Here is a 63,267-nt window from a genome sequence, read left to right as displayed (position 1 = left end):
CTGAGGGTTTTGCGGGCATGGGGAGGGTGTGGGAGTTTTTCCCTCCCCTCCCCTCACTAACAAGGGCTGATGAAACGCTGTAGTGTAGACCTGGCCAAAGACTCTGAAAACACCATGTGTTCAATCTTAGCTCCTGATTCACTGGTGCTCTGCACCATGTGGTGTCACTTGCATCAGTGCAAAGACAGTGTGAAATGCCACTATTCTGATGTGGGCGCATTCTCACACCCACTTTGTACTGTTAGTGACAGCATAAGGGGAGGGCAACAAGCATTCAGACCCTCAGGTTTGTCTGCACTTAAACTGCTGCAGTCGTGTAGCTGTAGTGCTTCAGAGTAGCCACTCACTACAGTGATAGCTAGATCCACAGGGGTTTAGGTGGGCTTAACTACATCACTCAGGGGTGTGAATTTTTTACACCCCTGAGCAACAGCTGGGTCAACTTCACTTTTTAGTGTAGACCTGTCCTTAATAATTCAGGCTGCTTTAGCAAACTCTTTGGCCTTGTCTTCACTGCAGGAAAGGGGTTCGTGTGCTCTTCACTCATGTTAACTCACTCAGGGTAGAAATCCAAGTGAGGACAAGGCAGTGAGTTGTTTTCACACATGTTAGCAGGCCAAGTTAATGAGCAAACTCCCCCATCAGTTTTTAATTGAGCTGCTAACTCATGTGAAAACTACACCCTGCCTAGCCATCACTAAGATTTCACCTTACGTCAGGCCAGGTCTACACTACAAAGTTTTGTTGGCATAGCTGTTGGTCAGGAATGGGCAAGGCTGGGGGACCACCCGCTAGCCAGTGGCAGATTAATGATTTTGCCGCCCCTAGGCCCAGAAATAATTGCTGCCCCCCGCCCCCCAGCTCACCTCCGCTCCGGCTCTGGCTCCGCCTCCTCCCCTGAGCGCACCGCCAGATCCTGCTTCTCCCTGCCAGTGCTTGTGCGCAAAACAGCTTCGCGAAGGAGGGGGAATGGGGGGGAACGCGGCGCGCTCAGGAGAGGAGGCAGGGCCGGGGCGGGGATTTGGGGAAGGGGACCAATAGGGACAGGGAGGGGGCAGGGAATGAGGGCAGGGAAGGGGTGGAGTTGGGGCAGGGCCAGGGGTGGAGGGTGCAAACTGGCACCGGGGGGAAGCAGCCGCTGGCTGCTATTATAAATTTGCCGCCCCTGCAAATTTGCTGCCCTGGGCCTAGGCCTTGCTGGCCTAGGCGTTAATACACCGCTGCCGCGAGCACCGTAGCTGTGCCCGCAGAGCCCGGGCTGTAGCTGCAGCTATGTCAACAGAAGAGGGCCTTTGTCAGGGAGGTGGTGTCACCATGCTGGCAGAAAAACTCCTGTCAGCATAACCTGCATCTATGCTGGGGAGGCCCTGCCAGTACAGCTGTACCAGCACAGCCTTTGTAGCATAGACATGGGTAGGGTTGCCAATTTGGGCTGGACATATTCCTGGAGATTTAATCACATGACATAATCTTTAATTAAAGATTAATCTTTAATTCCTGGAGACTCCAGGCCAATCCTGTAGGGCTGGCAACCCCAGATACGGCCTTTGCTAACTTGAGTGAGGAGCACACATGTTTCCACAGCGAAGTCGAGGCCTTCAACACCTTTCAGCGCAGTTTCTGACTAAGCTAGCAGGTATCCGCTAGTGTCAAAGAAGCTGGCTTAAACCCAGTCAGTCTCACAGCGACTCATCACCTTTGCAGACCTTCTTCGGCCCTCTTCAGCCAGCTGTTTCGTAAACAAGGGAAACCACCCGATTCTCTGTCATTGTTGAATAAGAGCTCAGCCAGCGATTGCATAAATTGTTGATATTCCAACGAGATTAACGTTACTTCTTTCCAATAAAAATCCCATTCAGGCCTTGTCTTAAAAAAAATTCATGAACTTACTTTGCAAGACAGCTGCTGCCAGTCTGGAAGGCAGGGTTTGTGGCGAAGACATTTGGATTTGGATTTGAATTCTGGTGAGAGCTGGGGAATGAAAGAGCTACTGGTGTTTACTCCTAGCACTGAACTGCTTGGATCTTCAACCAGCAGAGGAACTGCCTCTTCTGCTTGTTGGGATCTGATTTGGCGCTGCTCAAACCTTGAGTGAGAGGGGCCAGGGCTCACATTTTCAAAAGCGGCCTCAAATATTAGACCATACGGTTCCTCCAACTGGCACCCATAAAACAGCTGCACTCTGAGTTAGGCACTTTGGGAAATCTGTGCCCAGGGTCACTCAGCAAGTCCTACGGAACAGAACCCCAGAGTGCTGGCTAAAGGAGGAGGCAGTGTGGCCTAGGGCATAGGACACTAGACAGCAAGTCAGCAAATCCGCCCATTCTGGGCTTTGCCACTGACCGGCCATATGGCCTTGGGTGACTCACTCCACCTCTTGGTGCTTCTGTTTCTCCTCCCACCCTTTCTCTCTTGTCTATTCAGATCGCAAGCTCTGTGGGGCAGGGACAGGGACAGGCTCACTCTGTATTTCTGCAGCACCATCCTAGCACAATAGAGCCCCAGTTACAGCTGACTGAAGATTTGTGATTAACAATGGCCTTTATTCCCCTAAATGCAAATGCTTTTGTTTGCTTTTGAAATGCTTTTGGCTTTGGTCCACAGACAAACTGAAACTGAGTCAGCTTTTGAAAAATGACATGGATTTTACTGAAAGCCATGCACTTTTCAGACACACCTTCATATCCCCCCCTCCCCCCACATTGCCATTGAAAAAATGTTTGGGGGTGGGTAGCTGGTTGTTCTTTCAGAATGTTGCCTGGAAATTACTTACTGTTTGCTGACAGTCCTAGCCCTGATCTCACAAGTCCTGGCATGGGGTGATTGGCCCCTGAAGAGAGAGCAGAGTCCAGTGCATCTGCCTGGTCAGCTACCTCCCAATTGTGCTTAAGAGAGGGCAGCTGGGTTATATAAATGGGGATACCCAGAGAGTGTGAGGAGGCAAGTGAGAGTTGTCTTTTCAGATTTCACTGATGGGAAGGGCAACTTTCAGTGGGGATCCAAGGGTAGAGTCTCCTATACTTGGGTGGGTACCTGGGGGATGGTGAAGCCCCCAGGTAGGCAAGGCAAGGCATGGCACGATATGATATGATATGATATGATGGGGCAACTCTCAAATTTGGGGCAGTCAGGCAGGTAACCTGGGCCTGCTCCAGAACAAAATTCTGGTCATGTCCCTGGCTCAAATATGGTGGGGCTGGACCTGCTTTCCAGAATATTGGTGTCTATATAATCTGGGACTGATGAGCATATGGAGGTGGATATCTGCCCTGCCCTCCCCTGCCCTTTTTTTTGGTGTCTCGGGAGTTGCCTGAGGGAAAGAGCTGCACGAGACCCGGTGGAGGGCGGTAACTATGAGCTGCTGGCGATGAGTTCTGAGCTGTGGGGAGGAACGGCTGGAGCTGGGGGACCCTGCTGAGCTGCATGAAGGCTTATGCAGAGGGGCCCAGGAATGAGGGGAAGAACCAGCTGGATCAGTGTAAGCAGGGCCCACAAACAAGGGGTTGGTCCTGGAAGAAGATTCCCCTGAGCAGGGGTAGGGCTCACAGGTAAGGAGACCTTGGGGAGTGAAATACTGTGGGGAGGCCCCTCATGGGAGACCTGACCTGGAGCTACAGAACCAGACTTGTGGGAACCTGTGGGACTTGGTACTTTCAGGTGGACAGCCTGAAGAATGTGGTCCTAAAACAGGGCTAAGGAGCTTGGACTAGGTGGGTAGGTGGCCTTTGAATGGGACTGAAAAGATGCTCCACTATCACCTGGTCGTGGAGTGGAGTGGGGGGAAATGACTGTTTTTATCATGGGGGATCTGTGGGCTGTAGCACTTGTATATAAAATCAAAAGGTTTGCATTTGTGGCTGGGACACAATATTCCTTTGCATGGGTGGATAAAGGGGAAACCAAGGTGGGTCATGCCAGTGCTTCTGAGGTCTGGGAGGGTGTGTGTTGGGGTTTCCCTGTAACAAGCCCCCTAGAGCAGCGGTTCTCAATAGGGGATCCATGGCCCCCTAGGGGTCCACATAGCCTCAAAGGGTGGTCACGGGGCCCCGTGGCTAAAATCCAGAGCCTGAATCCCCAGCATCCCCTGCAGGGCTGAAATCCAGATCCCCGGCACCCCAGGAGTAGCAGGGCTGAATTCTGTAGCCCCGAGCCCCGGTGCTCCCCGCGGGGAAGAAGCCCTGAGCCCATGGGAAGAGTTGGGGGGACACGGGGGTGTTGCCCACCCTGAAACTACAGTGCAAGAGCATGGCAGTCCTGGGGACAGCCACCCCCTCTCCCATCTCTCTGTCCTTAGTATCTATGAATCTATCTCCTCTTCCTGCCCCCTGGCCAGGTCAGAAGTGGGAAGCTGGAGCTGGGCAGTACAGGACAGTGCTGCTGTTCTGGCTGGTGCCATGGAGAAGGCAGCCACAGCGTTCCCTCGTCTCCTGCTGGTGCAAGGGGCTGAAGCTGCTCCTCAGCTCCCAGCCCCCTTTGCTCATGCAACTGGTAAGCCCAGTGGCTGGCACAGCCCTCAGGGAGCAGCCATCGCAAGGGAGCCCTCTTGGCACACAACCCCTAGCCACCCCTCTCCCTGCACCCTGAGCTATCCCCTCCCTGCACACAGCCGCTAGCTATCTGTTGGTGGGGTAACTCACATAACTGGAGCACTGTCATGGATGGGAATAAACTGTTTGGGAAGGACAGACCGGGGAGAAAAGATAGAGGAGTTGCACAGGATGTAAGAGAGCGGAATGATTGCTCAGAGCTCCAGTATGAAACTGGAGAAAAGCCTGTTAAGAATCTTTGGGTTAAGTTTAGAGGCGAGAGCAACAAGGATGATGTTGTGGTGGGCATCTGCTATAGACCACAAGACCAGGAGGATGAGGTAGACAAGGCTTTCTTTGTGTAAGGGGACTGTTGCCTCCTTACTAACATTCAGTGGGAGTGTTTTGGTTGGCTGGCTCCCAGTACTAAAAGGGGAATAGTATCTGGGAAACCAGGACCCTGAGAATGATACTCCCCATGAACAATGGGGAGAGGCCAATGCGCCAGGTCAGCCTGAATGACAGGTTGGACAGGCTAATCAGGGAGGCAGGAGGCCAGGGAGGTCCCATCCTCCGTGTGAGCTGGATTTGCCTGGGTCAGGCAGAGTGAGGCCGAGATAAGGAGAAAGCAGGAGCCCAAGCTGAGCTGGGGGGCAGAGCTGCGCCAGATCCAGAGGGACCAGAAAAGCAGCCCAGAGAGAGCAGACCCTGTCCTGGGAGCAGAGCTGCAGCCCCAAAGCTAGAGGCACAGCCCAGAGAGAGCAGACTTGACCTGGGAGAGGAGCTGCAGCAACCAGAGACAGAGGGGCCAGAAAAACAGCCCAGAGAGAGCAAACCGTGTCCTGGGACAGAGTCACAGAAGCAGCCTGCCAAGCAGACCTGTGCTGGGAGCAGAGCTGTAGCAACCAGAGGCAGAGGGGTCAAAGAAGCAGCCCAGGGAGCTGGAGGCAGAGCAGCAGCAGCAGTGCTGAGACACAGTGGTGGAGCTGGGGCTGGAGCAATCCGGAGCTGGGTGCGGTGAGCAGCTGGGTAGAGCGAGGGGGGCCCTGGGCAGCGGGCCCAGCACAGGGAGATGCCTCAGCCAAGAGGCTCTGCAGGCCAGGCTTGGATCATAACCCGACAGGGCGGGGGCGACACTGGGAAGAAGGGTCCTACCACTTAGAGCCTGAGAGCGTGTTGCCACCGTCAGAGCAAGTGTCCAACCCACAGCATCCCTGCAGCACAGCCAGGGCCTGAGAAGAAGGCCTGGGACTTACAAGGAACAGACTGTGAACTGCTCTGACATTCCAGAGACACTGTTTGTGAAGTTTGTGGTGTTTCCTTTAACCTTTCCCATTTTTCCTTATTCTTTTTAAAATTAATTGTTGATTAAATAACTTGCATTTGCTTTAAATTGTATGTAGTGGTCCGTGGGTCAGAGAAGTGCCCAGTGCAGAGTGGGTACCCTGGAGTGGGGACACCCTAGCTCCTGTCCTAGGTGACCACAGCAGGGTTGGGGTCAAGCCCCCCAATGATCCAGGGCCCAGCCTTGTTGGGGTTACGAGGACTCTGCCAGACAGGAGAGTGGAAGGGGAGTCCTCAAGGGCAGGGAGGCCACTGGGTAAAGGAAGTGGGAGCAAGGACTCGGATCCTTTCGCTAGCCCACTTTACCGGGGTAGTGCAGAAGCCAGGAAAGTTCTCCACAGTAGTGGGAATATTCCGCTGCTTACATTTGGACAACTAGCAGAAGTTTCCAGATCACAGACCCTGGTTCTCATGGGGGACTTCAATCATCCTGACATCTCCTTGGAGAGCAATACAGCAGTACACAGACAATCCAGGAAGTTTTTGGAGACAATTGTGGACAACTTCCTGGTGTAAGTGCTGGAGGAACCAACTAGGGGCCATGCTCCTCTTGACCTGCCTATTACAAATAGGGAAGAATTGGTAGGGGAAGTAGAAATGGGTGGTAACCTGGGTAGCAGTGACCATGAGCTGGTAGAGTTCAGGATCCTGACAAAAGGAAGAAAGGAGAGCAGCAGAATGCGGACTCTGGACTTCAGAAAAGCAGACTTTGACTCCCTCAGGGAACTGATGGGCAGGATCCCCTGGGAGGCTAATATGAGGGGGAAAGGAGTCCAGGAGAGCTGGATGTATTTTAAAGAAGCCTTATTTAGGGTGCAGGAACAAATGATCCTGATGTGCAGAAAGAATATCAAATATGGCAGGCTACCCGTGTTTCCTTTAATTAACAAAATTCATGTGGTGGGGTGGGGCCGAGGGATTCGGAGAGTGGGAGGGGGCTCAGGGCTAGGGCAGAGGGTTGGGGTGCAGGGGTGTGAGGGCTCCAGCTAGGGGTGCGGGCTCTGGGGTGGGGCCGGGGATGAGGGATTTGGGATGCAGGAGTGTGCTCTGGGGCTACAGCAGGGAGAGAGGACTCCCCACAGCTCTCTCTCCCCACAGCAGTACCTGGGCTGGGTGGGAGGGCCACCTCTCCCCACCGTGGTAGCTCCGGGACTGAGGCCATAGGATAGGCACCCCTCCCCTGGCCCCTGCAGGTCTGACTGGAGCTGGGTTCAGGGAGGGGCACTCCAGCTGTGACAGGTCCAAGCTGGGCCACCCCGGCCACAGCTGGGGCTGGGCCACAGCATAGTTAGGGATGAGGGGCCACCCCGGCCACAGCTAGGTCTGGGCCACAGCATAGTTAGGGATGAGGGGCCACCCTGGCCGCAGCTGGGTCTGGGCTGCGGCATTGTTGGGGCTGGGGGGCCGCCCTTGCCTTGGCAGGTTGGGGGCTGGGCTAGGTTGGGGCTGGGGGAGGGGCACCCCTCCCCCAGCTGCAGCAGGTTCCCAGGAGGGTTCCCTGAGCACCTGTGTGGTGCTAAATAGGCTGCTGCACAGCTGCGCGGCCAGGCAGCTTGCAGGGTATCACGGACTCACAGGTCATGCCCATTTTTGGCCCCGTGCGGTCCGTGGGGGGTGCCCCTGCCAGCAATGCCCCTCTGCCATGTACATTGGTCAAACTGGACAGTCTCTATGTAAAAGAATAAATGGACACAAATGAGATGTCAAGAATTATAACATTCAAAAACCAGTCGGAGAACACTTCATCCTCTCTGGTCACTCGATTACAGACCTAAGAGTGGCTATCCTTCAACAAAAAAGCTTCAAAAACAGACTCCAGCGAGAGACTGCTAAATTGGAATTAATTTGCAAACTGGATACAATTAACTTAGGCTTGAATAGAGACTGGGAGTGGATGGGTCATTACACAAAGTAAAACTATTTCCCCATGTTATTTCCCTCCCCCACCACCCACTGTTCCTCAGACGTTCTTGTCAACTGCTGGAAATGCCCACCTTGATTATCACTACAAAAGGTTTTCTTCCTCCCCCCCCCCCCCCGACCTCCCGCTGGTAAGAGCTCATCTTAAGTGATCACTCTCCTTACAGTGTGTATGATAACACCCATTGTTTCATGTTCTCTGTGTGTGTATATAAATATCCCCACTGTATTTACCACTGAATGCATCCGATGAAGTGAGCTGTAGCTCACGAAAGCTTACGCTCAAATAAATTTGTTAGTGTCTAAGGTGCCACAAGTACTCCTTTTCTTTTTGTGAATATAGACTAACACGGCTGCTACTCTGAAACCTTTCAGTGAGACAGCCCTTCCTGGGGGTCCACTCTCCCTCTCAGGGTAAGCCCCTCCACCTCCTGGATCCACACCTCTTGGAGCTTTAGCACCCCTGTCTCTGCGGTGGGCCCCCTTGGGGAGTCCCCTCGCTCTGGACCCCCCCGGGGCTTCCACCCCCTGAAGGGGATGATGCAACCCTGTTCTCTAGGCCAAGCGACTCTCAGCCTGCGTAAAACAGGAGGTTTATTGAGCATTGAACACAGACCAGGAACTCTCAGGACCCTCTGGCCTGGCCTCCCTCAGCACAGCATATCCAAATCTCCCTGCATCCAGGTGGGCTCTTCCTGCCCCCTCTCTCCAGCCCAGAGACTCCCTTCCCCAGCTGGGCCACTAGTATCACTGTCCCCAAGCCCCGTCTCTGTCCATTGTCTTCTCTCCAGGTAAAAAGGAAACAGGGTCGCCTGGGCCTCCTCTCCTGTCATCTGCCCTCTCGCCCCTCTGGCTGGAGCCAGCTGGTCAGGTCCCCAGGGGGTCCTCTCATCATAGCCCATTGTTCTCCGGCTGTCCAGAACCGGCTGCGACTGAGCTGGGCCTCTGGGTCACCAGTCGCTGGGGTATCCATGCTCCAGGCCATCGGCTGGGGTCCCCAGTTCCCTGGCTGGTCCTCTGTAACAACAAACTCCCTCTCCCATCCCCTCGTTAAACCAGTAACACCCAGGGACACTGCGTCCCACCCCCTCTGCATGCAAACCCAGAAAGCCCCCCATAGGAAACAAGGAACAACCAAGAAAACCCCCCATGTCGTTACACAGGGAACTTAGCAGGTGACCATCTTAAACACAAAAAGGAAGCTTACAAGATGTGGAAACTTGGACAGATGACTAGGGAGGAGTATAAAAATATTGCTCGAGCATGCAGGGGTGTAATCAGGAAGGCCAAAGCACAATTGGAGTGGCAGCTAGCAAGGGATGTGAAAGGTAACAAGAAGGTTTTCTACAGGTATGTTAACATCAAGAAGAAGGTTGGGGAAAGTGTAGGACCCTTACTGAATGGGGAAGGCAACCTAGTGACAGATGATGTGGAAAAAGCTGAAGTATTCAATGCTTTTTTTTGCCTTGGTCTTCACAGAGAAGGTCAGTTCCCAGACTGCTGTATTGGGCAGCACAGTATGGGGAGGACATTAGCAGCACTCAGTGGTGAAAGAACAGGTTAAGGACTATTTTAAAAAGCTGGACGTGCACAAGTCCATGGGTCCAGATGTAACGCATCCGAAAGTGCTGAGGGACTTAGCTGATGTGATTGCACAGCCGTTGGCCATTATCTTTGAAAACTCGTTGCTATTGGGGGAGGTCCCGGACGATTGGAAAAAGGCAAATATAGTGTCTGTCTTTTAAAAAGGAAGAACGAGAATCCGGGAAAATACAGACTGGTCAGCCTCACCTCTATCCCTGGAAAAAACATGGAGCAGGTCCTCAAGGAATCCATTTTGAAGCACTTGGAGGAGAGGAAGGTGATCAGGAACAGTCAACATGGATTCACCAAGGGCAAGTCATGCCTGACCAACCTGATTGCCTTCTATGATGAGATAACTGGTTCTGTCGATATTTGGAAAGCGTTGGATGTGATATACCTTGACTTCAGCAAAGCTTCTGATACAGTCTCCCACAATATTCTTGCCAGCAAGTTAAGAAAGTATGGATTGGATTAATGGACTAAAACGTAGATAGAAAGCTGGCTAGATTGTCAGGATCAACGGGTAGTGATCAGTGTCTAGTTGGCAGCTAGTATCAAGTGGAGTGCCCCAGGGATAGATCCTAGGGTCAGTTTTGTTCAACATCTTCATTAATTATCTGGATGATGGGATGGATTGCACCCTCATCAAGTTCACAAATGACACTAAGTTGGGGGGAGAGGTAGATACGCTGGAGGGTAGGGATAGTTTCAGAGTGACCTAGATAAATTGGAGGATTGGGCCAAAAGAAATCTGATGAAATTCAACACGGACAAGTGCAGAGTCCTGCACTTAGGACGGAAGAATCCCATGCACCGCTACAGGCTGGGGACTGACTGGCTAAGCTGCAGATCTGCAGAAAAGGCACTGAGGATTACAGTGGACGAGAAGCTGGATATGAGTCAGCAATGTGCTCCTCTTGCCAAGAAGGCTAACAGCATACTGGGCTGCATCAGTAGGAGCATTGCCAGCAGATCGAGGGAGGTGATTATTCCCCTCTATTCAGCACTGGTCAGGCCACATCTGGAGTATTGTAACCAGTTTTGAGGGCCCCCCCCACTACAGAAAGGATGTGGACAAATTGGAGAGAGTTCAGCAGAGGGCAACTAAAATGATTAGGAGGCTTATGACTTATGAGGAGAGGCTGAGGGAACTGGGCTTATTTAGTCTTCAGAAGAGAAGAGTGAGCAGGAATTTGAAAGCAGCCTTCAACTACCTGAAGGGGGGTTCCAAAGAGGATAGAGCTTGGCTGTTCTCAGTGGTGGCAGATGATAGAACAAGGAGCAATAGTCTCAGGTTGCAGTGAGGGAGGTCTAGGTTGAATATTAGAAAAAGCTATTTCACTAGGAGGGTGGTGAAGCACTGAAATGGGTTACTTGGGGGGTGGGGAGGAATCTCCATCCTTAAAGGTTTTTAAGGCCCAGCTTGACAAAGCCGTGGCTGGGATGATTTGGTGGGGTTGGTCCTGCTTTGAGCAGGGGGTTACGCTAGATGACCTCCTGAGGTCTCTTCCAATCCTAATCTTCTATGATTCTACCCCCTCCCTGCACCCTGAGCTACCTGCGCACAGCCCCTAATTACCCCCTTCCCTACACCGAGCTACTCCCTCCCTGCATCCTGAGCTACCCCTCTGCCCGCACACAGCCCTTAGCTACTGTGACACTCTGTACCTCGGGGGAACACCCTATACCCCCATGTTCATCTTTATAAAATGATTGTGTGGTATCCAATGCAAAGTTTGTCATGTTGGGTGTCTTTGGAAGGCTCAGGATACATTGAGCATGGTTGTTATAGTGATGTTATAGTAATTGTAACAGTAATGTTATAGGTTATAATTTCATGTATATAGTTATGAGACTGAAAATGTATCCTCATGGTCCACGGAAAAACTCTCCAAGAGTTGAGAGGCAGTTTACACCTCATCAGGGCAGGTATGGGACAAATCCAGCCCAGCTTCACAGGAACAAAGGACACTAGTCCAGGCAGCAACAAAAGAATCTGTTAGATTCTCGAGGGGGTCACCTCCCTTCCTTTGGTCAGTTTGGAACTGCAATGAAGTAATGCTCATCTGACTCTGAAGTGGGGCGGGGGGGCAAAGCCAAGAGGGAAGAAAGGACATGATAAAAGGGAGAGACATTTGCCATACCCTTTCTCTCGCTTCCACCTACATCTACGGACACCACACCCAAGTGACTGAAGCGCTGATCAAAGGGGAGAGCCTGACTGAAGAACAACCAGCTAGCCTGTGGTGAGAAGCATCTAAGTTTGTAAGGACATTGAAAGTGTTAAGATCAACTTAAAATGCGTTTTGCTGTTATTTCATTTGACCAAATCTGACTTATGTTTTGACTTATAATCACTTAAAATCTATCTTTCATAGTTAATACATTTATTTGTTTATTCTCCCTGAAGCAGTGTGTTTGGTTTGAAGCATGTCAGAGACTCCCCTTGGGATAACAAGCCTGGTACATATCAATTTCTTTGTTAAATTGACAAACTCATATAAGCTTGCAGTGTCCAGTGGGCATAACTAGGGTTGTGTCTGGGACCGGAGATATTGGCTAGTGTCATTCGGTTGCACAATCCAAGGAGCAGCTTATGTGCCAGAGGCTGTGCGTGAACAGCCCAGAAGTGGGGGTTCTCACAGCAGAGCAGGGTAAGGCTGGCTCCCAGAATCAAAGATTGGAGTGACCTAGCAGATTACCGGTCCAGATAACACCCGAGGGGAACGTCACAACTACCCCATCCCTGCACCCTGAGCTATTCCCTGTCTGCACACAGCCCCTAGCAACCCCCTTCACCCTGCTACCCCCTGCCCGCACACAGCCCCTAGCAACTCCCTGCATCCTGAGCTACCCCCTGCCCAGACACAGCCCCTAGCTATCCCCCTCCATGCACCTGAGCTGTTTTCAAACTTTTTGAGCTGAGCCCCTCATCTTTGATTTATAATTTTTGGTTGTGCTCCCTTCCCACAACCCAGACAGGTGGGTGGCCTCCTGAGGAGAGTCAGGGGGTGGAGGTGGCGCTACCTCCCCGGACTCTGCTGTGTGGAGCTGGCTCAACCCCCACTGGCTCCTGCCCAACCAAAATAGAAGTCAAACTACATCTATTCCTGAGTCCCCCTCCCCCCACTGGCCCAGAGCCCAGAGTCCCGCCCCCCCTTTCCACTGAGCACTGGAGTTTTTATAGCATGTTCGGGAGGGACTCAGAAAGAAAATGGTTGAGAACCCCTGACCTAGAGTCTACTCAAATACAATTAATAATCTTTGTTTTGATCTTTGTGGAAACAGGTGGTGTCCTATAAAATTGAGTGGAAGCTGCCTACAGCTCTCATTTTAGGGGCCGCATGGTGAGTAATAACATGACAAAACTCCATGCTTGTAGAACCAAACTGGCTCTTTAGTAACCAAACTATTGACAGTGATGCAGTGGTAGCTGGCATTCTAGCCATGTGCACACAGAGTGTCTTCCTGGTGCCTCCTCCCTCCTGCAACCTGGGCCCCCACTCCACATTGCATTTCATACTCCTTTATCTGTTCTTCTGCATAGGTCTCTATCAGACCTAAAATAAGAGCTGCTCCTTGTAGGGCTTTGCACTTGAGTTAAAATTTTAGTGAAGATAAAGTGTTTTTTCACATTAGCAGGTCATGTTAACAACTATGGGGCAACATAGGGTGTATTTTGGCCTGGGAACTTTTATGAACATGACAGACTGCCTTGTCTTCCCTAGGATCTCAACTCATATTAGTTATCTTCAGTTAAGAACACGTCCTCTTTCCCTAGCGAAGGTACGATCTAAACTCCACTCTGTAATAAAAAACTGTCATCTATACAGGCCAAGAACAGGTTGGCTGGTCAGTATTTTGTTGTGTAGTGAGCCAGTCAATGCCTGGCTCATATCTGTTGTTATTGCCATGCCTTGTGAGTTGAACACCCCGAATTCCAATTTGAGAAGTACCTCAGCCTTCCCATCTGAAGCCCCATTTGACACCGTCAATGCAGTTGGATAGACCTATCCAGAGGCTTGTCAGCCACCACAGACTGAATGACATTTAAGTGTAACTGGTAGAACTATTTCAGAGTAGTAACAGTGTTAGTCTGTATTCGCAAAAAGAAAAGGAGTACTTGTGGCACCTTAGAGACTAACAAATTTATTAGAGCATAAGCTTTCGTGAGCTACAGCTCACTTCATCGGATGCATTTGGTGGAAAAAACAGAGGGGAGATTTCCACCAAATGCATCCGATGAAGTGAGCTGTAGCTCACAAAAGCTTATGCTCTAATAAATTTGTTAGTCTCTAAGGTGCCACAAGTACTCCTTTTCTTTTTGGTAGAACTATGCTGCTTTGGCATGTGACCTTTTATTTTAAACCAAAATAGCTACCCTAGTACCACCCCACATTGTGGGTGCAGCTACGCTGGTACAAAGGGGCCTGATAGTGGTGTAGCCTGTTCCCCTTCCTTCCCCTTCCTGTATAAGAATAGCTCTACTGGGATAAGCACCTTTTGATACTGGTCTCAAGGCATCAGCACTACAGTGTTTTGCCACTGCACCCGTGCCAGGAGAGTTAAAGCAGTACAACTTGGGGGTGTGGACCATCCCTTTGCTTGCTTCCCCCCCCCCCCGCCCACCGTCCCCATCTTTTCTGTACTGCAGAGCCTTCACATACTTCTATCCCCTTCCTCCATCTGCCTCTAAGGCAGCTGGGCATGCCTTCCTTATGTACAAGATATCACCCCTTCTCCTTTCCCCCGGCTCCTGGTCAGATCACACTATTCTCTACAGCCATCTAGGGGACCAGGTGTCCAAAGTCAGTACTGCTGACCAAACACCAAAAGTCTAGTTACCGCAGTAACCGCAATCAGCCTCTGCCACTGGGAGGGTGGAAGAGCTGCAGAGCAGCTGCTGCTGGATGAAGTGGCTCCCAGCTCTGGCGGAGAGGTAGGGACCGGCACCACCTGGGGGAGGGATCCTGACAGTGCGCAGCATTTGAGGAGCAGGGCCGGCGGCCAGACTCGCTCCCTGTGATATCCCAACCTGCCTTCTCAGCCTCTGGGGCCCCAGCTCTCTCCATCCCCTCGCCTCAGGTACTGACCCCTCTTTTCACCCTGCCATGCTTCAATTGCCCGCAGTCCCTTGCTCAGGGCACCAACCCCCACTCCATCCTGCCGTGCCCCAATTGTCCCTGGCTCCTCACTCAGGGGATTGACACCCCCTTCTACCCTGCCATGTCCCGATTGGGTAGGCAGGCAGGCTCCACGCCAGCTCCTCCCAGCCCAGTTCTGAAGGCGGCCAATGAGTCCTAGGGGAGGTGGGGGAGCGAATGACAGGAGGCCTGTAGTGTCCAGTTTGGGAAAGTTGGTAACCCTGCAGCCAGCCCAGGCATGTGTGCTATCCATCCCGGTTAGTGCTCTGCTCAGACAATGAGACTTCTAGTTCTTCTTGTTTGTGGCTGGAGTGCTCAGACTCTCAGCTTCTGTTTTGCTTTTTCTCTCATCACCCAGACCCAGTTCAGCTCAATTACTTTATATCCTTATACAAAACAATCTTATGTGATGACCTCCAAGCCCTTGATAAAGTAGCATTACCCCCACTTTACTGGTGGGGGAAACAAGGCACAAGCAGGTAAAGTGACTTGCAGTACAGCAGGGAATAGCTGAGATCTCTTGACTCACAGCCTTAATTACAGCACTGTCTTCACAGCCCACTCTGGGCTTCTTTACCGTTGTCATATAACAGCTGTGGGCTGCTATAAAAGTACAACTGGGTTCAAAAAAGAATGACGTAAGTTCATGGAGGAAGGTACAGCAATGGCGGTTAGCCAGAATGGTCAGGGATGCAACCCCATGCTCTGGGTGTCCCTGAACCTCTGGCTGCCAGAAGCTGGGTCTGGACGACAGGGGATGGAACACTCGATCGTTGCCTGTTCTGTTCATTCCCTCTGAAGCACCTGGCACCGGTGGCTGTCAGTAGCAAGCCATTCAGCTAGATGGACCATTGGTCTGACCCAGTAGGGCTGTTCTTATGTTCTTCTGGCTGGCTAGGCACTGCAAAACACAAGGAGTTGGGAGATTCCTTTCCCCTGTCCCTGCTGTGCTGCAGAGCAGAGTCCCTCCATTCCAGCTTTGCTCCAGCACCTGAAAGCCAAATAGCTGTTATGAGAGGCAGAGATGGGTCTATCCCTCCGTGAGCCGAGACAGAGGCAAGCTGCACTTTGCTCCTGGAAATGAGAGTTATACAGGCGATAACCTTGCGTGATGTGTCAACATGCACACCTAGGGAATGAGCCAAACGCAAGAACTTTCCTATAGCGGGAAGAAAAATGTAGTCATGTGAACGCTGCATTAACCAACATCTCTAAAACGGAAACCTTTCTTGAGTCATGAGGGTTTTGCACTGGCATGAAGTGTGCAAACCAGCCCGGTGCAAACAACAGGACAGAAAATGGCAACTAAAGCCCCATGGAGGAAGTGAGCTTCCAGCGTATACAGCATAGCTGTCTAGAGCAAAATTGCACTCGTGACTTGTCTCTCTAGAATGTCTGTCGTGGCGTCTGCCTTCCTCAGCAAAATGAATGCTTTCACCGGGGAAGACTCTAACAAGGGATAGAGGCAATGCGGTCTACTGGGTAGGGCACTGCTTGGGGAGGCAGGAGACCTGGGTTCTGTTCCCAATTTCTACATGTGACCTTGGGCAAGTGACTGCCCTGTTCTGTCCTTCTGTTCCCCCACCCATTCTGTCTCTGCCTCATCTATTTAGACTAGGGCTGTCAATTAATTGCAGTTCACTCATGTGATTAACTCAAAAAAATTAACTGCAATTAAAAAAATTAATTGCAATTAATTGCACTGTTAAACAATAGAATACCAATTGAAATGTATTAAATATTTTTGGATTTTTTCTACATTTTAAAACATATTAATTTCTATTACAACACAGAATACAAAGTGTACAGTGCTGACTTTAAATTATTCTTTTTTATTACAAATATTTGCACTGTAAAAATGATAAAAGAAATAGCATTTTTCAATTCACCTCATACAAGCACTGTAGTGCAATGTCTTTATCGTGAAAGTGTAACTTACAAATGTAGATTTTTTTATGGTTACATAACTGCACTCAAAACACAACAATGTAAAATTTAGAGCCTACAAGTCCACTCAGTCCTTCTTCTTGTTCAACCAATCACTAAGGCAAATAAGTTTGTTTACATTTATGGGAGATAATCCTGACTGCTTCTTATTTACAATGTCACCTAAAAGTGAGAACAGGTGTTTTCATGGCACTTTTGTAGCCAGTGTTGCAAGATATTTATGTGCCAGATATGCTAAACATTCATATGCCCCTTCATGCTTCGGCCACCATCCCAGAGGACATGCTTCCATTCTGATAATTCTTGTTTAAAAAAAAATGTGTTAATTAAATTTGTGACTGAACTCCTTGGGGGAGAATTGTATGTCTCCTGTTCTGTTTTACCTGCATTCTACCATATATTTCATGTTATAGCAGTCTTGGATGATGACCCAGCACATGTTCATTTTATGAACACTTTCACGGCAGATTTGACAAAATGCAAAGAAGGTACCAATATGAGATTTCTAAGGATAGATATGGCACTCAACCCAAGGTTTAAGAATCTGAAGTGCCTTCCAAAATCTGAGCGGGATGAGGTATGGAGCATGCTTTCAAATGTCTTAAAACAGTAATGCTCAAATGCGGAAACTACAGAACCCGAACCACCAAAAAAGAAAATCAACCTTCTGCTGGTGGCATCTGATTCAGATGAAGAAAATGCATCGGCTCTGCTTTGGATCGTTATCGAGCAGAACCCGTCATCGGCATAGGTCCATGTCCTCTGGAATGGATCTTTAGCGCATCTTGCATGTTAATATGTTGTGACGCTGACTATAACAGTGCCATGTGAACACCGGTTCTCATTTTCAGGTGACATTGTACACAAGAAGTGGGCAGCATTATCTCCTGTAATTTGTAACCAGATTTGTTTGTCTGAGCGATTGGCTGAAGTAGGACTGAGTGGATTTGTAGGCTCTACTGTTTTACATTGTTTTATTTTTGAATGCAGTTATTTTTTGTACATAAATCTACATTTGTAAGTTCAACTTTCATGATAAAGAGATTGCGCTACAGCACTTGTATTAGGTGAATTGAAATATACTATTTATTTTGTTTTTTACAGTGCAAATATTTTTAATCAATTAAAGCACCGTGCACTTTGTATTCTGTGTTGTAACTGAAGTCAATATATTTGAATATATAGAAAACATTCATAAATATTTAAATAAATGATATTCTATTATTGTTTAACAGTGCAATTAATCACAATTAATTTTTTTAAATAGTTTGAATAGCCCAAATTTAGACAGTAAGACCCAGATCTGCAAAGGCAGGTAGGCATCTTTCAATGGGAGTTAGGTGCCTAAATACCTTTGAGGATCTGGCCATAAGCTCTTTGGGGCAGGGTCTGTCTCTCACTATGTGCTTGTACAGTCCCCAGCACCATGGGGCAAGGACCGTGTCTTTGTTCCAGGTTTGCACAGCACCTATCACGATGGAATTCTAGGCCATGACTGGGGCTCCTAGGTGCTACTGCAATGCTAAGCATCTGGTGAGATACCTAATGTACATCAATCACAGTGGATACAAGCTGCAGAGAGGCTTTATGAGTGATGCTCAACCTCTTGGATCCTCCTTCACCCCCTTGATCCCTGCACAGAGGGTTTGTGCTGGAGTCAGGGCTGGGGGAGTGTGGGCTGGGAAGTGAAGAATGCAGGGGAAGCCAGAATGCAGCCAAATGCCATTGGATTGGCAGGTCGGGCTCCTTCCCATCTCTCTGGCCTCCAGTAAAAGGGAATTGGAACCTAGCCTGTCAGTCCTGGGGTGATCAGTCTTATTGGGATCCGGGAAGTGGGCAGGCGAAGCCCATCCACCGCTAAAGGATCCCCCCCAGCCTAAAAGGGGAATCCACAGGACCTAGATACCCCAAAAATTCCGGGGGACAACTAATGAAATAAGAGGGACAGCAGTGTGGTCAAAGGGTCAAACGAAGGGAACCGGATGGGGACACCGAGCAGAGAACCCCGGACAGCGCCCACTGCTCCTCAAAGGCATCAAGGGAGTCTGAGGACGCCGCCCAGAGGAACTCTGCCCGGATGCGTGAACGGACCGAGGATCAGAAATAGGCCCCACAGTCACAGGAGACTCCATTGGCCAACCTCCTTACTCTGGTTTTATAGATGGCCATTTTAGCTAGGGCCAGGAGGAGGTTGACCAGGAGATCCCGTGACTTTGTGGGGCCATGGATAGGGAGTGCATAAATAAGAAGGTGAGGGGAGAAGTGCAACCAAAAACGTAATAAAATATTGGTGAGGAGCCGGAATAGTCCTGGGGTGATGAGGCACCTGGCCAGCGATCTCATAATAACAGAGCTAAGAGGGGGCCTGTCCCAGGTATTTCTCATTCCCATTCTCCACTGCAGCTTGTGGGACTCCACGTAGGAGTAGCAATACACTTTGCATTAACCGGGACTCCAAATCTGGGTTAAAAGGTGCAGATAAGGAACAACGACTGGGCAATTAACAGGGCCTAATCCTGGCGCATGCATGTGTGCACACACACACACACACATCTACCTTAGTCTCTTGCAAGTTACATAAGGGGGCACAGGATTTAACTATGGGGTAAGGACCAAATAATGCTTAGGTTTGCAATGCCCTCAAAGAGACATGCATATAAAGGAAGCACTGGGACAATAAACTTCAGATTTTAGGAGAAAGAGGAAGTCAAGTCACAAAGAGAACAAAGAGTAAAGTTTAAATGCGGTTCTGCTCTGAAACGTGACTGTGAAAATGCCACCCTTACACTCCGGCAGCAGAATTGCTGAGTATCAGTGTCAGAGCTGCTGATCTCAGGAAGATGGAAAATAGGTCTTTACTGCTTTGCATTTGCAGAGTCAACACTGCTAAGCAGGGGGAACTGGAGTCTGTTTCTTCTTATGCAACAACAGAATGGTTTATGTAATTGGATACACTTGTGGAAGCCCAGTGACAGCCAAGGCATGGCAGATATAATCTGGGCCACAGAAGCTTTATCATCAGTGATGATGGGAAAGGTAGAAAGACTCCCTAGCTTGTCTCTCAGAGCCCAGGCTGAGTTTGCAGGGCTGGGGCTTAGAAAAAGCATCTTTGTACTTGTAAACTGAGTGCATTTGCTTTGGAGTTGCTGAGGGACAATAAAATCAAAGCTAGGGGTAGTTGGTAGATAAACCTAGATAATTTAGGGGGAAATGTACATTTACCAATCACAATAGAAATCCTTACCTGAAATCAGGAGAGCAAACAGCCTATGGAAACCATTTATTTATAAAGGCATAGTTTTTCTCTGCAGTGTTTGAAACTCAGACAATCCAGCAGCCTAATAATGAAGGATGTGAGACAGAAACTGACCATAAACCCAGGTGAAACTGACTAGTCTGCTTTCCTGACTTCTCCAAGCTGGTTGAAGTGTAACAAGTAAAAACACTTGCATAAACAGCCAAACATAAATTGGAGCTTTAAAAGACTTTGGCCTACATTCAGTCTGTCAGCTTCTAGCAGCATAAACTCCTACACAGAAAGCCAATTAGAGGCAGCTGTAGTGATGTAAAGTGGATGCAAGTACTCCCACCAGTGCCAGGACATAGGCAGCTGCAGGGAGCCAGCACTTCCCAAAAAGTGAGTGGTGCTGAGCTGAGCAGAGGGAGGGCGTGTCAGGGACAGAAAGCAGGGAATGCCCTGCTGCAGGGTCTTGTCCATAGACAAACAGCCCAGGCACTCAAGAGGAAACGGTGAAGGAGGTAACCGGTGAGTTTCCTTTGGGACATAAAGTGAGCATGCAAGAGAGAGAGCAAGTGTACACTACAGACTTCTGCTGGCCTAGCTCTGTCAATCAGACGTGTGATTCCCTGACTGACACAGCTGTGCTGGCAAAAGTCCCTAGCGTAGACACAGTTATGCAGGCAGAGCTGTGCTTTTATGGTGTAGCTTGTGTTTTTCTGGATGGTGGAATAAACTACACCAGTAGAAGCTGTGCTGACGCTAGCAGTGCTTTGCTGGTGTATTGTACTGGCACAGCTATGCTGGCAAAAGCTCCTAGTGTAGATGTGGCCTCGGTGTTTTGAACTAACTGAGCAATGTGCAGGAGACAGTGGAAATTACTGAACTCCTAGCAGAGACAGAGAAGTTCTTCCTGGGGAGTACATGGGCACCACTCTCACACCCCTGCGAAAGGTCAGTGCCTTCTGAATACAAAACAGAGCTGCTTTTCTGAAGCCGCTTCTGAGAGGGAGACAAAAGTCATGCCTGGAAGCAAAGGTTAGCACCTGCTTTGAGCAGGAGGTTGAACTAGCTGACCTCCTGAGGTCTCTTCCAACCCTAATCTTCTATGATCTAGCGAAGTCCAGAGACAGGAGCTACATGCCACAGACACAGAAATCCCCCCCGCCCATCTCCTGGTCCCTCTCGTAATAGTGATTGTTTCTATAGCATCATTCATCCCAAAATACATTACAGTCTTGAACTGCTCTCCAGTCTACATACAGGGCTCACTTCATCCACCTCAGAAATGCAGCCACCTCTGGGGTAGAGCATGGCAACTGTTTAATAGGATAAGGAGTCAAGAATACCATATTTACTCTGAAGTGGAATTCAGGGACGAAAGTAATTTGGGGTTGAAATGTAGCCAGGACATGAGCTAACACCTTTAGTCTTGCAAAGGGTGATGCGAAATGCTGAGGAGCCCCAGCCAGCCAGAACCTCAGTTTCATATCTCAGGTGAAAAGAACTCTGCAGTCTAACGCCATGCAGGGCACTGACTGACCCAGAGCAAAGACCCTCTTTTCCTCTACTGAGCTATCCTGCAGCATGGTGCCCTGTAGCACAGTGCCAGCGCGGGGCGGGGAGCACCACCTATTGAATCACCACCAACAATTCTGCAGCGTAGCCTGGTGAGCCGATGTGTTCCTTGTACACCTCCCAGCTAAGTCCCAAACAATCCAACCCTGCTCAGCGAACAAGATGTGACACGACCACACCCAGAGGTATCATGGCTTCAGGTGTACCACGAGCAGCACCCGGAGTGAGGTCCATCAAGGGGTAGACAGCCCCTCCTGTTCCCCCCTCAGTGCAGAGGCTGGTGTGTCCCCTTCAAGACCCTGTCATCTCCTTGATGGGGGATGTGTGGCTGCCCTCCAACCTGCATTTGGAAGTGAATAGGGGCTCCCTGTGGCTTAGAGCTGTGCCTGCTTTGAACCAGATGTGGACCAGATGTGAACCCTGAGGGCAATCGCTCTAGGAGGTTTGAGTATAGATGCAATGGCAGTTGCTGCTCTGTGTTGCTGGCGAACACGTGTTAAACTGGCAGTGTGCTGGTAAATGTCAGGTTGGTGCCGAGGTCTCCCAAAGGCTAGGCCAAGGGAGTTTGGCCAAATCTGCAGGGATAGTTTGTTAAAGCATGGGTGGTGGAGTCCCAGCTCCACCTGCTCCCAGAGGTACTGGTGTCACTCCAGAGAGACTTCAGGGTCCTGATCTGATGTCCCCAAAGCAGAAGGCACGTGCCACTGGGCTTGGCTGGCTACAGGCAACTTTTTCTCCAGTGACCTGTGGTGGATTGCATGAGAGCAGTAATTCGACACTCCCAGCAGCTGGCATGCAAGCAGAACAGTTTATGTGACTAACTTGAACTGAACTGCAAGCCACAGAGTCGAGAATCACACTCCGCACGCTCACTGTTGGAAGACCTCCGGATACAGCAGCTGAGAGGAAGCAAAGCTGAGATCTAGGGAACACAGAGGTAATGATTCCTTCGGGGTTTTGCTCATGGGTCTGGGGCATGGGGAGAGTGTATGGATTGCAAAGATTTGCCATTCTCTGCAGCTCAGCTTTGAGGAGAATATGGCTATTTTATAGAGCGATTCATTTCAGTGTTTAAAAATGTTAACTGAAGGAAAACCAAGAGAGCGTTGATGAGCACCCAGTAAATAGGTACAATAAGTGAAAATACAGATTGATTTATCTGTTCATCTGAAATTATTCTTTTTCAGACATTTCTTTGGTAGCAGCGGGTGCTCCTGAATGGTATTTAACAAGGACAGACTAGCATTTTGTCCAGTGTAGTTTGTTTGTACATTTAAAACAGCTGATGGAAACACAGTTCCTTAGCTTGTGGTTAATGTGGAAATCCAGGTCCCACTGAGACCTTTGGGAGCAGCACAGACAGAGTCACTTTTGCATCTTGTTTCACTGTACTTTGAGGGAAAAGGGTGGCTCTTTGTTATTTCCTTTGTCTTAATGCGTGGGACATTCAGATATTGCTTGAAACGAACAAGGAGCTCGACCCCTGATCATTTAAATTATGAGATCTGGGGTTGTAGCTGGGCTCCTGACTCTTTTCTTTCTGGTTGATTCTAGGGCTTTGTGTGAAAGAACATTAATGGTCCTATCTGAGTTTTCCCCAAAGGGAACCCCTCCCCACTGCCTCTGGCTTATCTCAGACGTCTCCCCTCCCCTATTCCCAGCTCTTCATCATTCACTAGTCCATGCCAGAATGCCAAACCTGAAAAATGTACCCTGGAATAAAGACTTTTGGTTGTGTACACACACATGTACACGTCCTGGTTGAATTTACAAATTGAGTTAAACCAAGGCAAACCCCTGTGTGGACACTTTATATTGGTTTAAAACTGGTTAGCTTGCTCTTGTAACTGATCTAAGCCTGGTTTAAATCAATTGAAGTGTCCGTACATGGAGTTGCACCTATTTAACTAAATCGATTTTAAAATTCATGGTTTTGGTGCAACCATGCTGGTCTATGCTAGAAAATTAGATCAACCCAGCTACTTTGCTTGAGGGTGTGAAAAATCCACATCCCTGCCAGATGTAACTAAGCTGCCCTTAAACCCCAAGTAGACAGCATTAGATCTTCCGTCAGCCCCACCACCACCCCTCGGGAAAGTGGTTTGGTGCAGAGACAGGCGAATCCCTGCAGTCGCTGTAGTAAGTGTCTCCACTGAAGCGCTGTATAGCAGCACTGTAGCTTTGTCCCTGTAGTGTTTTAGCTTGTGTGTGTTAAGGTGAAGCTAGCTCAAGAGAACTTATTGGTAACATAAGGGTCATAATCCTTTGTTATCAAACAATCATTCATGCTCCAGGAAATTCAGAGGAAAGGTGAAACTTGCAAAGAGCTCAACCACCTGAATGGCTGTGAACTCAGGACTCTGGTGACGTCACGCTGGTTCTCCAATTCTTATATGGTCTTCAGGACAGATAAGCTCTGTATTGCGAATGTGGCAAGCAACTCTTCCCCTTTCACCGGATCAGTTCAATGGAAGAGACCAGGCTCCACATTAGTGATGTTTCTAAGAGAAAAAAACAAAACAAAGCAGAATTTTTACATTACTTAAACAAAACCCTCACACCAGCCTTTCAGGCCTTCTTTATCCATCACAAAGAAACACAAGCAGGGCACAAGTCCAACCATCTCTTAATTCCTTTGCAGGTTGCCTTTGAAGCCAGTTTCTCCTTCCCTCAGTCACCTCTCCCCTTCGGCTTACAGGGACTGCGGGGTGAGCCCTGGGGATGAGAAATACGGGCAGAGCGTTGAGGGATTTCTACGCATTCTTGGAAAGCCAAGCTCCCTTGCAGCTCACCCATCAACTGCCCTAAACCAAGCCTCAGCCCAGGGGCTAGTGCGGGACACTTGGTGGGTAAATTGGCTGGCTGGTCAGTCCCTTGTGATCAGCTTCCTGCAAGGGTATGTAACATTTGCCCCAAACCTCAATAGAGCCCCCACTGCATCATGGTATATTACTCTCAAAGGAAATTGTCCAAGACACCTATCTGCCACTTGAAAAAATCTTCCTGCTCCTCACTTAGCTGATAAAGCTGATCTGAAGGGTTTATTTATTATATAGCTTATTCCCCTTCCTTGATGGGAAGAGCTGTATTGCTATAAAGTACCTGTTTAGTGATATACTGGCATATGCATGGGGGGGTGTTGTTACTTTAACTGTACCAGTATAGTTATATTGATACCTCTTGTGTGTGTAGACAAGCCCTGAGTGACTGATCTGCCCTATTCGAAGTTTCACAAGTATAAGGTGGCTTAATTTGTAACCTACTGGTGAGTGTGTGCTTTGCTACTTGTCACCTCCATGCCAATCCACAAGGGTCTGAATTGTCACAGGCCCAGCGACAGTGCTTTCTAGCTGTAGCAGTGCGGGTTTTTAGCTGTTTCAGTCCCCTGTTGTAGACCAGGATGGCAGCCGTCACACTCATCCCAAATCCCTACCTGTGGCTTTCCACCTCACTCAGACACTCCTCTTGCTAATCTAAGCTTCCCAAACACATACAGGTCTGGTTCTTCAAACTTGCCATGTGTGGTGTTCTGGATGATAGTGAAGTCTGGATCTGAGCTTCAGAGCTGGGGTGGTTTTTTGGTTGTTTTTTTTAAAGATTCAAAATTGTTTTTCTTCTTACAAAAAACTTTTATTTTCTTCCCTTTTTCTAGTGTTTTCCACCCAGTCAATTCCAACAGATGGGAGCTGTGGAGCACCCTGGTGACCTTCCTCTAGTGGAGGTCAGCCTCTGTAACAAAGACATGAGGTCAGGCACAGCCAACCACAGCATCCTATCCATCGGGGAGGAAGAAGGAGCAGGCAATTTCCTGCGTTCTATCCCAACACGAGAATCCCTTCAGTGCCCTAGGGGTTCTGTCATGAGCTTCCACGACATCCAGTACACCATCAAACAGTCCCATGGGCTCCTCTGCAAACGGACAACAGTGGAGAAGAAGATTCTGCACAATGTGTGGTAAGTTCATGCATCCCAAAATCTCTTTTGGAGAAAGGAGAAGAGTGAAATTTGTTAGAGGGGAGAGGCATCATCTCCAGCAGAAGCCTCCTTTATGCCACTGGGGACTAGGATCAAGGAAGGGAACATGGTTACTGCTTTCAAATTGGCGTGAGGGAGGATGTTTCACTTTTTTATTCACAATTTTTCTAAAACTTCCCACCCCATGGAATGTGTTTGGACCCAAAGTCAGGCCCCGGTTCTGCCAGGGGCTCCATGGAGGCAGATCCCCATTTGGAAGTAACTGTTTCCCTTCTTTTCCAGTGGCATTATGAAGCCGGGTTTGAATGCTATCCTGGGACCAACAGGGAGCGGCAAATCCTCGTGAGTCTTTCTTTGGTTTCCTCCAATGGAGAATGAACAGTTCTAGGTGGAAACTCAACTCACTGCAGGCTGGATGAGAATAGCTGGAAAAATCTAAGGCCCTGGAAAGGCACCATCGTGGTTTAGGAACATAGGTCTGGAAGGGACCTGCTGCCAAGTCTCCTGCTGTCATAGGCAGCCATGTCATATCATCCCAGCCATGAATTTATCAAGCTCTGTTTTAAAACTAATTAGGTTGTTTGCCCCGCTACTCCAGTTCAAAGGGTGTTCCAGAATCTCGCCCCTCCGATAGTTAGAAATCATCTGCTAATTTCCAGCCCAAATTTATTCATGGCCGGTGTATGCACATTGCATGGGCTTCAACTGAGAGCGTAATTTCACGCAGGGGTTCTCAACCATTTCCATACTGCAGCCACTCTGGACCTCCTACCATCTAGTCTCCTGTTTACCACGGCGATTGTGACTCCCTGTTTTCTGTCAGGATACAACCCCCAGGTTGAGAACCCATGGTCTAGTCCAGTGTTTCCCAAACTTGGGACGCCGCTTGTGTAGGGAAAGCCCCAGGCGGGCCTGGCCGGTTTGTTTACCTGCCGTGTCCGCAGGTTCGGCCGATCGCAGCTCCCACTGGCCACAATTCGCTGTGCCCGGCCAATGGGGGCTGCGGGAAGTGGCGCGGGCCGAGGGATGTACTGGCCGCCGCTTCCCGCAGCCCCCATTGGCCAGGCACAGCGAACCGCGGCCAGTGCGAGCAGCAATCGGCCGAACCTGCGGACACAGCAGGTAAACAAACCGGCCCAGCCCGCCAGGGGCTTTCCCTGAACAAGCAGCTTCCCTAGTTTGGGAAACACTGGTCTAGTCCTTAGAGAAGAGGCAGGACTCTGGGATTCCATTCCCAGCTCTGGGAAGGAGCAGAGTCTGACCCCAGGGTTCTGTTCATGGTTCTGTCACTGATTTGCTCCATAACCTAGAGCAAATGATATCCCTTGTTCTCCCCATCTGTACAATGGGGGATGATAATACTTTCCAGTCTCACAGGGGTGTAGAGGGGCTGCAGCAATGTTTGTAAAGTGATTGGAGATCCCTGGGTGAAAGATGCTAGAAAAGTATAAAGTAGGCTACTTACATTTAAAAGTTGGATCTGTTGACTTGCTCTTGTGTGGGAGGAAAAGAGTCTTGCATCGCCACGCTCTCACCACCCCGGTGGCCAATGTAAGAGTGACAGTGATGGGCAAATTAGCTCATGGAAGATCATTGCAATGCAAGGCCTAGAGCAGGGTCATCACCCAGGAAGATCAGAGTGGGGGTGAGATGGTCTCTTACAGCCTTCGTTGAACCCCTCCCAGCAGGGTGGAGTGATTTAAATCAAGGCCAGTTAAATCCATGATTGAAATAATGATTTAAATCACCACATGGCAAGCTTCGATTTAAATCAGCAATTTTCAACCTTTGTTGAACATTTGTACTTCAGTTATTTTCTAAAGAAAGGTGCCTTTTTATTTGTTGAAATAGCTATTAAAATGTGTTGATTTACAAATAAAGAGAGCTTTTATGCTAGATTTGGTGCATCTTTTTGGGTACACTACAACTATATACATTTATTTAAGCAATTATATAGCAGAATATTTTCAGATTCTTATTAATTGTACATTTTAATACGTTAGAAAAAGGTGAATTATATCTTGCTTATTTATTAGATAATGTTTTGCTAATGGTTTGTGTCAAGCTGCAACTGGAATTTAATTAAACACACACAACAGAATATTTATGTAGTATTTAAATGCTTTATGAGATTATAAGCCATTAACATATTATTAACATATTATAAGAGATTAACATATTTCGCATTAAATTCAGATTTCATTGAAACAGATGTATATTTAAAAAATACTTATTACAATTTAAATAAAACCAAAACAATCTGATTTAAATAATATTTGATATCTAATTTTTTTCAAAAAAAAGCATCCATTTGTATTCATCCAGGATAGGACAAAATCCTATCTGCACAAGGCTATGTCTGCATTACAGAGCCTACGTCAGCATAGGCATGTCAACGTAGATACAGCAGACACCAACAGAACAAGTTTTCCTCCGAAGTAGGAACATTGTTAGCTACATTGATAGAAGTACTTTTCTGTATACATCTGCATCTATACTAGCAGTTTTGTTGCTATTCACCAACATACCTATACCAATTTAAATTCTAAGTGTAGACCAAACCTAAGAGTTCTTTTTTGGTAATAGTGTTTTATTCACCTCTGTGTGTGTGTGTGTGTGTGTGTGTATGTGTATATATATATATATATATATATATTAGTTACTACTCATTTACAATGGATAGCACCCTTGGCACATTTCTGAGTTATAAAAAATTAGCTTGAGTTTGGCTGTTAGCAGAAAGACTCATTCCTTGTCTCCACTGGGATTAGAGCCACTGGTTAGAGTGGGGTGAATAACAGAATTCTCAGTTGACTTGTCATTCCAAAAAATATTGGTTTTGGCTGAACAGAAAATGTTTGACATTTTTGGTGAATCAGAAAGTCAAAAAATATTGGTTTCAGGTCCAACAGAATATCATGTTTGACCCACATCTAAAATTTGTTTTTCAGTTTCGAGCATTTTTTTTATTGTTTTCAATTTTTAAAAAAATAAGAGGAAAAGTTCAAAAGGACAAGTTATTTGGAATTTAAAAAATGGAACCGTTTCACTCTGAAAATGTTGAAATGAAATGGTTAGACTTTCAAAATATTTTTGTGGTTTGGGGTTTTTTTTACACACAGTGCAGTGAAATCAACAGGAATTCCTGAAAAATTTTGCTGTCATCAAATCTTTGCATTTTTCACCAGAAAAACGTTTTGGCTGCAAACTACCACCCAGCTCTACCAGTATTGTGGTTGCTCCAAGACAACCTCCTAGCTGTAGGCACTATTTACACGAGTGCAACATGATGTGCACCTGTGAATTGCACCTACAGTAAGAGTTTGTACCAATGGCTAAAATCCCAGTGCAGTTGAGGCCTGAACCTAGTGCCTCTTGCACTGCCTGTAGCTGAGATCAGTCAGTTCACAGCATACTCTGAGAAAATTACAGTGCAGGCCCAACAGAAATGCAAAGCCTTAGTAATTATCCCTGATCATGGCAGTTACCCAATGAAAATAAGAGTAGTTATGGAGGAACCTAAGGACTGTTGCTTGTCTTTAGTCTCCTAGATGTGCTGGCTGCTAGAAAGGACCCTGCTGGCCTGTCTGGGCAAGTGCTCGTAGATGGCTTCCCACAACCTCCAAATTTCAAGTGTATCTCAGGATATGTCGTGCAGGTCAGTGTCTGTTTCTGTTCTCTCTGCCTCCTGGCTGGGAGAAGCTGAGGAGCAGAGATATTGGTCATCAAGAACTGTCAAGGTGTGAAGTCTTTGTAAAGGGGGTTGCATGAGAATGGAAAAGTGGCATCCAGACTCCTATGTGGTCACATGGTTCTTTAACCAAGGTGGTGGCCCACAGGCAGAGACATCTCAAGCAGGGTCCTTCAGATGCAGGTAGGTGGTTGTCATCAGATGTTTTACTGTATCTAGTCCTTGCTAAGGCTGGGAAGCAACAAGAGCTCTAAGGATTTTGTTCAGGCTCTGGTCAGCCTCACTCCTACCACGTTACAGGCAGGAAGTACCAGTTGAATCATGGAACAAGATTGAAATGGTGGACTCAGCTCATTCCAGAGTAGCAATGACAGCCTAGAATTCAGGTAGCTGGGAGACGCAAAGAGAACATACCTGAACTTGGCAACTAAAGCAGCAGCTGAGTCGGGGAACTGTCAGGACCTCTGACTGAAAACAGAGGTTCAATTCATGTTGGATTTCAATCCTCCAGCTGATGTCAAGTCCCAGGATCCAAACATTCCCCCGTAGCTCTTAGAAAGTGTGAAGGATTTTGATTTTTCCCATAAGAATTCCCAGTTTAACAATCCTTGTTTTCCAGTTTCCAACCACCAGCTATCTATAAAGCAACCAAAGCAAAATGCAAAATGACCTGCATATGGGGAAAATTACCATATTAATTATCCACAGAGTCAGCACTTTGGCTAATGTACCCAAGTATTGTCTATGGATCTCTGCTGATTTCATCAGCTGAAGGTCTGGCTTGCAAGCCTTAAATAGTAATTTCAATGCTATGAAGCTGCACAGATATTTGCACATTTGACAGGTTTAATCTGATCGAAGTGCCCAGGACTGTGTTGAATAGTTGCGTTTGAGAGCACTGGAGGTGGTACTTCCTGACCAGGTGCTACAGAAGAATGTCGGATGGAAGCACAGGGTGAAATCCTGGTCTCACTGAAGTCAGTGGCAAACCCCCCATTTATGTCATCGGTGCCAGGATTCCACCCACAGTTTTGGTGCTTTGTGGGGTTGAGTATGACTTGCAGGTGGAGCAAATAGGTGTTAAAAGTGTATAGCCGGCTCAGTCTCGTATTGGGGGCCTTAGCTCCTCCGAGTGGCTGCTTTTCAACCTATGGAGACTGAGTACTTGCAACTTCAGCTGGAGTTCTCAGTGCTCAGCACCTCTGGGAGTCAGGCCCACAGTGACTTACATGACAAATGACCTCCCAGTGCAAAGCTGCATAGCCTGCGTTTCCAGCACTACAGCAGCCTTTGTGGGAAGCAGTGTTGCCTAGTGGATAGCACATCGGGCTAGGGGACAAGAGATCTGGGTTCTGTTTACTGACCTGCTGTGTGAGTCACTTCCCCATCTCTGTAGCCCTTTGTGGGCCTTGTCTATTTAGATTGCAAGCTGTCTGGGGCAATGGCTGACCCTCACTGTGTGTACGTACAGCTCCTGGCACAATGGGCCCTGATCCCAGCTGGGGTCGCTCGCTGCGACGGAAAGGCAAATAACAAGGTGCCTGGGACTGAGCTGAGATGTCCTTGGATTTTCAGCAGTGAATTTGCATTGTTTTCAGGATGATGTGGTTATGGGCACACTGACGGTGAGGGAGAATCTACTCTTCTCTGCGGCCCTGCGCCTCCCCAGCTCCATCAGCTTTAAAGAAAAGGAAGAGCGGGTCATCCAGATAATTACTGAGCTGGGGCTCAGCAAAGTAGCTGATGCTAAGGTGAGTACCTGCGGGGAGGAGGGGGCAGGGGGAGAACCTGCTTCAGAATCCTAACTTCTCGCCCATATAGTGGGGATGGGCACTGTACCATGGTAGGAATGCAGGGCTATTCTGCTGAGCTGCCCTGAGCTCAGGGGCTACACCCAGTACAGAGATGTAGAGTTACTTTTGCTGACTCACTCTGATGTTGGTTCAGCTGCATCCCATTAGCTCCAAGCCAGGGATATAAAAGAGTTTGTCTCTCTCTCTAAGGCTGAGAAAACTAGGGTAGGAGGGATCCTGCAGGGAAGACAGTAGGAACAGCTGAGCCCTGAAGGCAGTTTTAGGTTTTGTTGAGCTCCAGGAGGTGGGGCAGCTTGGACCATGTCCAGTGTGCATGTGCTATGTAGGAACAGGGGAAGAACTCTGCCTAGAGTTCACAGGGCTCTCTCCTTTGCCAGCCACTTCCTGGCTTTGCGGTACGATGTGAGAAAGTCGGGGCCATGATGCTAAAACTCATGAGGGATCAGAAGGGCCCAAGATGGCAATCTCAGCTGAGATGTCGTCATTGTCCCTCAGAGTCTACTCAGGCCCTTATGCCATGCCCATCGCTGTGGTAGCTGAGCACTCAACCGCACAGTGGAAAAGGCTATGGGGCCCATCCCACAATGGGGTGAATCCATCCTTGCCCCACCTCTGGTTCCCTGGGAGCTGCCGGTGCTCAGAATCTCTGAAAATCAGGCTGCCTTTAGCCAGCAGCACAACTTGTGTTTGAAATATTTGCTCTTGTGTACGATCTCCACACTGCCCCTATGGTGTCCCCTGAGGACAGGATCCAGCAAGCACGACTTGGCCTAGCGCTTGCAGACATGGCTAGTCCCCTGGTTGTTAATGGGACTGCTTGCCAGGGGTGAGAGTAACTTAAAGGACTTACCGGTATGCCAGAGTCCTGAGCAGGAGGGTGGAGCCTTAACCAGAAGAGGCGGGGCCTTTAAATCCCCAGGCCCTTTAAATTGCCACCTGAGCCCCGCTGCCAGAGCACTGGTGTAGCAGCGGCAGCCCGTGGCTCCAGCGGTGATTTAAAGGACCTGGGGCTCCCAGCTGCTGCTACCGCAGCAGAGCCCTGGGCCCTTTAAATTGCCAACGGAGCCCCAGGGGCTCCCAGCTGCTGCCACTACTCCAGGGCTCCAGTAGCAGGGCTTCGGTGGCAATTTAAAGGGCCCGGGGCTCCAGCCACTGCTGGGAGCCCCAGGCCCTTTAAATCATCAGCCTGGGGAAGCCGGTACGGTTGGCGGTATACCGGCTCTTGCTATACCGTACCAGACCATACTGGCTTACTTTCACCTCTGCTGCTTGCCATGGCAACTCTGGTGCCCCACAGCGAAGCCAGGTACCAAACACAAAACTCTTTGCTGTAGGTAGGAACAGAACTGATCCGAGGGGTGTCAGGCGGGGAGCGGAAGAGAACCAACATCGGCATGGAGCTCATCACGGAGCCCCCGGTCCTGTTCCTGGACGAACCCACCACTGGCCTGGATGCTAGCACAGCCAACGCTGTGCTCATCCTCCTAAAAAGGTAGGAGCTTCAGGGGTTTATTATCTAACACCAATGCTTCTGTGCTCATCTAAACCAATGGCTTCCTGGTCTTAGTGCTGGTGAAAGAGGCTGGTTTGGTAGTCTCTTTCTCGGGGCCTGATCCAAAGCCCATTGACTTCGCTGGGCTTCAGCTCAGAGCCCTGAAGAACAGCCCCAGTATGGACAGTCCCACTGCCAGCTTCCCACTGCAACCAGTGCACCCCAGCTCTGTCCCGGAGAGGTCACTCTGGAGCGGGGAGGATTTGAGAGCTCAGTCCTCATGGTCTAGTCACTTTTTCAGAGTGAAATGGACATAAAATGTATATAAGAACGGTCATATTGGGTCAGACCAAAGGTCCATCTAGCCTAGTATCCTGTCGTCCAACAGTAGCCAATGCCAGATTGCTTCAGAGGGAATGAACAGAGCAGGTAATCATCAAGTGATCCATCCCCTGTTGCCCATTCCCAGCTTCTGGCAAACAATGGGCACAGTTGAGATTTGTACTCTTTGCTCCTATCCTAGGCTTTCGAGAAGAGGTCGGACCATCATTTTCTCCATCCACCAGCCCCGCTATTCCATTTTCAAGCTCTTTGACAGCCTGACGTTGTTGGCTTTGGGAAAGGTGCTGTATCATGGTCCAGCTAAGCAAGCCCTGAAATATTTTAGTTCTATCGGTAAGTCTGCAGTGCAAATGCAATAATGCTAATCCCTATTATATTCAAGTGCTTACTTCTCAAAACACGGCAAGAGATAAGGTTACAAATTATTTTAAGTGCTTAGTGCCTGATCGTTAATAGCAATGGATCAGCTCCAGCTACGTTTAGCCCATTGCTGCATTTTCTAGACACAAAAAGCAGCTCCATGTTTCCAGTCTGAATGAGTTTTATGTAGATTAAGAAAAGCAAAAAAGAACAAAAGGTCTCCATGAGAGCTCAGTGTATATCCCCCCCTTCTGGGCTCATTGTATCCAATCTGCCTCGCAAAATGATGGCCAACAGCAGGCTCCCAGACACTTAGAAGTTCAGTAAACAAATGACAGGTCACGACAGTTAGGTGGCTATGTGCATCCCGGGCAGGGTTATCTCAGTGGGTCTCATGCTGAGGTCTGTGGACCACTGGGGATCTGGGTGCAGGGTCTGCAGGTTTGAAGGCTGCTGAGAAGGTGGGGCGACTGACAGGGAAGATCATGCTCAAGAGGGTATTTCTTACAAAGGGTGAAAAGCACTGTGGTTGGTGCCTATGTAACCCACACACCTCCTGGGTGTGGTGTTCTGTCCCATCTACTGGCACCAAGATCACGTGGAGAGAGAGAGAGATTAATGAGTCTGCGCTACAACCTTATCTAAGGGCCATGTGGCTTTTAGCTCACGCGGTAGAGGCTCATGCATTTAGCTCCAGAGGTCCCAGGTTCAATACCCACCCGCCGATGACCGGGGTCTGTCGGTGTTACACCTACACCTGTGTTAGCAGGGTAGTGCTTACACAGTGGGAACCCTCCTTTTGTGGATAATGGAGAGTGTTGTGTGGACTCCTGGGTTCAATTCCTCTCTCTCTCACTGTGCTGTAACCTTACATTCTGCCCTGTCACTCTTCCTCCCCCCGTGCTCAGGAAGGCACTTCATTGTGTGGGTGCACAACTTACTCCCCTCTGGCCAGTGAGTGGCGGGGGATGGGTGACCAGTGTTGTTGTGTCTCCTCAGCCCCTCAGTTCCCTTCTCACCCACCCACTCACTTGCCACAGGCATCTCTGGCCAAGCAGCCCTGCTCTCCCGACCTGTGGCCAGAGTCCCCAGCAGAGCAGAGGCGACATGGAAGGGCCTTATTACTCCATGGGCCAAGTAGGCACCGTGACAGTCTAGCCCTGCAGAGCATTGGATGCCCAATAGAAGATACCTTGAGCTTGGTTTTCAGAAAGACCGAGTACCCACAGCTCAGTTCAAGGCAGAGGGAGCTGCACGTATAGTTAGTCCCAAGGTGGCTCTAGTTAAGCACCCAAAATCAATGCAGACTTGTCAAAATTGTGGACTTAACCTACGGATATGCCTCAGTTTCCCCACCTGTAAAACAAGGGGTAATCCTCCCTCCCAGCAGCGGTGTTATGGTTAGTCAGTGCTTCCAAAGCACCCCAATAGGCTTGTGTGAAAGAGGCCGGGGGAGGGTGGAGTGTTCTTATAATTGGTCATTACCAAGCAGTGTTCTGTCTAAAACATGAATGTGTTCTGCTTGCTATCATTACAGGGTTTCAATGCGAGCCCTTCAACAACCCTGCTGACTTCTTCCTCGACGTGATAAACGGTGACTCCACCGCTGTGACTGCAAGCAGAGGTGATCAGAGTAGCCTGGACAACAGAGGGACTGGAGGAGGTGAGCCAGTGAATGAGACAGCAGGCCTTGGCCAGATTGCAGGGGAAGTTACAGGCAGTAAGGGTAGATTTTTGTTTTGTTGTTTTCTCCTAGTGAATAGGCATTTTGTTGTATTTTCCTACTCGTACTTTGCCCTCACATATAGCACCTTTCAGCAGGAGCCTTCAGGCTCTCAAAGTGCTTTGAGAAGGTGCCTTTGTGCTGTCAACCCTCTTTTACAATGGGAAAAAATTGAGGCATGGAATTGTGGGAAGTGACTTGCCTATGGTCACCCAGATAACTGGTAGCAGAGACAAACTAAAACTCAAGCCCAAGCAGAGTTCTGACCCTGAAAAGGGAGCAGTGCCACAGACTCCCTGAAATTCATTAGGGATGTTGGTAATTGTTGTTGGTTTTATGTGGCAGGTGCTCAGATAGTATGGTGGTGGGCAGCAATGTAAAACTCTGAGACAGCCAGATAGCTGGGAGCAGGACCCAGACATCCTGATTCCTAATCCTATGCTCTAACCACTAGAGAACAGAGCTTGTCCTCCAAGGAAGCAACATACACAAACCAGCCAGTGTTGATTTATGATCAAACACTGTCTTTTTCTGTAGCTGTGTATGCATATGCAGTGTGCAGCACTGTGTAGTACAACAGGTCTGTAGTATGGCCAGACAGCGAAGACCCTGTTGTACAGAATTTCTCTGTAGAGGGCGCACATTTGCGCTCCTCCACCCATTGAAGAAGGTGCCAGCCACCTTTAAAGCAGTTGGGTAGCTAGAGTGCTGTCACTTGGGCCCACATCCTCAAAAGGATTTAGGCTCCTAACACCTACTGATTCATTACATTGAGAGTTAGGAACCTAAATCCCTTTGAAGACCTGGGCCCTGGTCTGCAATGCTAACCAGCAGTCTCTTTAGTGGGCTCCATGAATAAGAAACCTGGAGCAAACCCAATGGGAAGCTCCCACATTGATTCCAAATCCTGGTCAGCTAAAGATTTCACAGGTTCCTCATGATCAGGGGCTGCATTAGTGAGATCCCACTGAGCCAATGGTGCTGGGTTTAAGATGGGAGACTGGACCAGTCATGCTGAGTTGTGTCTTGGGCCCTTTACTCTAGGGGTAATCGGTGATGAAGAGCAGAATGAAGACAGGAGCGTAGTGGAAACTCTGCACCAGCAATACCTGAACTCCGGCCAATATCGGGACATGAGGGAAGAGCTGAAGAAAGTGGAGCTCAGCCAGCAGAATGAGCAAGGGAAGTCAAGGCGCATGAATGAGGTCACATATGCAAATGGCTTCTTCACCCAGCTCTACTGGGTGTCCAAGCGTGCCATCAAAAACCTCATCAGAAACCCCCAGGCGTCCGTGGCACAGGTGAGACACTGCTGCTGAGCAGGACCACTCCAGTCTCACTCTGCAGTGGTCATATCAGGCTCCTTGCTGTGGTATCGCTGTCCCCGCTAGATCACTTGTTTGAATCCAGCCCTCGTCAGCAGGGGCAAGAAATCGTGACTGCCTGATGGCTGGCTGGTGACCTATGTGAAACTCCAGGTCTTTAGTAAACATCGCAGCAGACCCCCTGGCTGGCTGGCTGAGCTGAATGGCTGGTAAATGCCAGCAGTCAATGACAGTGCCTCTGGAGCAAGGCAGAAATAGGGGAGGAACTGGGACTCCTTGGGGTGTCTCCCAAGCACAATGTCTTTGCTCCATACAGATTACACAGCCCTGAACGACAGGCTGTAATTAAAAGCACTATTTAACCCTAAACAAATGAGCAGCAAGCAGGATTCAGCACAGGGAGACAGTGGGCTGAGTTCTTCTCAGTACACTCCTGTGACCCCGTAGACATCTCTAGGCCACATGTCCATTTAGAAATGGAATTTCATATGGGCCACTGAATGACTTTTGTTCCCTGATGACCAGGACTGGAGTCCAATCGGTGATCTTGAAGCAGAGGACTTCAAATCCCATTATGTCTATCGATATTCATAAAGCACCTGTCAAAATAGGGCTGGAATTTTCCAGGAACCTAAGGGAACTAGGCACCCTTCATAGACCATGGGCACTCAACCTACTTAGGCATCATTAAAGATCCAAGCCTTAGTTTTGTACAAGTACAGTGACAGCGGCAGGGAAATGGTCAGTTCTCCATCCCACTGCAGATATAGTCACTGCCTTGAATTTTGAGTGTGCTGTTAATTGTTTGCCCTATTTAGGGTTAATGTTACTTTGGAGCACGTGATTCTGTTTCTTTGGGGAGGGGTGTAGCCAAGACTTTTATGTTTGTCCTGCGGGTAACTGATGGGAATTTGGCCCAGTATCTTTGTACCCAAACACTGGTCAAAAACGTCATAGAAAAATGTGAATTTTGGGCCTTGTACGTGGCTCTAATGACTTGTGTTCTATCCGGTGACTCCTCCCTATTCTTCCCTTTGCACAATTCCTTTTTCTTTGCACCTCCAGATCGCAGTGACCATCATCCTAGCCCTGATTGTGGGGGCCATCTTTTTCAGAGTAAAACTAGAGCAAAGTGGCATTCAGAATCGGTAAGGCTTGAAGTAGGGTCAATCTCTGCTACATTTCAGCAGCAGGGAGGCATCAGGTCCCTGGGCTACATTCAGATCCAAGAGGGGTGAACAGGGTTTGACATCCTAGCTTTTGGTGCCTGAGGTCAGGCATTACTGTAGTTCCTGAAACAGCAGCTGTGCCATCAGCCCCAGGAGTATTCCCACATGGAATATGAAGGAAACAAGAAGAGACAGGCACAGCCACAGATGGTATCAGTTAAGTATCTGATACCTCCTATATGCAATGTTGGTCCAATAACATATATTGCCATACTCACCTTGTCTCTCTGATACCTCCTGTGTCAGGGAACTGTACTGTATTGGCAGGGGAATGCCTTGATGATATAATAGGCTTCTGGCGTCTCTAGCTGCTATGATCCTGGATAACGTTTCTGGTATTGGAGATTTTGGCCCGTGCCTTTGTCTTCAACTGTTTTTTGATTTGTATTCCAGGGTTGGATCCTTGTTTTTTATAACCACAAACCAGTGCTTTTCCAGTGTATCAGCGATTGAGCTGTTTATAAAGGACAAGAAATTGTTTGTGTAAGTAGCAGCCTTCCCACAAGAATTTCTTTATCAGAATTTAGGACGGAAGGTGGGAATTTTGACAGACTACCTGAAATGAGTTTCACCTGCCAGGACCCGACTTTGAGGCTTTGCTTCTCCTCTGCAACGTCTGTTGCTATCAAAGATCGTGCCACTGAAATGGGGACCCTGCTCTGTTTTAGGAACCTGGGATGGTACAGAGGGAACACAGAGGCCCAGCTAAGTTGGGGGGACAGAATTTGGGGAAGCTGCACAGGAGTGCTCAAGAGGTAGAGATAAGACAACCCATAATCGGGGCACCAGGATGGGGGGCCCAAAGCCCTCCCACTTTTTGACCAGGTCTGGCCCACTGCCCCTGCTCTTCCCCCTGAGGCCCTGCTTCCTGGGCAGGCCAGGAGCTGGAGCGTGGCCCAGGTAAGAGCAGTCATGGGGAGTCACAGACCCTCCACCTGCAGAGGGGGAGGGGGGCAAGAGCAGCTCCTGGCCTGTGTCCCCACTTCTGGGCCCCCTTCCCAGGGCAAATGGATGGTCCACAGCCCCCCACAACTGCCCAAGCAGCTCTTACAATAGCCAGGCTGCAGCTCTTCAGCCCCTGAGGCTCCGCCCCCCAAGCCAGGCTGGAAGCCGGAGCTGGATCAGAGTAAGAGCCACACACGCAGCTGTGGGAAGCCACGGACCCTCCACCTCCCTGGACATGGGCCAGAAGCTGCTCTCGGGCCCCTCCACTCTGGGCAGGCGGAGGAGCACAGGCTCCCCAGCCAGGCTCTGGCTTCCAGCTTGGCCAGGGGACAGGGCCCCGGGGGAAAGAGAGAGCTGGGCCTTGCGCCCTTTCCCCCCCCACACACACACTTTTAGGCAGAATCCATCATTCCTGCCCATAATGGCTTAGCATTGTGGCCCAACCCTGTAAGGACCCCAGATCTGTGAGTCTAGTGATCCCACATACATAGATAGGAAATAGGACTCAAAGAATAGCTTCCACATCAGTGGGCGTCAGATCCTTGGCCCCTGTGAAGTCCCCTTTGCACCACAGCAGTAATGCAAATGTGGTTTAAAGCTGCCCCTAAAGGAATCTCTCTCTGAAATGCAACTGTAACCCACTGGAAAGTGTACGTTACAGGTTCCCCTCTGTGCCTATCCACACAGGATATGAGTTGTTACAGCCCTCAGCTGCAGCGCCTTGGCTCAAGCTGTAGTAACTCCTACTTTTAGCTCTGAAGGTCGCTCAATCAATCCCCGCTGTGTTGACAAGATGACAGCTGTCACATAACTAACTCTTAAAAGTATATGCAGTGCCTCCATAGGGCGATGGCATGATAGCCCCTGGAGACTGGATGCATCTGCCTCTCCCCACTACAGCCTCAGCAGCAGCACTGCCAGCTTCCCTCAGGCTGATTTCTGCCAGCGCTGTGCCCTAGAAAGCACTCTAGGGATGAGGGCCTGTCAGAGTTCAGCCTCCACAGCTTAATCATCGCTTGGCCTGTCTACAAAGACTGTCAGCACAGGCTCCAGTTAGTGCTAGTGGTGACCGGGGCACCTTGGCCCTGGTAACTGACCTGAGACCAGCTCATTTCACCTGGCCCAGCAAACAGCAAATGACTTGTGGTTACAACCTGGGCTAGATTTGAGTCAGTGGCCTAGAATTGAGTCCCAATTTTTGAGCCTTCCACTTCCGCTTGGAAACAGATTTTCAGAGTTAGCCAGGGAAACTTTCAAATCAGTCCTCTTCCAGTGAGAACCAGCCTTTGGCCTTCCACCTGTGCAATGTTCAGGACCATTCCCTTTGGGGGTGGGAGGCTTTTTCAGCATAGTAATGCTTCAGACTGCTATAGTGCCTTCCACTCGGGGATCTCAAAACCCTTTACAGAGCATAAGGAAGCTCTTATGACAGCCCTGTAGGGGCAGATCAGTATCGTCCCCCCCCCCCACTTTATGGATTGGGAAACTGAGGCACAGAGCAGGTAAGCAACTTGCCCAAGGTTGGATAGTGAGTCAGTGGCAGAGCTAAGAATAGAACCCAGTTATCCTGACATTACAGATGTCTTTTTAATAAATAACAGATAGATATTGCTCAATATAGTTCTCATCCATATTGATAACCTCTAAACATGTACAATAATCTGTGTTCCTGTCTTCACAGCCACCAGTATACCAGTGGGTACTACAGAGTGTCTGCATACTTCTTTGCCTTGTTAATTGGAGACCTTTTGCCCATGAGAACTGTTCCAGTCATTCTCTTTTCATGCATAAGTTACTGGATGATTGGTAAAGAATTGATACGTTCACTTAACCGCCCCTCCTCCCATGCTTTGTTCTTGCAGAAACACCTTTGATATCTTGAATCTGAGTCATCCATGCTTAATTTCTATAGCTAAGTCACACAAATGGTTTTTTAAAAAAGGGAAGGTAGTGCCTCCAGTGTCCCTGCACAGACTGAACTGTAAAAAGAAAACGAGTACTCGTGGCACCTTAGAGACTAACAAATTTATTTGAGCATAAGCTTTCGTGAGCTGTAGCTCACGAAAGCTTATGCTCAAATAAATTTGTTAGTCTCTAAGGTGCCACGAGTACTCGTTTTCTTTTTGCGAATACAGACTAACACGGCTGCTACTCTGAAGACTTAACTGTGTGAGTGTTTGGAGGCTGTTAAATGCAGTCTGATATACAGAAACAATTTATGGGGTGAAATCTAGCTGGAAAAAGGCCAGTCAGCAGCAGGAATGCAGGGTGAAGCTGGCTACCGACTTAAACTTTTCATCACCTGTTTTCAAGTTTTTTCAACTACATCTCTCAAGTTTTCATCTCCTGAATTCTTGGCCATCTGGCTTCTGCTTCATTGCAGCCAGCTCTAAACCCTGTTGCTCCTCGCCCGAGCAAGTTTCTTGCTACCATGGACATGGATCCAAGAGCAGCTGCCCAGGTTTTGTAACCCAGCCATTCACTGGACCTGTCTGTCTCTTGCTGTTTTGACAGGCTATCAGGTAGTAGCAGGACGGTTCTTTTTCTTCATACTGACACTGGCGCTAGTGTCCTACACAGCCACGGCCATGTCTCTGGCTATCAGCGCTGGGATGAATGTAGTAGCCATTGCCAATCTGCTTATCACTGTTTGCTTTGTCTTCATGCTTGTGAGTATTGTGTGCGTGGCTGGGGGGCGAGGGGGTTGCATGGAAGGCAGATGTGGATGGATTGAGCACTAATGGAAGTGAGGGATTAATAGGGGTGGGGAAGCTCTGACAGTCTTAGCCCTTGCCCGTACACAGTGCACCTCAGTCCTGACCTCCAGCACCCCCTGTCATTGCAGTCCGAGATCACACATACAACTCTACCAATGCATGTTACTTCTGCCTTGCAGCTCCCACAGCTATTCCAGTCCTAGGCTTCCACCTCATGCTGCCAAATGCCCATGGGCCTCAGCACTGACCTGCAGTACCCCTTGCCCACATTGTCAGGCCCAACATAGCTCTGCTTGTGAACCACTCTCCTACTGCACCCTCAGCTATTCCCATCCTGTCCTGCAGCCAGTGTACCGCATCCTAACCTGCTGCTGCACCCTTAGTTATTCCAGTCCTGGTCTACAATGCACCTTAACCCTGACCTGCAATGCTCCCTGCTTGTCTAGTCCCAAGCACACCATACCAGTGCAATTCTGCTGACCCACAACTTCACCTGCTATTCCAGTCCTGGCCCATCAAATAGCCCTACCAGTGCACACAGTCAATAGCCTTCCTTCTGGCAAAGAAAGCTGCCGAGGCTCATGGCTCCGTGACGAGGATTGGGCTGAGAGAAATAGGCTCCTATTACTGCTTGCCGGGGCCATATTCACCAGTGGCATTAATGGGTGCAACTCCTCCAAAGCCTGCAAAGGCAAGCCTGCTTACACCAAAATTCTGTGTCTCAAATAGAAGTAAATGATTTCTTTAACAACCTCAGTCAAGGAAGTTTAAAAACAAACCCCTTTTCCCTGCACTGCAGGCAGCCTGGACAAACAGCATCATGCCAGGTCATGGGGAAAAGACCTTGAAATTAGCTGTAAAGGGATGTATTTTGTTGTGCTGAATGCTGCACGTAGTCTGAGGAATGGGGACGTTCACCCTCTCATTTATGCTTTTGCTCTGGTTTCTTTTGGCTTTTGCCATTAACTTGTTTCTTCCTTGAATACATTTCTTCAAGGCTTGGGTGAGTTCTACCAAGTGAGTGAGAGTTTAAGGTGGGGGTGATGGGTTTTTAACTCCTATAGTTCTACAGGTACAGCCTGAAGAGTGGGTGCAGTTTGATTGGCATGCAGGTGCCGTTTTCCCAGATGGGAAGGGGAATAACCAGTATAAGGCACACTTATACCAGTACAACTGCATCCACCCGAGAGGAAGCAGTGTTGCTTTACCTGTACTGGAATAGTTAGAGACACAACTCTTGTGTTGCCAAGGCCTAAAAATGTATGAATCTGTGTCAGTGCTTGAACGCATGACAGCCTCTTTCTTTCTGTCATTTCAGCTCTTTTCTGGCCTGTTGGTGAACCTTCCTTCTGTCATGGGATGGCTGAACTGGCTCAAATACTTCAGCATCCCCAGATATGGCCTCACAGTGAGTAGAAAACCTTATTCTGCAATTAATAAGGTGCTCAGGGTGTCACCTCCTGGAGAGGTTTTTAAGGTGAATAAAGTTATTTTTAAAGTAATTGCTTAGGACTCTTTTTTTAAATTAATTTTATGAGTTGATATATTCTCATGAAAGGTGTTGGGTTGGAAGCTCTAGGGAATGAACTCCTCTACTGAGCCACAAAATAGGTACCAGCTGGGCAGCAGCAGGACAAATCACCCTATCCTGCCACCCACCCATGGGCTTAGCCCCTAGCCTGGAGAGACCGTCTCTATGGGTGAAGGGGCAGTTCAGTAGTCCTGGCAATCTCTGCTATCAAGCCATGAACAGTGACCAATGTGTGGTGGCACTTTATGTGATGTGGACATCTATCTATGTTGATTGTATGGCACCCATTACCACAGTGTCTGAGCACCTCACCATCTTTAATGTATTTTCCATGGGAGGCAGGGCAGTGGTACCATCCCGTGCTAGTGCCCTAGTCACCACACCATCTTTTCTTCCATTAGGAACCAAGCTGGGACACCCAGCCCTGTTCACGTAGAACCTCAGACACCTTCTCAGAAGGCAACAGCCAAGGTTTTCAAAAGTGATGAGTGATCTTTGGCCCCTCAGTTTGGGTACTTAACGTGAGACACCTGAAGGGGGCCTGACTTTCAGAGGGCAGGTGCCCAGCGCTTTGAGGTATCTCACATCAGGTACCCAGAATCACTAGCCACTCTTGAAAATCTTGGTGGTTCCAGTTGGCCATTACCTACTTAAATTGGATTTGAACTAGCAAGCCGAGTTGAGAAGCAAACTCTGCATGTTTGCGAGGCGTAACTAGTCACAGGGAAGAGAGACACCCAATAGCTTTTCACCCCAAACTGAATATCCTTCCTGCATCATCAGGTGTCGCTTAGGGCAATAATAACGCTCTGCTGTCCCAGTCTATCATGCTGTTTGTTAGAACGGCTCCCTAGCTTTTTTCAGTAACTTAACATTTTTTCCCCTCTGAGGAAAGGTTTTTGACCTATTGATCAACCCCCAGCCAGAAGGATCAGACATTGTTATTCTACTGGTCCCTGTCCAACTTAGGTGGCTCTACCAGGAGTTAAAATCTCCCACTGGCATAATTCTCAAGGTCATTGGGACACACAGCACTTCTCACCTCATCAGGGTGCAGCCCTTAGGGAATGTTTTCACCCAAAGCTGAATGTTTACTCAGCATAGCAGGATGATGTTGCAATATTTTACTACATCATGTCTGCTTTCCTCCACAGGCCCTGCAAGTCAATGAATTTAGAGACCTTTACTTCTGTGGTGAGAAGCCCCAGAATATTACTGCATCCCCTGGGGATGCAGCTGATTGCTCCCCAAATGATACACAATTTGGAGAAATGTAAGTCTCTGGCTCACAACGGTTCTTGGGCCTCAGTGGGAATGAGTTTTCTGAGGGTGGAGTTTCTAAGCCATTAGCTTGGGGTCAATATACTGCTTGTGAAAGTAGATGCTCATCAGCCGCTTTCTCAAGGAAGCATTGCAGGACATCCACCTCAGCAGATTTTAGGGGGCTTGAGTCTGAGCAATTTTAGCAAATATACCATAGTTCAGGGGGGAACTGTAGGCTGTGGGCTTGGAACCCCAGCCTGGGAAGGACGAACAACAACACGTCCAAACGGACTTTGCCTATCTGAGATTTAGTTTTGTAGCCTGCCATGGGTTATCTTTATAAAGAATATTTTTTTAAAAAATCCTAACATTTTCCCAGAATGGGGTATATCAACAACAAAAGGGAAGCTGTGGAGTTGTCATGAGAGGTTAAAAAGTCCCCATCTCAGATGGTTTAGGAAGAATGAAATCATCCCTGGCATGATGCAGAAGAACAGGCTGTATGACCTCATGCTAGGACACTTCAACCCAAATGAGTCAGAGCATAAAAAGATATGGTAGCAGCTTAAACTGTTTTAACCCTGGATACAGTGAGATGTGACGGTTAAAGGGTCACTGTGCTGACACATTAGGTATTGCTGGTATTCTGAAGCCAATAAAGGAGGGAAAGTGGTCTAGAGGATAGAAAAAGTGGGAGTCAGAAGACCTGGGGTTGTATCCCAGCTCTGCTACTGACCCACTGTGTGACTTTGGATAAACCTCAGTGTCTCTGTTTGGGGAGAAATAACAGTAGCCACCTTCGTAAAACACTTGGAGATCTCTAGCAGAATGTGCTAAGTGTCACTATTAATGTCTGTCTCATGTCCCCCTGCAGGTGTTATGGTGAAACATATCTGTGCAGCCAAGGGATTGCATCTACCAACTGGGCCATGTGGGAAAACATAGTGGCTCTAGGCTGCATGGCTACCATCTTCCTCCTGATAGCCTATGGGAAACTTCGATTCATGAAGAAGTTCACCTAGCCTCACCCATCACTTTACTCTGTGATTTACCTCCGGACTTGAAATTGCAAAGTTTGTCAGGCCCATGCTCACTGAAGACCAATGAAAGATTCAGTAGGCATTGGCTCAAGCCCAGTGTTTCTTGCACTTGACAAGTGGCCACATTTTGCACATCTATTATGTGATCATATGAGTAACATTTTTTACTTTGTCTATTGTTGAATTGCTGGCTATTTTATTTGTAAGGAATTGTTAGAATATCATGTTCTCTTACACACTTCTGTAAAGGTGTACTCTAATTTATATAACTTCATTATTCTGTGGCCACTGTCTGTAGTATCTCAGGAAAACATATTTAAACATATAAATTAATTATGAACCAGATTTCATTTTGGCAATCACCTTTATTCTGCCTATCATGGGTATATAATGACTGTTTTTCTGCTCTGGTATCGGGTTTTTACTAGTGCCTATTGGATCACAAAAGAGGCCTGTTCTATGAGGCGCTTCAAGGTTTAAAAACATTTTAAATTGCCTTGCTTTGCAAACTGGGCATGGTGCAGATTTTATCTCTAGTAGCATCATAACATCAGAAGCTTTCCCCATACCAAAATCAGCTCTCCTACCACAATGTAAAGAAGAAAGATCAGCTATGTAGGACCTACCAAACCCAAACAGGCTCATGGTCAACTAGTGTGGTCTTTCTCAAGCAGTGGGTCTCAACCTCACAGGGGCATAGAGTGCGCTGTGGAATTTAACATTGCAGAATTGAAATTTTTCAACAATAAACAAATATTATGCCTAATTCTATACATACAGTGAATGGCTGCAACCAGTAAGTCATGTACAGCGAAGGTTACCATAGCAACCCTGAAGATTCTGCATTTATTTCTTATTCTGAGTAAAGAGAAAGAGTACAAAATCTGATACCTCTGTGTGATACGCTGGTGAATGTTTATTTTATAGAGGGAACCGCAGTCTCAGAGCATCTTCATGCAGCGTTAGCTTAAGTTAACTCCTCTCAAGTGAGCCTAGGCTCCAGGGGAGCAGACATGCTGCCAAACACTTGAGCAGCACACCATGATTAGGTTAGCAGCACAGAGAAGCTGCATTACTAGCTCCAATGCCCGCAGCAGTGGAGCTTCAACCCAGGCCAAGCTAGCTTGAGTATAAAGCACCACTTCACTTGACCTACAGACTTTTGTGTGTGAGCCTGACTCAGGTTAGAGGCAACACTGGAGTTACAGCTCGAGCTAGTGCTGCAGTAAAGACAACCCTTAGTGTCCTGGAGATAAGCATGTGCAAGTCATAATATGTGGCAGGCAGAGAGCACCTATCAAGATCACAGTTGAACCCAATGGGGAACTAGCCATGCTTTCACCACAAAACATACGTTCTTCTGCTTTTCACTATCAGATAAGGAAGGGCCCCTGCTAGATCTGAAATCACAATTCCTGGCTTTTCACTTCCTCAGCAGCTTTGAATTGTTGGTACAAATGTTGGTGTTTACTAGGTTTGTTTAAATAACTAAACAATGTTGTCTGATACTTAGAATTGTTTGTGATTAGTCTTCTTGTTTTTAAACTAATTATTAAAACATTTTTAAATGTGGTGTTTGCTGGAAAAAGACACTTTTTGGTATTACAGGGCCATTAATTAACACATCCATAGCTATTTTTATTAGTGTCTGGCCCCAACTGACATCAGTAATTGTGCTAGGCCCTGTACAGACTTATTAACAAAGTCTCAAGAGCCAGGTAGAAAAAGGGCAGCAGAGCCTGCTTAGTGATGGTTATAACACCACCAAGTGTCACATCAACTCCAACTCCATCGAAGCTGGGCATTAGGGCACCACCAGGCTCTGTTGCAGCAGTGATCTTTGAAGGAACACAGCCAGCAGAGTGACTCCCTCACCAGCATGAGGTGGAGCTTTCTTCAGGGTGAGGCCCATAGGGAATGGAAATAAAGCTTTTGGTCATTTTAAAATGATCTGATTGGCTCCTGGGTCCCCTGGAAAGAGCCTGATTGACAGTGCTGGAGCCGGAGCCCTCTGTCCATAGACACAGCAAAGGCCACGGGCGAAAGGCTACGTCCACACTGGGCTACCCCCAGCCCCTCTCAGCTCAGCACCTCAGAGCGAGAGAGGGTCGGCCGCTCTGCCAAGGCAGCCAGCAAGGGGCGAATGCGGCTGGCCCGGCTGGGGCCTGGAGCAGGGGTGTCACGCGGTTAGCAGCAGCAGGAGGGTGCCCTACCCATCCCCGCCGCACCAGGGGCCACTGGCCTCCCGGCACCTGAGTCCCCGCCCAGGACAACCAGGGCCCCTCCGGTCGCCAGTGCCACCCACGTGCACAGACGGACGTGTGACAGCCGGGTCTGTGCGCAAGCGCCACGCTCCCGCGCCTGCGCAGTAGGGAGCAGGAGGGCGGGGCCGCGCTCGCCGAGTTCGGGGGAACGCGGAAGCGGACGGGTTCTGTCTACCGGGGGCGCCTGTCGCCATGGCAACCGCTGCCGCTGCCGAGGGTCCGCTGGAGGCCCGGGTGCAAGTAGCCAAACGTAAGAGAGAGGCCCGGGGGGAGGGGGGCAGCCCGAGCCCCCTCCCCGAGCTGAGAGCCCGCCCCAAGCTGGGGGCCTGGAGCTGTGACACCCCGCCCCCCCGGTGCCGCGCTGCTAATGTGCCCCCACCTCCCAAGGGCTGGCCTCTGGCTCCTGAGCGGGAGCCGCTAGCAGGCTGTGCTGCTGCCCTAGGAGGGGCTCAGGGGTTCGGCCCCTGCCCCAGGAGACCCCGTAGAGTTGGGGTCTGGTCCCCTCACGCGCCCCAGGCTACGAGAGGGGCCGGCGCTCCCATCCCAAAGGGACCCGCGCTTGTCTGTTGGCCTTAGTGACCGCTGGGGCGGGAACGGGGCACGGCCAGAGCTCTGAGCTCCCCATCACCTGTTGGCAGGTGTGAGCCAACCGGGTGGCATCGCTCTGTGGCCAAAAGACCAGGGTCTCCATCTCCTGACCCAGCAGGGGTTGTTTCAGCGGTGATGGGCTGCGGTGCTGGCTTGGCTGATTGTCCTTCACAAGGCTGAGCTAGTCTTTTTCCGCACACACCGCGCTCCCCGCTGTCATACATAATGTTAAACCTTCCAGAAGTGGGTGATGGCACCTGTCTTCTGTTATAGGCAGCTGGTGCCATTTCTCTCCGTGTCTCACGTGTGACTTGCTACGGCCTTTATTTAGCAAATATTCTTTGCTTACAATGACGCTGAAGTGAGACGAATGGAGCAGCAACAGGGAGAGGAAAATGTCTTCACTTAGATGGGCAGCCTATGGCTTTGTCATGAAAAGCTTTTCCAGGCTAATAAGACTATCACAGTTCTTCGCAGAAGGAACTGATGCTTACTAACCATTTATATAGCACACAAATTATCATCGCACTATTCCAAACATAGCGTAAGTCTGGTTCCCTGCTCCAGAATGCATATTGTCTATGGGCTTGATCCTGCCGTATGCCAAGCTCTTCCAGGAGTTGCTAAGTGCCCTCAGCCCCTAGGTAAGTTGGAGTTATGGGTGCTTGGGCACTAGGACACTGCCAGGCTCTGTTGCACAGTGATCAATCGTTGAAGGAACACAGCCAGCAGCGTGTTCAATCCAGTATCTCAGGATCAAGCCATGTAAAGAAAATACAAGAAAAGACAGAGCCGAAGAGAACTACTCAGATGAAGCAGTGGAAAGATTATTTGTGGGAAGAACAGGAGGAATGTTACAAAGGGATTTGAAGGAGAAGAAAGAGTTTAGTGGACAGGACTGGGGGACTGTTGCAGCACCTTCTGAAGGGGACATAGGGAACAGTTCTCAATCAGTGATCAAAGATGGAAAAAATGACAGTAGGCACAGCCAATAGAAATGATCAGACTCGAAGATCTTTCCTGAAATCTTTGTCTTCACATCATTTAATTTTTGCCTTTGTAATAATAAGGGAAACTTACAGAGGCCTACCCCTGAAATAGATAAAATATTTATTGATTTAAAATCAAGCTGTTAAATCAACTTTATGCTATTTTACAGATAACCTTGTGGGTTAATTGTTTATTAATCTAAAATGTACACCCCATGTTGAAAATAAATGTAACAAAAAGATCTGTGCTGTTTTTACTATTTTGTGTGTATTTCAGTATTTGACTAACTTTCCCTTACCTCTGTACTATTCATTTATAACCTGATTAGAGGATCCTGCTGTGGAGACAGCGGAGGAAGCTAAGGAACCAGCAGAAGCAGATATCAATGAGCTTTGTAAGGATATGTTCAACAAAATGGCCACTTACTTAACAGGTGAACTGACAGGTAAGGCAAACTGTGAAACTAACAAACCCGGCTAGCATAGAGATAAACTGTTTAAAAAAAGAAATATTCTGCATAGTATTTTAGGGCTTGTCTACACAGAGATACTCAGGAAAAGTAATCCAAATTAATTAAAGGTGTGAATTAAAAATGGATTAGTTAAACTGCATTCAGCCCCTGCGTGGGCAGAATTAAAGTGGCTTTAATATAATTTAAGAGTCTTATGTACACAAGCAATTAGAGCATGGCAACCTGGGGTGTGAATCCACTCTGCGCTAGCCTGCCCCAATCTAACTGTCCACATGCAGCCTGCTGATGTGCATTAATAGTTCATTAATGTGCTTTGAGCTAGTCCCATTTAAAAGAGGATGAGATCAAAGTGCTCTAGCAAACTGTTAACACATGTCAGCGGGGTCACACGGGCAGTTAGATGGCTGCCACTTGGATCATGTGTTGAGATAGAACATCTGAATGTAAAGCTAAAGAGGGCCCCAGATTGATGTGACTTTTTATCTTTCAAAAAGTTTTTAGTGTGGTACTGAATAAGGTTAACTATTTCTTCTTCTGAGAGCTTGTCTATACGAACACTTAATTTGTGGCTAGGTGAGGTGTAAATCTATTTCTCTGTAGCCTGCCATGCACTAAATGCCTGCATGGACACTGCTGCCACATGCTAAAAGTTCCCTAGTGTGCTTTAATCTATTCCCTAACTCTGTAAATATCTACACTAAAAGGTAGCACCCACTGATGTAACTCATCCACTTCACCGACTTAACTCTACCTCTGTGAGAGGCGTAGTGCTTAGGTCGATGTAGTTAGGTCAAAGCAGTGTCAGTGTAGACTGTTGCTGACTTTCAGAAGCCATCCCACAATGCCCCATGCCGACAGTCAAATCGGTACAAGCGCTCCTGGTGAGGACGTGCACTGCCAACACAAGGAACGTACTGTGGACATGCAAAAGCGATTTAATTATTGTGGTGGCTGTACGATGACATAACTTAGGTCAACTTAATATTGTAATGTAGACTTGCCCTAAGTGTTCACATAGACAAGCCCCCAGTGGGGAGGGAACAGATGTAGAGCAAGAGGGACCTGTAAACATGCTGCATCTTCATGACTGGACCAAAGCTGACTTTGGAACTGAGCTGGGCTGCCGTTCTCCTGTGACAAGTATAACTCACCTCCATAGGTGGGGGAAGTAAAGGCCATGTAATGGAACCACAGCTATCCTCTTTAAGAACAGCAGGAAGCTGCAGCAAAGGCTACATGGGAAGGGCTCCCCTGCAGGAAAGACTGAAGTCAAGGAGGTCACCAACTAGGAGTAGTCTGCTAAGGCAGGAGAAAGACCCTGACACCAGGGGAGTTTGGAAGTCAAAGCTAGAAGGCTGAGCTCCAACCAGGTAAAGCCTGAGAGTGGTCACTGAATGGGGACCCAGCTCCAGGAAAGAGGGCTGGGGATTCCCTAGCTAAGGGGAAGAGAGACACTGAACTGGGGTTGGGGCCTGGAGTGCTAGTGTGTACCGAGGGGACTGAATAAATTGGACTCAAGAAGGGGAGCACTTATATTACCTTTGGACTAGGGGTGTGGAGTTTATTTAAGAGGCCCCTGAAGCAGGAGTGACAGAGACAGGTGCCATGAAATGATCTTTAACCACCAGGGGGTGCTCGGTTGGCAGCTCACCCTGTTATAGGGAACTCTACAACTACTCCACGTTATTGAATGGAACAAGTATTGTGTGTGTGTGCGGCAGAGCCAACATCCCGTGAAGTATGCTGAAATGGGTTACTGTTCTCATTAGCTGCAGCTGAGAGAATAGAAATTGCTGGTTCAGGGTGTTGGCTCTGTAGCACCGGCAACTTTGTATAAATTGCATTTGTGCTAAAGTTATTAAGCCACAAATAGCCTGGTGGCATGTTATTGGCAAGCCACCCATATTGTCCAAAGTACATCACATCAGCAGACTTTGAAAGAACCTCTGTCATTTCATACTGCTTGTGACACTGACTCAGTAAGGCATTTAAACACCTCTGTCTATCTTAGGGACTTATCTGGCCCCCATCCTGTAGTATCTGAGCACCTCACTATTTTTTTGTATTTATCCTCCCAGGACCCATGTGGGGTTGGGTGGCTATTATCCCCATTTTGCAACTAGGGAATTGAAACAGAGCAAGACTAAGTGACTTGCCTAATGTCGTACAGGAAGTTTATGGCAGAGCAGAGACCCCAATCCCGCGACTCTTAGGCTAATGCTCTAACTACTGGACCATCCTTCCTTTCTAATGGTGCTCTGTTGAATCAAAGCCTATATGCAGACTGACAGAGGGAAGGTTAACACAGAAGTCTTACCTCTTACATTTTCCAACTTTTTTCAGCTTAATGTTTCTCTTATTATTTTTTCCTACAAAAATGCCAAACCAAAAACAGTGTAATGAGTTGGCTGGTGTCTTAAGCCCTGATCTTGCAGGCTGTTGCATTCAGGCAGACCACCATGCCTGTATGAAGTCCCATGGACTTCTGTGGGGCTCTACGTGGGCATAAGGTTCCTGCATGCAGATCAGCTTTCAGGATCAAGGCCTTTAGCTTTGTAAATAGAAGGTTTTACCTTCCAGAATGATAGGTATTGTAGAAATGTATAAAATAAGTTTGTTTTTTACTGAATATGCTACATATTTATTCTTTAGTCTATTTGATATTCCAGTCCGCAACATTTGATCCCCTCGTTTTTAGGGAGCATCTTGCTAAGAGCCGTATTATTGAATGAGATATTCTCAGCTATGTTCAGCTGTCACCTTGAACTCTTCAGCTCTGAACGGTACGCACTTAGATTCCAAACTCTGCTAGTTGTTTTTATAAAGGTATAAGTATTTTCTCTTTTTTCTAAAGCCACCAGTGAAGACTACAAACTCCTGGAAAACATGAACAAGTTGACTAGCTTGAAATATCTGGAAATGAAAGATATTGCTGTAAACATTAGTCGAAACCTGAAGGACCTAAATCAAAAATGTAAGTAAAAACGAGTCAGGAATGACTATAGTAAATGGATATTACACAGTAAACGAAGCATATAGGGGCCTATAGTTCAAACTCCCATTAATTTCTGAAGGAGAGAAAACTCTGTAAAGGTTGTATGTGCCTAGAATATATGATAAGTCTAGAATAAGTTTCATTTGAAGCTGATGATTAAATGAATGAAGCTCTCTGAATAGTACTCATCCTCCTCCCTTTGCATTTGTGTGGGTGACGAAGGTTGGTTTTGTGATTAGTTAGCAGAAGTGAAGCCAGGAACCCTGGATTGTATTCCCAGCTCTGTCAGAGTCCCACTGTGGCATTGGGCAAGTTAGTGTTTGATCCAACTTAAAGTCAATGGAAGGACTCCACTGACTTTGAGGGAGAGTTTGTTCAGGTCCATAAGCTAAGTCCGTCACTGTCCCCATCTGTACATTAGGGACAATAATATTTATCTACATCAACAGTGGCATGGGGATAAAGAGGTTTAATCCACCAAAATACTTTGCCCTTCCTTAGTATTATTTTCCCAACTAGTTATTTCAGCTGCTTAGTTTATGCATAGGAGAAGGTAAAGGAAAAAATGTAAGACGTGATTAAGTTAAATAGTGATTTGTAACCTAAAGGAAACTGTGTTTTAGCCATATTAGCGCTTTGTGTCGTCATTGTTAGGGCCCTACCAAATTTATGGTCCATTTTGGTCAATTTCATGGTCATAGGATTTTTAAAATAGTAAATTTCATGATTTCAGCTATTTAAATCTGAAATTTCATGGTGTTGTAATTGTAGCGATCCTGACCCAAAAAGGAGTTGTGGGGGGGAGGGGGCACAAGGTTACTGTAGGAAGGCTTGTGGTACTGCTACCCTTACTTCTGTGCTGCTGCTGGCAGTGGTGCTGCCTTCAGAGAGAGATAGGCAGCTGGAGAGCGTCAGCTGCTGGCTGGGAGCCCAGCTCGGAAGGCAGAGTCACCACCAACAGCAGCGCATAAGTAAGGATGGCATAGTATGGTTGTCATAAATATAAAGGGAAGGGTAACCACCTTTCTGTATACAGTGCTATAAAATCCCTCCTGGCCAGAGGCAAAAACCTTTCACCTATAAAGGGTTAAGAAGCTAAGGTAACCTCACTGGCACCTGACCCAAAATAACCAATGAGGGGACAAGATGCTTTCAAATCTGGAGGGAGGAACAAAGGGTTTTATCTGTCGGTGTGATACCTTTGCTGGAAACGGATCAAGGATGCAAGCCCTTCAGCTCCTGTAAAGTTAGTAAGTAATCTAGCTAGAAAATGCATTAGGTTTTCCTTTGTTTTGGCTTGTAAATTCACTGTGCTGGAGGGAATGTGTATTCCTGTTTTTGTGTCTTTTTGTAACTTAAGGTTTTTGCCTAGAGGGATTCTCTATATTTTGAATCTGATTACCCTGTGAAGTATTTACCATACTGATTTTAAAGAGGTGATTCTTTTACCTTTTCTTTAAAAAAAATTCTTCTTTAAAAACCTGATTGATTTTTCATTGTTCTTAAGATCCAAGGGTTTGGATCTGTGTTCACCTGTACCAGTTGGTGAGAATATTATTAACAAGCCTTCCCCAAGAAAGGGGGTATAGGGCTTGGGGGAATAGGACTCCAAGTGGTCCTTTCCCTATTCTTTGTCTAAAACACTTGGTGGTGGCAACGTTTTACCTAATCCAAGGGCAGAGACTTTGTGCCTTGGGGAAGTTTTAACCTAAGCTGGTAGAAATAAGCTTAGCGGGTCTTTCGTGCGGGTCCCCACATCTGTACCCTAGAGTTCAGAGTGGGGAAGGAACCTTGACAGTGTTATTGCCACCCTTACTAATGCGCTGCTTCCTGCAGAGCTGGGCCCTCAGTCAGCAGCTGCCACGCTCCGGCCGCCCAGCTTTGAAGACAGCAGCGCAGAAGTAAGGGTGACATGGTATGGCATTGCCACCCTTACTTCTGCACTGCTGCTGGCGGGGCGCTGTCTTCAGACTAGAGCGCCAGGGCAACAGCTGCCTCTCTCTGGCTGCCCAGCTCTGAAGGCTGTGCAGAAGTAAGGGTGGTAATACCACAATCCCCCCTAAAATAACCTTGTGACCCCCCCTGCAACTCCCTTTTGGGTCAGGACCTCCAATTTGCAAAACTCTGGTCTCCTCTGTTAAATCAGTATGTAGTATAGGGTAAAAGTACACAAAAGACCAAATTTCACAGACCGTAATGCATTTTTCGTGGCCGTGAATTTGGTAGGGCCCTAATCATTGTGAATATCCTGGCCCAGGATCAGGGTTCCCTCTAATTTTTTACATCCATGTCCGGAATGAATTTTGTTATGTGCACCAATATGGAGGTGATGTGTGACACATTACCTTCATATTGATGCACATATCAAAATTCATGTGAGGGGGGTGGGGCCGAGGAGTTTGGCGTGTGGGAGGGGGCTCAGGGCTGGGGCAGAGGGTTCGGGTGCAGGGTGGGTGAGGGCTTTGGCTGGGGTTGAAGGCTTCGGGGTGGGCTAGGGATGAGGGGCTCAGGGCTGGGGCAGAGGGTTGGTGTGCGGGGGGGCCGGGGATGAGGAGTTCAGGAGGGGGCATAGGGTTGGAGTGGGTGGAGGGGGGCTCTGGGGAGGAGCCAGGGATGAGGGGTTTGGGGTGCAGGCTGCCCAGGGGCTACAGTGGGGAGAGAGGACTCCTTCCAGCCCTCTCTCGCCACAGCAGCTCAGGGCTGAGGGAGAGGCACCACTCCCTGGCTGTGGCAGCTCCGACGGGGCCAGGCTGGGCCAAGCCGAGGTAGGGGCTCCTCTCCCCCGACAAGTCCAGGCAGCTCTGTGTTGGGCATGGCGGGGAGTGGTGCCTCTCCCTGCCCCAGCAGGTCTGCGCTGAGGTGCCTCTCCCCGCCGCAGCCCTGAGCTCCTGCGCAGGGCTTAAGAGGCAGCCGCGTAGCTTAGAGGGAACGTAGCTCAGGATATGTACTTATCTACCTTTGGAGAGGCCTCATAATTTTTTTTCATTCAGTTCCTGTTTCTGAAAGAGTGAAAGTTTCTTTCTAAGATTGGGATGACTTTCTAGGAAGTTTCAGAGTAGCAGCTGTGTTAGTCTGTATTCGCAAAAAGAAAAGGAGTACTTGTGGCACCTTAGAGACTAACAAATTTATTTGAGCATAAGCTTTCATGAGCTACAGCTCACTTCATCGGATGTATTCAGTGGAAAATACAGAGGGGAGATTTATATACACAGAGAACATGAAACAATGGGTGTTACCATACACACTGTAAGGAGAGTGATCACTTAAGATGAGCTATTACCAGCAGGAGAGTGGGGGCGAGGGGGTGGAGGAGAGAAAACCTTTTGTAGTGATAATCAAGGTGGGCCATTTTCAGCAGTTGACAAGAACATCTGAGGAACAGTGGGGGGGGCGGGAGAAATAGTTTTACTTTGTGTAATGACCCATCCACTCCCAGTCTCCCAAAAACAGACTCCAACAAGAGACTGCTGAATTGGAATTAATTTGCAAACTGGATACAATTAACTTAAGCTTGAATAGAGACTGGGAGTGGATGGGTCATTACACAAAGTAAAACTATTTCCCCATGTTATTTCCCACCTCAACCGTTCCTCAGACATTTTTGTCAACTGCTGGAAATGGCCCACCTTGATTATCACTACAAAAGGTTTTCTTCTGTCTCCGCCCCCCCGCCAGTAATAGCTCATCTTAAGTGATCACTCTCCTTACAGTGTATATAGTAACACACATTGTTGTTCTCTGTGTATATAAATCTCCACACTGTATTTTTCACTGAATGCATCCGATGAAGTGAGCTGTAGCTCACAAAAGCTTATGCTCAAATAAATTTGTTAGTCTCTAAGATGCCACAAGTCCTCCTTTTCTTTCTAGGAAGCGTTAGTGGATCTTCAAAATCTGGGTTTGTGTAACTGTCAGTTATATACTTTCCATCACAGATATGGGTTTTGTACATGTGATCTTGTTTTCCAAACACCGTAAAGCTTTGCAATTCAACATCAATGCTGATAATGAAGTAATCCTGCTTGATAACTGCTGAAAGCTGGAGATTTCTAGGATATATGTACAAAATGGGTGATAGCCCTTGTGCAGCTGTCTCTTGTATACCATTTATAAAGCTATATACTATAGGTAATAAAATGCCTGTAGAGTGAGTGAAGTAAAGAGGTTTTTCTTTCATTCTCATAACTGGGGTATATACTCAGTATATTTGCATTCAGCTGATTGGAAACCAATTAAGAATTTACAAAGATCCTTGTATTGATTTAATTCTCACTGTATATTTTTTTGGTGATGAGTTTGAGAATAGTTTAATTTTTATAATATACTTAAAAATCCATCTCTAGACACTTGTTCTTTTTGTCATCTGTAAAATATACTGACCAAATAATGGCCTGAGAAGCTCTTTGTTTCAGGTCTAAACTTTTCCCTCTCAGCGAATTAGTAATAATTGATTGATCTGGTTTTCCCCCCTTTTTTAAGATGCTGGTCTTCAGCCGTATCTGGAACAAATCAACCTCATTGAAGAGCAGGTGGCAGCTCTTGAGCAAGCAGCCTACAAGCTGGATGCCTATTCGAAAAAACTTGGTAACCATGTTAATGTATTATTGTTATTGAGCAAGATAGCCTATTGTACAATGTATGTGGAAGAAGCCAGGAGTAATTTTCATAAAGATTTAACTAGTCTGGGTTGGAGTTCTGAAAATGCAGTATGTGATTTTTCTCCTTTCAGGAAACTGAGTAATAGAAATGTTCTGGAATAGCAAGAAGCATATTATAACTTGGGTATATTAGAAGTAGCAGGCTTTATGTGAAGGCTGATTATGCAAGGCACTCAGTATCTAGTGCCTAAAGATGCAGATACCCTCCTTAGGTGAAATTTTTAAGAGGACCTATGTGCATAAATCCCATTGATTTCCATGGGAGCTAAGCACCCACTGGTATTTTTAAAACACCTGTTTGCAACTATAGGTGCCTAAAATACCTTTGAAAAACTGTCCCAAGTGCCTCTTGTGACTCTGAAGTCAAGGGGAATCTAGAATACGCAGCAGTTTACAGGATTGGATCTTTTAGCCCTCCTCTCAGTTCTAACAACCATTCTGTTTTTCTTCTGCAGAAGCAAAGTACAAAAAACTGGAGAAACGATGAAATTCTACAACAAAAGGACACTTTTTCCTAAAATACAAGAATTGGGTCATGACTCAGATTGACTTGTCAAATTCCTAAGGTTTGAACTGCACTAAACATACAAGCTGTTACTCTGGAAGAGCCATGTAACCAGGGGGATTGATGCCTTGGCTAGGGACTTGAGGGTAGCAGACAGACTAGTAAGGTTGCTGTGTGTCTCTTCCTTCTCAGGCTAGAAAACCTTCCCTTTTCTCAGAAGCCTGTTCTTTTACTGCCTCTATTATTGAGCTGTAGTCAAAAGCTGAAAGCTACACTGAGCTCTTATGAGTTGCCGTAAGACAGTGTTCAAATCTAATACTTCCTGAGTTCCATATGACCTTGTAGAAAACTTCCTCCATAGCCTACCAATACAGTCTCCTCTACAGCTGTAGGACCTGAAATTCCCCTTGTTCTGCTGCTTCCTTTTCCTCACTTAGAGCCCTGTGTCTAGCATAAATACTCCTTCCATCTGTACTGTGTCTAAAAATCTGTTTTCAGAGGTGTGAGCATGGTTTTGGATCCTCTTAAATTTGTCCTGGTATCCAGACTCTCTTGAAAGGGGAATAATAGTTATAGCTTTACAATAAACTTCTCCATTACAAAAGTCTTGAAACTAACTCAGATTGTTTCTGAGAACTGGTTTCTCATGCTTTATGCAGGTTTATCCTTTTAAAGTAGCTGAGAACAGAAGCATCTAACTGTCATTGAGTATTTAGAGATCACAGGAGAAGATAATATTTAAGACTAATTCTGTACTTTGATTAAATTCTTTGGAAGTGGATTAAGTGAAGAAACATTTGGAAAAAGGCACTAAATTATCAACAGCTTATTCCAGAATAACTCCATGTGTTGACAAGCTTTAAATAAATATGTAATGGGCTAGAAAAGCTAAGACACTTGTTTTCATAATGCAAGATATCTCAATGACACTGATTATGAATCATCAATATCCTAGTATGGGGAAGTATTGTGTGTAAATGAGTTGTACAGACCTCCCTGCAAGTTATGGTACTTATCTGCTTTTTAGTTATTTAAAAGCAAAATTTTGATGGGACGCCATTAATATTTATGGTATCACTGCTATGTAGTGTAGGTATGAGATAGGAACCAAAGGCTCATCATCTGAAAATAAGTGGGTTCATTTGTAACAATGGGATATGAACATTACAAGTAAAAGCCAGATCTATCAATTCTGGAGGTTTAGTGAGGTGGTATTGGAGGGTAGACTAAGCTTCAGGACAAAAAGAATGCCCCCAGACAATCAAAGGAGAAGTTAACTATAACAAACTTGTCTTTCTACTACATTTATTGATTTCTTGTTGCACTTCTCCCCTTAGAATATTTGCTCCTTAGTGTTCTATATGTGGCCTGTTAAAGGAGACTTAAGTTGTATTCAGTTTATAACTAACAAACAGGTTGTGAACTTAGCACAATCAGGTCTCATGCCCTCTTGTACTAAAGCATTTCCTCAACCTTTGCTGGACATTTTACTGTAGTTATTAGAGATGGATTTCTTTATCTGTTTAATAAAAAGGCTGACAGCAAGTCTTGAGCATGTAATTTTTTTTGGAAAAAAAAAAAAAAAAAAAAAAAACAAGCTTTCAGCTTGGGAAGCGAGTGCTGAAGTTTTCCCTGAAGGGGTTTCAGGTTGAGGGAGAAGTTTGCTTTCTGGATGAACAGTGAGTAGCAGTAGTGGAAGCTTGCTCTCTAATGTTGCAGAGCTAAAATTCTTTATAGCAGGGCTGTAAATAAGAGTGTGCACACCCTACAAAGCATGTGGACCAGGGGGCTCCCGGGGGTATAGCATGCTTAGATTTTCAGAAAGTGTTTTACAAAGCCCCTCACCAAAGCCTCTTAAGTAAAGTAAAAGATGGCATGGTATAAGAGGGAAGGTCCTCATGAATTGGTAACTGGTTAAAAGATAGGAAACAGTAGGAATAAATGGTGAGTTTTCAGAATGAAGAGCAGTATAGTGTGTCCTACGGCAGTCTGCACTGGACCAGTCCTTAATTCATAAGTTGTCTGGAAAAAGGGTAATTAGGTGGCAAAATTTGCTGAGGATACAAAACTACTCAAAGTTGAGTCTTAGGCAGACTGCAAAGAGCTACAAAAAGCTCTCTCAAAACTGGGTAACAAAATGGCAGATGAAATGCAGTGTTGATAGATGCAAAATAATGCATAGTGGAAAACAATCCCAAGCAATACATAAAAAATGGAGTCTAAATTAGCTGTTGCCACTCACTGAGATCTTGGAGTCATTGTGGATAGTTCTCTGAAAACATGCACTCAAGGTGCAGTGGCAGTCAAAAAAAGTGACCAAACAATGTTAGGAATCATTAAGAAATGGAGAGAAAAATATATTTGTGACAGGTTTGATCACAGACCCCCTTGGGATTGTCACCTGATGTACTGGAACTACCTCTGAGCCTGTTTTCCCTGATGGCTTGGGCCTCAGGAACCCTGCCTTCTTGAGCCACACATGCCAGCCTGCTGCAACACAGACCCAGGTCTGGTCTGTGCCCCCAAAGCTGCAGGCTTTAACTGAAAAGCTCACAGTAGCTATTCTTATCTCCAGCACCCAGACACCCATCTCCCACTGGGATCCAAACCACAAATCAATCCGTTCTACTCTGTAAAAAGCTTATACCAGGTAGACTCAAATTGTCTGTCCTCTATAGCCCTTATAGTGATATGCACAGCTGTTTAATATCTGGGGGAGCAATCACTTACTCTGGGTTTATTAAAAAACAAAAGTGAGATTTAAGTGGTTTCAAGTAATAACAGAACAAAGTTACCAAGCAAAATAAAATATACAAGTCTAAGCCTAATACATTTAAGAAACCGAATACATATAAATCTCACCCTCAGATGTTCCACTAAGCTTTCACAGACTAGATGCCTTAGTCTGCGTTTCTTGTTGGTTCCAGCTCAGGTGGTAATTAGGGGATTTCTCATGACAGCAGCCCCTGTGTTCTGTTCCACCCCCTTTTATAGCTTTGGCACAAGGTGGGAATCTTGTGCCTCTCTGGGTTCCCACCCTTCCTTCTAAATGGAAATGGACCAGATTTAAGATGGATTCCAGAGCCAGGTGACAATCCATGTCACTGTAAGACCTCATTCTCCATTCTTTCAGGGTTGGCTTGCATATACCCAGGAAGAAAAGGAGGACTTGTGGCACCTTAGAGACTAACATTTATTCAGAGCATAAGCTTTTGTGAGCTACAGCTCACTTCATCGGATGCATGAAGTGAACTGTAGCTCACGAAAGCTTATGCTCAAATAAATTTGTTAGTCTCTAAGGTGCCACAAGTCCTCCTTTTTTTGCGAATACAGACTAACACGACTGCTACTCTGCTACCCAGGAAGGTTTGCAAGTAAACAGAGCCATTTACAACCAATTGTCCTGGTTAATGGAGCCATCAAGACTCCAAGTCACCATTAATGGCCCATGCTTTGCATAATTACAATAGGACCTCAGAATTATACTCTGATTCTTCCTCTCCAAATGCAAATAGATCATACCAAAAGGACTGAAGGTAAAAAAATCCATTACAATCTACATACCACACAGACTATGCTGACAGCTTGTGCCACACACACTCAAAGAAACTGCAGAACCACCTGATCAACATCCTCTACAGCAAACAGGGAAAGATTAAGAATGAGCTCTCAAAGCTGGATACTCTCATAAAGAACCAACCTTCCATACAAACTTCCTCATGGCTGGACTTTACAAAGAGTAAACACACTTTGCTTCTCTACAAAAGAAAAAAGGACACTAAACTACTACATGCCACAAGGGGCCACAACAGTGGTTCCCGTAACCCACCCAGCAATAGTGTTAATCTATCCAACTATACTCTTAGCCCAGCAGAAGAATCTGTCTTATTCTGGGTGGACTCCTCCTGAAGGTTGAAACAGCAGACTGGACTTCTACATAGAGTGCTTCCGCTGACATGCATGGGCTGAAATTGTGGAAAAGCAGGTTTCAGAGTAGCAGCCGTGTTAGTCTGTATTCGCAAAAAGAAAAGGAGTACTTGTGGCACCTTAGAGACTAACAAATTTATTAGAGCATAAGCTTTCGTGAGCTACAGCTCACTTCATCGGATGCATTTGGTGGAAAAAACAGCAAATGCATCCGATGAAGTGAGCTGTAGCTCACGAAAGCTTATGCTCTAATAAATTTGTTAGTCTCTAAGGTGCCACAAGTACTCCTTTTCTTTTTGTGGAAAAACAGTATCACTTGCCCCAGAACCTCAGCCGTGCAGAGCACAATGCCATCCACAGCCTCAGAAACAACTCTGACAATCAAAAAGGCTGACAAAGGAGGGGCTGTCATCATGAATAGGTCGGAGTATGAACAAGAGGCTACTAGGCAGCTCTCCAGCACCACTTTCTACAAGCCATTACCCTCTGATCCCACTGAGGGTTACCAAAAGAAGCTACAGCATTTGCTCAAGAAACTCCCTGAAAAAGCACAAGAACAAATCTGCACAGACACCCCTGGAACCCTGACCTGGGGTATTCTGTTACCCAAGATCCATAAACCTGGAAATCCTGGATGCCCCATCATCTCAGGCATTGGCACCCTGACAGCAGGATTGTCTGGCTATGTAGACTCCCTCTTCAGGCCCTACGTTACCAGCACTCCCAGCTATCTCTGAGACACCACTGACTTCCTGAGGAAACTACAATCCAATCAGTGATCTACATCCATAGGGGCTAGGATGGTGTTTTTAGGAAGAAGCCCCCTATGCCAACATTCCACACAAAGATGGACTACAAGCCATCAGGAACAGTATCCCCGATCAAGTCACGGCTAACCTGGTGGCTGAACTTTGTGACTTTGTCCTCACCCATAACTACTTCATATTTGGGGACAGTGTACACCTTCAAATCAGCAGCACTGTGATGGGTACCTGCATGGCCCCACAGTATGCCAACATTTTTATGGCTGACTTAGAACAATGCTTCCTCAGCTCTCGTCCCCTAATGCCCCTACTCTACTTGCGCTACATTGATGACATCATCATCTGGACCCATGGAAAAGAAGCTCTTGAGGAATTCCACCATGATTTCAACAATTTCCATCCCACCATCAACCTCAGCCTGGACCAGTCCACACAAGAGATCCACTTCCTGGACACTATGGTGCTAATAAGTGATGGTCACAACCACCACCCTATATCAGAAACCTACTAACTGCTATTCCTATCTACATGCCTCTAGCTTTCATCCAGATCACACCACACGATCCATTGTCTACAGCCAAGCTCTACGATACAACTGCATTTGCTCTAACCCCTCAGACAGAGACAAACACCTACAAGGTCTCTATCATGCATTCCTACAACTACAATACGTACCTGCTGAAGTGAAGAAACAGATCGACAGAGACAGAAGAGTACCCAGAAGTCACCTACTCCAGGACAGGCCCAACAAAGAAAACAACAGAACGCCACTAGCCATCACCTTCAGCCCCCAACTAAAACCTCTCCAACGCATCATCAAGGATCTACAACCTATCCTGAAGGACGACCCATCACTCACAGATCTTGGGAAACAGGCCAGTCCTTGCTTACAGACAGCCCCCCACTCTGAAGCAAATACTCACCAGCAACCACACACCACACAACAGAACCACTAACCCAGGAACCTATCCTTGCAACAAAGCCTGTTGCCAACTCCGTCCACATATCTATTCAGGGGACATCATAGGGCCTAATCACATCAGCCATACTATCAGAGGCTCGTTCACCTGCGCATCTACCAGTGTGATACATGCCATCATGTACATTGGTCAAACTGGACAGTCTCTACATAAAAGAATAAGTGGACACAAATCAGACATAAAGAACAACATTCAAAAGCCAGTCTGAGAACACTTCAATCTCTCCGGTCACTCGATCACAGACCTAAGAGTGGCTATCCTTCAACAAAAAAGCTTCAAAAACAGACTCCAACGAGAGACTGCTGAATTGGAATTAATTTGCAAACTGGATACAATTAACTTAAGCTTGAATAGAGACTGGGAGTGAATGGGTCATTACACAAAGTAATGCTATTT

The 63,267-nt window shown here is 47.4% G+C and overlaps 2 protein-coding genes across 6 annotated transcripts; both read left to right on the top strand.

The window, feature by feature from the left end:
- Positions 1-19,485: 19,485 nt before the first annotated feature.
- LOC119858719 (broad substrate specificity ATP-binding cassette transporter ABCG2-like) lies at positions 19,486-46,300 on the top strand. 4 transcript variants are annotated; one of them, XM_043518627.1, is made up of 18 exons: positions 19,486-20,102; positions 22,022-22,218; positions 23,923-23,989; positions 24,948-25,235; positions 25,539-25,598; positions 28,800-28,914; positions 30,546-30,698; positions 32,096-32,253; positions 32,777-32,928; positions 34,493-34,618; positions 35,723-35,979; positions 37,069-37,151; positions 37,626-37,715; positions 39,859-39,983; positions 40,692-40,846; positions 42,213-42,302; positions 43,580-43,698; positions 44,563-46,300. In XM_043518627.1, the coding sequence occupies exons 4-18, from the start codon at positions 24,961-24,963 to the stop codon at positions 44,708-44,710; spliced, it is 2,106 nt and encodes a 701-aa protein (XP_043374562.1). In that variant the 5' UTR covers positions 19,486-20,102; positions 22,022-22,218; positions 23,923-23,989; positions 24,948-24,960; the 3' UTR covers positions 44,711-46,300. The 4 variants fall into 4 exon arrangements, with proteins under 4 accessions (XP_043374562.1, XP_038265920.1, XP_043374560.1 ...); XM_043518625.1 differs by having other exon boundaries at positions 19,513-20,231; XM_043518626.1 differs by having other exon boundaries at positions 19,513-20,231; positions 23,923-23,994; positions 24,945-25,235.
- A 755-nt stretch (positions 46,301-47,055) lies between these two features.
- Positions 47,056-58,633, top strand: BLOC1S2 (biogenesis of lysosomal organelles complex 1 subunit 2). 2 transcript variants are annotated; one of them, XM_038411535.2, is made up of 5 exons: positions 47,056-47,242; positions 48,899-49,015; positions 51,897-52,016; positions 56,517-56,621; positions 57,151-58,633. In XM_038411535.2, the coding sequence occupies exons 1-5, from the start codon at positions 47,185-47,187 to the stop codon at positions 57,180-57,182; spliced, it is 432 nt and encodes a 143-aa protein (XP_038267463.1). In that variant the 5' UTR covers positions 47,056-47,184; the 3' UTR covers positions 57,183-58,633. The 2 variants fall into 2 exon arrangements, with proteins under 2 accessions (XP_038267463.1, XP_038267462.1); XM_038411534.2 differs by lacking the exon at positions 47,056-47,242 and adding an exon at positions 48,134-48,224.
- The last annotated feature ends 4,634 nt before the right edge of the window (positions 58,634-63,267 follow it).

This window comes from Dermochelys coriacea, chromosome 7 (assembly GCF_009764565.3).
Source record: "Dermochelys coriacea isolate rDerCor1 chromosome 7, rDerCor1.pri.v4, whole genome shotgun sequence".
NCBI lineage: Eukaryota > Metazoa > Chordata > Testudines > Dermochelyidae > Dermochelys > Dermochelys coriacea.
The sequence above is the reverse complement of the archived record's forward strand: the minus strand, read 5'-3'. Positions and strand labels throughout refer to the sequence as shown.

Coding starts and splice junctions, on each gene's coding strand:
- BLOC1S2 (XM_038411534.2), top strand. CDS start 48,149: ATGCATATTGTCTATGGGCTTGATCCTGCCGTATGCCAAGCTCTTCCA. Junction 52,017..56,516: donor GAAGGACCTAAATCAAAAAT/GTAAGTAAAAAC, acceptor CCCTTTTTTAAG/ATGCTGGTCTTCAGCCGTAT. Junction 56,622..57,150: donor TGCCTATTCGAAAAAACTTG/GTAACCATGTTA, acceptor TTTCTTCTGCAG/AAGCAAAGTACAAAAAACTG.
- LOC119858719 (XM_043518627.1), top strand. CDS start 24,961: ATGGGAGCTGTGGAGCACCCTGGTGACCTTCCTCTAGTGGAGGTCAGC. Junction 34,619..35,722: donor CAACAGAGGGACTGGAGGAG/GTGAGCCAGTGA, acceptor CCTTTACTCTAG/GGGTAATCGGTGATGAAGAG. Junction 37,152..37,625: donor CAAAGTGGCATTCAGAATCG/GTAAGGCTTGAA, acceptor TTTGTATTCCAG/GGTTGGATCCTTGTTTTTTA.